This window comes from Phyllostomus hastatus, unplaced genomic scaffold, assembly GCF_019186645.2.
Source record: "Phyllostomus hastatus isolate PE091 unplaced genomic scaffold, TTU_PhHast_1.1 phas_contig_5, whole genome shotgun sequence".
Taxonomy (NCBI): Eukaryota; Metazoa; Chordata; class Mammalia; order Chiroptera; family Phyllostomidae; genus Phyllostomus; species Phyllostomus hastatus.
Genome location: NW_025333897.1, coordinates 404,603 through 476,691, shown reverse-complemented (window position 1 = coordinate 476,691; position 72,089 = coordinate 404,603). Strand labels below are relative to the sequence as shown.

The 72,089-nt window shown below is 41.0% G+C and overlaps 2 protein-coding genes and 1 pseudogene across 3 annotated transcripts in view; all 3 read right to left on the bottom strand.

The window, feature by feature from the left end:
* Window positions 1-700, bottom strand: part of LOC123823739 (cytochrome P450 2A13) — a 6,439-nt gene extending 5,739 nt beyond the window's left edge. Inside the window, exons 1-2 of the mRNA XM_045846700.1 lie at window positions 489-700; window positions 43-205 (exon numbers count right to left, since the gene is read on the bottom strand). Coding sequence (XP_045702656.1) covers window positions 43-205; window positions 489-668 — 343 coding nt within the window. The 5' untranslated portion in view covers window positions 669-700. The remainder of the gene's footprint in view (window positions 1-42; window positions 206-488) is intronic.
* Window positions 701-32,331: 31,631 nt separating this feature from the next.
* On the bottom strand, window positions 32,332-34,321 carry LOC123823669 (annotated as a pseudogene).
* An 11,243-nt stretch (window positions 34,322-45,564) lies between these two features.
* On the bottom strand, window positions 45,565-66,630 carry LOC123823832 (cytochrome P450 2G1). 2 transcript variants are annotated; one of them, XM_045846860.1, is made up of 10 exons: window positions 66,527-66,630; window positions 54,339-54,935; window positions 53,620-53,782; window positions 51,880-52,029; window positions 50,470-50,630; window positions 50,045-50,221; window positions 48,926-49,067; window positions 47,247-47,434; window positions 46,989-47,130; window positions 45,565-46,148 (listed from the first exon to the last, which is right to left on the bottom strand). In XM_045846860.1, the coding sequence occupies exons 2-10, from the start codon at window positions 54,516-54,518 to the stop codon at window positions 45,967-45,969; spliced, it is 1,485 nt and encodes a 494-aa protein (XP_045702816.1). In that variant the 5' UTR covers window positions 54,519-54,935; window positions 66,527-66,630; the 3' UTR covers window positions 45,565-45,966. The 2 variants fall into 2 exon arrangements, with proteins under 2 accessions (XP_045702816.1, XP_045702817.1); XM_045846861.1 differs by lacking the exons at window positions 53,620-53,782; window positions 54,339-54,935; window positions 66,527-66,630 and adding an exon at window positions 56,123-56,174.
* Between the last annotated feature and the right edge of the window lie 5,459 nt (window positions 66,631-72,089).

The following is a 72,089-nucleotide window of genomic DNA, read 5'->3' as shown; positions in this document are numbered from 1 at the left end:
AAGTCGGCTTGACCATATTCCCCCACACAGGATTCCCCTCACCATAGCCTTTGAAGAGCCAGTCAAAGGTGGCTTGCTCGCCTCGCCCACTGAATTCCTCTGCCTGGTCCACCAGAGCCTCCTTCACTGCCTCCTGGCCCCAGAGCACCACGACCCGCCGCGGGCCCAGGTGGACTGTGAACACTGGACCATAGCGCTCCCTGATCTGAAAGAGAGGGGTGGGAGTGGTGAGTGTGTGAAGCCTCAAGTCTGAACTGGCTCTGTACCCAGCCCTCACAGAATGGCATGCATTTTGCCCAGGTTCTGACAGTCAAGGACTGGACATCCCAAGATCTGGCCTTTCCTGGCTAGGACTCTGATGCTAACCTTCAAAATGCCCTCTTCCTAACAGTTCAGTCCACCCTTTCCAATCCCCTGCCACCAAGTCCCAGCCAGCCTGCAGAAGCCCCCAGCCCCACCCTACCACCCATCTCCCTGCCTCCTGACACCTTCATGAGGGAGTTGTACATCTGTGCTGTGTTCAGCTGCAGGTAGTTCCCGATGAAAGGCAATGCAGGTGGGCCAGGAGGCAGCTTTCCCCAGAGCTTCCTTTGCTGCCAGACAGACATCAAGACCATTATAGTGAGGCAGGCCAGCAAAGCCACCAGGAGCAGCCCTGAGGCCAGCATGGTGGCACTGAGAGTGACAGTGTGATGGTGATGGCTGGAATGGTTTGTCTTTATACCTCCTGGGAAAGAAGGGTGGATGTTCGTTCTGATTATGTAACTGTGTCATATTATGTTCCAACTACACTCCCCACTGTGCTCCCCAACATAGCTTGGGATGCTGCCAATGTAAGAGGCAGGTCCTCCTTGGTGGATTAACAGGGAGTGGGCCCAAGATTGAATTTTTGACTCCTTGTGAGGTGTTTGGCCAGGGCTAAGGACTTGTGGGGACAGTAGATATTTTGCAGAACAGAAGATTCTGTAATTTTTGCATGCATAAACCCCTGAGTTTGGTATTTGGGATCTCTGAGTGACAAGGCCCCCCACCCTAAGTTGTGGATTTTGGTTTCTTAGGAGAGAATAGTGAAACATTTAAGGGTACTGGAATGAGACAGGAGCATGGCTGTGGGTTTGGCGGTCATTTTATGAGGAGGGATGGAGGTGTAAATGTTTCAGGATGAAAGCATCTAGGGAATGGATTAGAGGGTCCTGAAGTTAGAAGCAACCCAGCTGTGGATGTGGACTTCCTGTGGGGAGAGATACAGGGTCCAGCAGAAGTAATGCTTGCTTGAATGTGGTGGTAGGATAATAATATGTGTGTAATAATTTATAGTCTTCAATTGAACATTTCAGCTAAAATGTCATATGGTGTGCTTGAGTGTGATATTGTTATATTATTGAAGTACATCCTTATGATTTTGTAATAAAAGATTTTGTTATGAAATAGGGGTGTTATTTGTGCCAGACACTGTATATGAAGAATCTAGCTGAATCTTGTAGTCAGCTTCTCACTGCAGATGTCAACTTGCTTTTATTTTGGACACAATACCATTTCCTGATGCCCAGAATTCTCACTGGAACCTCAAAGTGAGGTATGGATGGGATGTCACAGAAACGCCTAACTCTGGTTGGAAAAGAAGACCAGAGCTGCTGTTCATTGAAACTTTCCACAGAACTGGAGAGTAGTAACTCATGGTCTCAGTTGGCAGAGTGATGGGCCAGGAGTAGGAAATACTGATGACAAAACACAGTACAAAAAAAATTTCAACTGTGTGAAGGAAAGGGTTCCCTACCCAGATGCTTATGGAAGCCTATTAAGTTGATTGTATCATTTCTATTGTTATTGTTAATATTATTAATGTTTCCAAATTTATGTATGGGTAAACTGAGGGTAGAAAACAGAGTAGACAGGGGGCACACATGTCTCTCCTGCTCTACACTTTTATTCCCTCCTTCTGGGATTTGGTTTCCACCAGTGGAAAGGTCATATTTGAGGGTGTGTGAAGTCCCCTTTAGGGATGATTCCTGGCTCATCAGTGATGCTATTAGCAGGCAGAGGGAACTCTATCGGGAGAGATTTGGGCAAGCTCTAGTGTCAGGAAGAGAAGTGGGCCTTGTGATGCTGAAGGAGAGAGAAGAGAAAGGATGGGTTACTCTGCTGACCTTCCCTCACCGACATTCCTTCTTGATAAGAAGGAAAGTTACCCACCTGGTGAGCACTAACTGTGGAGATTGAGTCAATGCAGGATCTTCCTGAATCTTTGTAGGAATAGGTCTGGGTCATTATTATTCTTACTTTGCAGGTAAGAAGACCAAGACTCCATACATCCACTTGCTGGAGGTCACAGGTAATAAGTGATGGAGTTGGGCTTTGAATTCTCACTCCTTCTTTCTCCATCAACTGGCCTAAGCCACCATAAGGGCCAAGTTTAGCAGCAGATGGGTGCTGATATTGGCATCAGCATTGGCAGGTTATACTATTGGCATCATGTAGCTCTGGGGAGAGAGGGTGTCCCATTGGCATTGTCGTCTCCAGGAAGACACTAGAGTTCAAAATAAGTTGACACTGATCTTGATAGAACAGTAATAGAGCCACCTTGAGTGTCAAGAGGGCTCTGTGGCTGGCTTCAAGGAAGTATAAGGGTGGTACCATACAGGCTCTGAGGCTGGTCCCAGTAGGCTCTGGTATGAGTGCCAGGTAAGTGCTGATATTGGTCCCATGTGGGCCTGAGAGGGGCCCCAGATAAGCACTGGACAGGCTCCAATGTTTAGACCACTGTGCTCAGATGCTACCTCTAATCTCTGATGAGTGCAGGTAAGTGAGGTTGGCACCCCCAGGACTGGCATTTTGCTCAAAGAATTCTAGGCCCTTGAACTTCTGAGATCTATAGGGAGGGAACAAAGTGTGAGAACAAAGCAGAGAGAGGAAAGTTGTTTGTTGGTTTTGGAGGGGGAAGAGAAGAGAAGGAGGATTAGCACTGGCTTGGCAGGTAGCAATCCCCTAATCTTTCTTTTTGTCTTTTTTTAAATTGAGGTAAATTTGGTTAACAGCTTTATAAAGATTTCAGATGTACAACATTGTAATTCGATATCTGTATACTCTATTGAATGCTTATCACCAAAGCTTAGTTTCCATCCCTGCACCTGGGTTGGCCTGAAGCCTGGGCCCTTTCTTTCCCCACCTGGTTCCTTGAGAAGGAGGCAGGCAGGACTTTGGGGAGTTTGTTTCTCAATAAACTTGGCATCAGGAAGGGTCCTGAGTGTTTAGGCAGGCTGCCATGAGCTGGGTGGGGAGAGGGTGAGGGGACAAGTCTGGGAGAGTTGCTTGAGGTCAAGTGAGTTGGGCCTTGTTTCTGACCCTGGAACATGGAGTGAGAGATCAGTGTCTGACCTCACATACCTTATCTCCTAGAGGCAGGACATGTGCCAATGTGTGGTAGACTGGGATAGGCCTGAAGAGAAAGGTGGTGCTGAATTGAAGAAAATCTCTTCCTCTCACTAGGCCTCCGTTTCCATTTCTGGACGGATAGTACAATGGTTAAGAGCAAGATTAAGACATAGATTAAAATCCTAACCTTTCTTTCTTCCTTCTTTCCTTCCTTCCTTCCTTCCTTATTCTTTCATTGTTGTGTGACCTTGAACACATAACCTAACTTCTCTGAGCCTGTAGGACCAAGGACAGTACCTGCCTCTTTGGCGATTTTGGTGAGAAGTCAATGGGTTAGTGTGTGTGATATACACAGCAGCAAGTGTTCAATAAGTATCAGCTGCTCTTGTTATCAATCCACAGCATGAAGAAGATAGACAAAAGTTTTGCTATACCCCATTCTGGCTTTTACATTTGTTGATCTAAATTTCCTGCAGCTTTTCCTTTGGGAAAGAAGGAAGACAAAAGGTTGAAGGGAACTTCCTTCTCCATTTATTCTTCAGTGCAGCTGAGTCTGAATAAGAAACTGATCATCTGGATGGCCTCCTGGAGGGACAGTGAATTGAACAGTTTCTGAAGAAGAGTGGGTCAGTGTTAGAACCTGGGGATGTTCTGGATGGGCATGGAACCCTGCACAGAACGTTGCCCCTTTATCCTTCTCTATTGCAATTCCCTTGTCTTTGACTTTTTCTTTCTCCCTCCCTGCAAGTCAGCCTTCCTTTCAACCCTGTTGAGTGCTCCTGGATTTCTTTAGGTTTGTGTCATTCTATCCAGCAGATTCTCCTAGATGTCTCTGTCATCCTGTTTATCCTTATTTATATATCTATGCATGTGTATCATTCTGGGTACATACTTGGAGTGTCTGTGCATGTCTGAGTGCATGTGTCAGCATGTACATGTTAATAAATGAACACATGCCTACACCTGCCTTTGTGGAGTATGTGTTGGTGCATAATTGGATATCCATACCTGTTTATGCTCCTACATGCATATCTGTGTGAGTGCACATCAGAGTAAGTGCATGTGCTTGCCAATGTGCCTGAGTGCATGCCTATCTCTGTGTCTGTCTGTGGGTAACATGAATTCACATTTTGGGATATGCCTGTTGGGTGATGTCTACATGTTTGTCTCTGTGTCCAACCTGATGTGTGACTGTGTATTCACATTTGTGTGAACATATGTACCACTGGTAACCATCTATGAGTACATAGATGTTTTTCTGTGCATTTTGGCATAGTAGGTCATCACGTGGGCCACGTTGCATACACGTGAATATGTGAGATCTGCTTGTGCTTCTGTTTGGATTTAATCACAGCCCTGGCCTATCTCCATTTCCCTTCTTAAAAACTTTTTTAAAAAAACAAACAAGAAGTTCCTTATGTTTCAGAGTATTTACCTCCCACAGTTTTCAAGGGTCATACTAAGTAGAAGGAGCCTCCACAACACAGGTATATCTTAAGAGCATTCTGAGGTAGGTCACTCCCACTGGATCAATTTAAATACCCTCTCACAATATTCTCCCTCCCATGGTATCTTCACCCCTTACCCGACTCCTCAGCCATTCAACAAATTTAACGGTCATTCAACCAGTTTTCACTGAACCCTCTACTTTTGTCAGCCTGTACTAGGTGATGCTGAGGACACAGGGGTGACTAAGATAGTCCTGGGCCCTGACCTTATGCAGCTTTCACTCCAGAGGGGAGACAGACCAGTCACAAGGCAGTGACAGCTCAGAATGTATAGTCCTGGAATGAGAAGGCACAGGCAGAGAGGTCAGCTTGGGGTAAGGGAGCACAGACAAAAGGGTCAGGGCAGGATCAGGGGCATAGGCAGCAGGCTCAAGGTGGGAAGGGAAGGCACAGGTAGAGGGCTCAGGGATTGGGTGGGGCACCTTAGCAGAGAAATCAAGGCAGAATAGTGGGACACAAAGAGATGGGTAAGGACCAGGAAGGGGGACCCAGGGAACTGTAAAAGCCCAGAAATGGCACCTGGTCAACCTTGTAGGTTCAGGGTAAGCCTCTAAAGGGCCAACAAGGATTTTCAATGGAAGGATGGACAGTGTTGTGAGGGAGAGTTGCAGGCAGAGGAATAAACTTGTATCAATAGGTAAGAGCCCCAAAGAGTAGGGTTGAGTGCTCTTAGAGTAGAGATCTGGGGCCTTGTTCACCCTTGAAACCATCAGCAGAAGTCAGACCCTATGGAGCCATCAGCAGAAGTCAGACCCTATGGAGCCTTATGCAACTTGGTAGGGAGTTTGCAGTCTGTCTGGAAGCAGTAGGAAGCCACAAAAGGGTTCTAAGCAGAGGGAAAAAATAATCAGATTTGTGCATCAGAAAGGTTTATTAGATTTTTGGAGAAGCTGAGGCTATAAGCTGAGAGATGAGGAAGTGGTGGCTATAGGTAAGAGAGGAGATGAGGCCATGAGGATGGGGGAAGACCCAGTGAGTTGGAGAATGATGTAGAAGGAAGAATGAATTCTTACTTGGTTGTATGTTGGCTGTGTGGAGGCAAAAGAGAGAGGGTGGATTCCAATGTGGAGGATAGATGGAAATGTCATTTACTGTTTTGGAGATACAGATCAGGAGCAGGTTTGAGGCAGATAAGGACTTCAGCTTTGAACATGGTGAACTAGGCACAGTTCTTGTTCTTAGGGATTTCTTAGTGGAAGAGCAGACCTGAATAAAGTCAAGTCCTCAAGGATATTATTAGTATTAATTAGTAATTATTAGTGATAATATACTACTTTGGGTTGAGGATTGGGAAGACCTTTTAAAAGAGGTGTTATTTGAACTGGGTCTTGTGGGATGAATTCACCAAGTAGGGGAAAAGAGGAGGAAAGTCCAGGACAGAGAGCCACAAGCTAAGTCTTGGACATGGGAGATGGAGGAAACAGAACAAACATATTTGACAGCTACATCCTGCCCCCTCCACCAACCCCACCAATCAACATTCTATCCTCTACTCTCCAGCCTGACTCAAAACTCTCAGGAAAAACTTGGCTCATGCTCAGAGGTGTGCCTGAAACTTATGACCCTCTTCCACATGAGAATCTTTTTTTATGGCAAGTTCACATAACATAAAAGTAAGCATTTTAAAGCAATTACTGTTCAGTTACCTTTAGAAAATTCATGGTGTTATGAAACTACCCTCTCTAACCAGTTCCAAAACATTTCCAAGTCAGGATCTTGGTGAGCTTTCTTGTTTTAAATGTAAGTAATACTGCCAGTGATGTCATTCATTGAGCATATTACCTAACTGTGTGAAGTTTTCATGAGCGCAGCCATATTAAACTCTTCACAACAAGTCTATGAGGTTGGTTTTATCATTCCCACTTGCAGTCGAGTTAAGTAATGCCTAAAGAGTGGGAAATAAATTGCTTTGGATTGTACAGTCAAGGGTAGAGCCTGACATATCCTTATGTGACTCTGAATTTCACGCTCTTCACCCATACTGTGGACTGCCAAGCCCTCCCTTTTTTCTTTATGAAATATAAGGAAACTGTCCCTCATATTCTCTTGTTCTTGAAAAACGTCCCTGTAAGCCTGATACAAAAGATTCTGAAAATTTTTAAAAAATTTTCTTAAAAGGAGGCCAACTTGCCCTTCTATCATTTCTTCACTTCTTGTAACATTAACTGATGACCTGCTTAACCAAAGCTACTGCCCAGGCCACTGGCAATGAGGTGGTGAGTGAGCTGGGAGAACAAGGGATTGAAGAATTGTGATCAAAGTGAAATGTTTGTCTTTCAGACTGAATGGGTGATTAGGATTATGATGAGACTGTTGGAGTCTTGGCTCAAATGGAGTGAAGGGGAGGGCCAAAGAAGACAAGAAAGTCAAGGTACTTTCTAATTGTTTGGACAACTCATGTCCATGACCACTGAAGTGCTTCTTTCCCATGAAAATGGCAGGACTTAGAAGTTGAGGGGGGAAGTTTGGTAGATAACAGGGATGAAGGAAACAGACTTGAAGGAGAAAGGATTTTTGTATGAGGGTGGAGGAGTCATACTCTGGAAGTGGTCTGAGGAGTTTCTGGTTCTGGCAATGATTGAGTAACTCCTATTGATCAAGTATCCTGAAAATAACAGCCATAAAGTAAGAATAAAATATTTTTTAGAAAGCAATGCCCTGAAATTACTGATGAATGAACAAAATCAGGCAGATACTAGAGGGGGTTGGAAGAATGGAATTTCCTGCTTATTATAGCTTTTGGCCTAAAGGCAGGCCTTGGACAGTGCCTTGGAGATGGCTAAAACCCAAGTAAAAACTTTGTGGTTTTGTGACTTGAAGAACCAGGGAACAGAGTTCAGGGTGATTATAGTACCTGGTGGTGGTGGTGGTAGAATCTCAAAATTGAGAGAGCTGGTGGTGGGGGGAGGTCGGGAGCCCTCAATTCTGTGTATAAACTCTGTCCAATTCTGGGTGGGTTTTTTTTTTAGTTCCATTTCATTTATTTATTTACTTATTTATTGTTCAAGTACAGTTTTCTCCATTTTTCCCCCACCATCCCTCTTACCCTATCCATCCCCACATCCCACCCTTGATCCTACCCCTCTTTGGCTTTGCCCATATTTCCTTTATACCGATAATTGAACTACCAATATGCTAGAAAACTCCACAGTGCCACATAAGGCCAAAAGAACTGAAATGAGATTTCAGAGTTGAGCATTTGAGCTTAGTCAAGTTAACTGCTCCCTGAAACAAAATAAAACAAAAATCAATATTATTCAAAAGAATATAACAGAATCCAGAGCCTCTACAAGGTATCACTTGTAATATTGTGGATAAAATCCAAAATTTCTAGGCACATGAAGATATAGAAAATATGACCATAATCAAGAGAAAAAAAATAATTGAGGGATACTGATCCTGGCATGACTCTAAGGTTGGTTTTAGCTGACAAAGTTTTATTTTTTTCCTTTAAAAGAAATTTGTATCGCTGTTCAAGTACAGTTTTCTGCCTTTTCCCCCATCCCTCTCCACCACCCCAATACCCCCTACCTCCCTCCCTTGTTCCCCACTCCCCTTATTATTGTCCATGTGTCCTTTATCATTGTTCCTGCAAATCCTTCACCCTTTTCCCTTATAATCCCCTCCTTTCTCTTCTCTGGTCACTGTCAGCCTGTTCTCAATTTTAGTGCCTCTAGTTATATTTTGCTTGTTTGTTTGTTCTGTTGATTAGGTTCCTGTTAAAGGTGAGATCATATGGTATTTGTCTTTCACCCCTGGCTTATTTCACTTAGCATAAGGCTCTCCAGTTCCATCCATGCTGTCACAAAAGGTAGGAGCTCCTTCTTTCTTTCTGCTGCATAGAATTCCATTCTGTGACTGTACCATAGTTTTTTGATCCATTCATTTACTGATGGGCACCTAGGTTGCTTCCAACACTTGGCCATTGTAAATTGTGCTGCTATGAACATTGGGGTGCATAGGTTCTTTTGGATTGGTGTTTTAGTGTTCTTAGGATATAATCCAAGCAGTGGAATTGCTAGGTCAAAAGGCAGATCCATTTTTAGTTTTTCTGAGGAAGTTCTATACTGCTTTCCATAGTGGTTGTACCTTGTGCAATTTCACCAACAGTGCTCTAGGGTCCCCTTTTCTCCACAACCTCTCCAACACTTGTTGTTTGTTGCTTTGTTAATGAATGGCCATTCTGACTGGTGTGAAGTGGTATCTCATTGTGGTTTTAATTTTCATCTCTCTGATGGCTAGTGATACTGAGCATCTTTTCATATGTCTTTGGATCCTCTGTATGTCCTCCTTGGAGAAGTGTCTGTTCAAGTCCTTTGCCCATTTTTTAATAGGATTTTTTGTCTTCCTAGGGTGGAGTCATGTGAGTTCTTTATATATTTTGAAGATCAAACCCTTGACTGAGGCATCATTGGCAAATATGTTTTCCCATACATTTGGTTCTCTTTTCATTTTAATGCTGTTTTCTTTAGCTGTGCAAAATCTTTATATTTTGATGAGATCCCACTTGTTTATTCTTTTCTTTATGCCCTTTGCTGTAGGGGACATATCAGTGAAAGTATTGTTGCATGGAATATCTGGGATTTTCCTTCCTATATTCTCCTGTAGGACTTTTATGGTGCCACAACTTATATTTAAATCTTTTATCCACCTTGAATTTATTTTTGTGTATGGTGTAAATTGGTGATCAAGCTTCATTTTTTTTTTTCACGCAGCTGTCCAACTTCTCCAACGCCATTTTTTGAAGAGGGTATTTTTACTCCATTTTATGCTTCTGCCCCCTTTGTTGAATATTAATTGACCATAGAGACTTGGGTTTATTTCTGGGCTCCCTGTTCTGTTCCATTGGTGTATGTGTCTGTTTTTATGCCAATATCAAGCTGTTTTGATTACAGTGGACTTGTGATACAGTTTGATATCAGGTATGGTGATCCCTCCTACTTTGCTCTTCTTTCTCAAAATTGCTGCAGCTATTCAGGGTCATTTATGGTTCCATACAAATTTTTGAAATGTTTGTTCTATATCTGTGAAATATGCCATTGTTACTTTAATAGGTGTTGTGTTGAATCTGTAAATTGCTTTGGGTAGTATGGACATTTTGATGATGTTAATTCTTCTGATCCATGAACACAGTATTTGTTTCCATTTGTTTTTGTCTTCCTTAATTTCTTTCCTGAGTGTTGTGTAGTTTCCTGAGTACAAACCTCCTTGGTTAGGTTTATTCCTAGGTACTTTATTTTTCTTGTTACTATGTCAAATTGGATTCCCCACCCCCCGATTTCTGTTTCTGATATGTCATTGTTGGTATACAAAAGTGCCTTTGATTTCTGAATATTGACTTTGTATCCCACTGTTTTGCCAAATTCATTTATTAGGTCAAGCAGTTTTAAGGTGGAATTTATAGGATTTTCTATGTACACTATCATGTTATCTGCAAACAATGAGATTTTGGTTTCTTCTTTTCCAATTTGGATGCCTTTTATTTCCTTTTCTTGCCTGATTGTTGTGGCTAGGTCTTCCAATACCGTGTTGAAAAGAAGTGGTGAAAGTGGATAACCTTGTCTTGTTCCTGGTCTTAGCGGGAAAGCTTTTAGTTTTTGCTCATTGAGTATGATGTTGGCGGTAGGTCTCTCTTTCATGACCTTTATTATGTTCAGGAATGCTCCCTCTATTCCCACTTTGCTGAGTGATTTTATCATAAATGGGTGCTGTACCTCATCAAATGCTTTTTCTCCATCTATTGCTATGATCATGTGAGTTTTGTCCTTCCTTTTGTTTATGTAATGTGTTACATTTATTGACTTGTGAATATTGTGCCATCTTTGCATCCCTGGGATGAATCCCACTTGGTGATAGTGTATGATCTTTTTAATGTATTGCTGGATGCGGTTTGCCAATATTTTGTTGAGGATTTTAGCATCTATATTCATTAGCAATATTGGCCTGAAGTTTTCTTTTCTTTTTTTAAAAATATATTTTATTGATTATGCTATTACAGTTGTCCCATTTCCCTCCCTTCATTCCTCTCCACCCTGCACACCCTCTCCCACCCACATTCACCCCCTTTAGTTCATGTCCATGTGTCATAAGTTCTTTAGCTTCTTCATTTCCCCTACTATTCTTGCCCTCACCCTGTTTTCTGCCTACCATCCATGCTACTTATTCTCCATACCTTTTCCCCCTCTCTCCTCCTCCCACTGCCCTATTAATAACCCTCCATATGATCTCCATTTCTGTGGTTCTGTTCCTGTTCTAATTATTTGCTTAGTTTCTTTTTGTTTTTGTTTTAGGTGTGGTTGTTAATAATTGTGTTTGCTGTCATTTTGCTATACATGCTTTTTATCTTCTTTTTTTTGATAAGTTCCTTTAACATTTCATAAAATAACGGCTTGGTGATGATGAACTCCTTTAACTTGACCTTATCTGAGAAGCACTTTATCTGTCCTTCCATTCTAAATGAAAGCTTTGCTGGATAGAGTAATCTGGGATATTGGTCCTTGTCTTTCATGACTTGGAATGTTTCTTTCCAGCCCCTTCTTGCCTGTAAGGTCCCTTTTGAAAAATCAGCTGACAGTCTGATGGGAACTCCTTTGTAGGTAACTCTCTCCTTTCCTCTTGCTTCTTTTAGGATTCTCTTTTTATATTTAATCTTTCCTGTGAGGCTGGGAGTCTCTCCTAGTACCTCAACCCCCACAGGTGTTTTCAATTGGTGTTTTGAGATTTTATTTCCCCGAGCTGGGGCCCTTGGTTGCGCAGCCTGTCTCGCTCCCCAGTTTTGCCTGGTTTATCTGCACTCAAATGTGGGGCCACCTGGTCTTCCAGCTACCTTGTGCATCATGCCCTGCTTCACAATTGCTGCATCACTGGGTATGCCCACTACCACCCTGTGCCCAGGGTCTGTCACCTGCTGCCTGCACACCCAGGGTCCACCTGCTGCAGTCTTGTGCACCTGGACTCCGTCAGGTGCTGCCTTGTGCGCCCGGGGTCCGCAAGCCACCATTTTTTTTTACTGGAACCCCTTCCCCCCCAAGTCCCCGGACTCCGGCCCTCCTACCAGTCTGGGTGAATATGTCTATTTTAACTCCTTGGTTGTCAGACTTTCATACAGTTCTATTTTCTGTCAGTTCTGATTGTTATTTTGTTTCTAAATTGTTGTTGTCCTTATTTTGGTTGTGCAAGGAGGCACAGTGTGTCTACCTATGCCTCCATCTTTGCCGGAAGTTGAAGTTTTCTTTTTTTGTTGTGTTTTTATCTGGTTTCGGGATTAGGATGATGCTGGCTTAATAAAAGGAGTTTGGGAGTCTTCCATCTTCTTGGATTTTTTGGAATTGTCTGTAAAGGATAGGGGTTAGCTCTTACATAAGTGCTTTGTAGAATTCTCCTGTGAAACCATCCAGTTCAGGGCTTTTGTGTGTCGGGAGTTTTTTCATTTGTGCTTCAAGTACAACTGTACTTGAACAACAGTAAAAAAAAAAACATTATCTTGGTTAAAAAAAGTCAATACTAACAAAAAAGACAAACCAGGGTTAAAGTGGTCAAAAAGCACAAATAATCATTTCACAGAAAAGAAAATATAAATGACCGATAATATGTGAAAATATTTAACTTCATTAGTAATCAGGGAACTGCAAATTATAATGAAATTGAGACACCATTTTGATACCCACTGAATTAGCAAAATCTAAGTTTCTGATAATAACAACGGATAAAAAGGGTGTAGAACTCTTTCCATTGATGGTAGAAACTATACATTATGTGATATGGTTAGAAAAGGTTGTCCTTACTGAGCTAATTTGATCAACAGTATCTCTTCTAAATGTGTATACCTTAAAGATATTCTTGCAAGTTTACAGCAGGAGAGAAAACTATCATGAAACAACCACAAATGTCCATCAACGATAGAATGAGTAAGTAGACTGTAGCGTTTTCATAAACTGGATTCATTCACATGACATATTCATCCATGAATCAAAATGAATTGTAGCCACATGCATCAACATGGGTAATTGCAGAAACATAATATTGAGTGGAAAAACCCCAAATCATAAAAGCATACATATGGTATGATTCTATTTATCTAAAGCTTAAAAACAGGCAAAGCTAAGGTAATATAACAATGTATTGTTTAAGGATGATTGATATTTGATAAAACTATGAAGAAAAGCAAGATAATGATATAAAATTCAGAAGGGGAATTGTTTCTGGGGGAGATAGGGGATATACTTGGAAAGGGATGGGCAAAGAGGGCCTCTCCAGTATTCATAATGTTTTATTTCTTAGGCTAATGTTTTATTGCTTAGGTTTTATTTCTTAGTGGTGAGTGTTCATTTTCTTTTCTTGAAACAATTCATATACATTTTATACACTCATTTGTGCATATGATAAGTATAGGGACTTGAATGGTGGCCTTGGGAGAGAGTCCAGCTCTGATGACTTGATTTAGGACTTCTGGCCTGCAGAGTTGTGAGAGAATATATTTTTGACCCAGTTTGTGGTAATTGGTTATGGCAATCTTTGTTTCTGGGAAGATTAAGCATTTAAAAACTGAACAATAATGTGTGTGTGTTATGTACTATTGAGTTGGCTCTGACTCCTGGAGACCCTGTGAATGAGTGATGTTCACAGCATCCTGTTCTCAGCAGCCCTGCACAGCTGCTGTAGACTCATGCCTGTGGTGTCTTTTGTGGAATCAATTTATCCCCATATTTGGCTATCCTCTTTTCCTGATGCCTCTACTTTTTTCACCTTTATCATCTTTTCCAAAGAGCCCTGCCTTCTCATGATGTGTCTGAGGTAGGACAACTTCAGTTTTGTCATTTTGGCCTGCAGCAACATTTCAGGCTTAATTTGCTCCAGGACCCATTTGTTTGTTTTTCTGGTGATGCAGGGAAGCTGTAGGTGTCTCCTCTGACACATTATTTCAAAGGGAGCAATTTTTTTCTCACAACTTTCTTCACTGTCTGACTTTCATATCCATACATAGTAATTGGGAATATGAGGGTGTGTATGATCTTAATTTTGTTTTTTAATGACACATCTTTGCTCTTAGTGATCTCTCCCTAATTCTCCCATTGCTGCCCTTTCGAGCCTCAGCCTTCTCTGGATTTCTTAACTGCTGTCTCCATTTGAATGGATGGCTGAGCCAAGGTAAGCAAAATTGTTGACAATTTAAATGTGTTCATTGTCTATGTTAAAGTTGTGTACTTCTGTGGTCATGATTTTGTTTTCTTGATGTTCAACTGTAGTCCTGCTTTGAAACTTTCTTCTTCACTTTCATTAGCAGTCATTTCAGATCACTGCTACTTTCTGCCAGTAAAATACATCATCTTCATATCTTTTTTCCTTTTTTAAAGGATTTCATTTATTTATTTTTAGAGAGATGGGAAGAGAAGGAGAGAGAGGGAAAGAAATATCAGTGTGTGGTTGCTTCTCACGTGCTTCATACTGGGGACCTGGCCAGCAACCAAGGCATCTGTCCTGACTGGGAATCAAACTGGCAACCTTTTGGTTTGCAGCTCACGCTCAATCCACTGAGCTATACCAGTCAGGGCAATATCTTAAGTACCTGATATTTCTTCTACCAATTTTCACTTCTCCTTTCTCTGAGTCCAGTTCCGTTTTTCATATGGTATATCAGTTCTGGGTTCAGATTAAATAAACAGGGAGAAAAAAAACACACTTTGTCTGACACCTTTGACTAGAAGAAACCATTCAATCTCTCCATATTCTGTCTGCCTCCTATCTACAAATACAGATTAGGCAACAGGACAACCAGAGTTGAGGCACACCCAACTCATAGCTTTTCATGATCCACACAAAGGCTTTATTAGTCCATAAAACATAGACTATTTTTTTGAAATTCTTTGGAGCATTTCAGTGTCCAACAAATGTTTGTAATTAGTTCTTGAGTACCTCTTCCTTTTCTGAGTCCAGCTTGAACATCTGCCCTTCCTTGGTCCATCTAAAGTTGCCTTTGTTGCATCACTTTGAACATTGCTTTACTTGTGTGAGAAATTAGAGTATGGTCCAACAGTTATTGCACTCCTTGGCCTGTCCTTTCCTGAAAATTGGTATGCATATTAAACATTTCCAGTCTGTAGGCCATTGTTTTGTTTTTCATAGTTATTGACATATTCTTGTTAGGATCTTGACAGATTTAGTCTCTGTGGCTTGAAATAATTCTTTCAGTATCCCACCTACCCCTGGTGATTTATTTCTTCCCTATACTTTCAGGGAAGATTTCACTTCATGTGACAGGGCTCTGCCCACAGGGCCCCTCTGGCTGCCATGGATCAGAATAAGTCTACCAAGACATGATCTCCTTGGAGAGGAAAGATGGCTGATTTGTCAAAGGAGAAGGGCCAGGAGCCTGTTCCTCAATGGGCTTTTATTGGGTTTAATTTGCATAGGAATGCAGGGTTATACATAAATCTCATCAATCACTGTCAGGCAGTAATGATCAAACAATAGATAACATTCAAAGAACTCTGAGGGCTTATTTGAGTCAGGGTCACACAGCTAAAGGGCCATAAAACTTTGGGAAAACAAACTCATTCTATGTTTGGACTCTTATCATTTCAATTGAGGGTATTAGCAAAGTAGGTTTCAAAGGATTTTAAGCATTCTTTCTTAGCACTGATTGCCTCAAAGAACCCACCCTTTCCAGAACATGGCCATACTCACTTCCACATTGTTTCAGGCTTAAATTGGGCAGATAGTAAGGCAGCCAAGAGATTAGGAGACTTCTTGCAGACAGAATGAGGACTCAGGCTATTTTGAAGCCAAGAAGCGAGGGTCCATCACACCCTTTTCCTATTAGCCCCCCCAAGTCCTTCCTGGAGGGCCCCTTCTGACCATACCTGTCTTAGGTCGTCTCTCCCTTGAGGAATCTTACCCATCTTTGGTTAACCAGTCATCCACTGGGGGCCAGGCAGGGTGAAGTTAAGGGTGCAGAGGCGGTGCCCCTGCCAGGGATATAAGCTTTGTCTCCTTAGTGGCTTAGGGTCCCAAGGTCTTTTTGCTCAGCATTAGCCATGAGGGGTTACAGTTTCTGAGACTAGGCAGGGTAGTTTCCAGCAACTTCACATTTTAGAATTTCAGGTTCTTCCTCATAGGAATCTTCTTCAAGGGTATCTGTCATCCTTTTCCCTCTTTTTTTTTTTTTATACATTATTCACTATACTGTTTCCACCTTTTCTTTGTTTTCTCCTGTATAGGAGCTAATGTGTTTTCTTTTTGGTCATTCACCATTCCTCATCTAGGTTTGAATTTTCTTCATTTTTTTTTATTATTGTTCACATACAGTTGTCTTCATTTTCTCTTCACCACTCTACCCCACTCCATCCCACCCATCCCCACTTCCCATCTCCAATTCTACCCCCCTTTGGCTTTTTCCATGGGTCCTATATACATGTTCCTTGATGACCCTGTGACTCTTTTCCTCCATTATCCCTCCCTCCTCTCCCCTCTGGTTACTGTCAGCTTGTTCTTTATTTCCATGTCGCTGGTTATATTTTGTTTGTTGTTTTGTTTTGTTCTGTTGATTAGGTTCCACTTATAGGTGAGATCACATGGTATTTGTCTTTCACTGCCTGGCTTATTTCACTTAGCATAATGCTCTCCAGTTCTATCCATGCTGTTATGAAGGATAGGAGCTCCTTTTTTCTTTCTGCAGTATGTAAATGTACCATAGTTTTTTTCTTCTTCTTTTAAAATATATTTTATTGATTATGCTATTACATTTGTCCCATTTCCCCCCTTTATTCCCCTCCACCCTGCACACCCCCTCCCACCTGCATTACCCCCCTTTAGTTCGTGTCCATGGATCATACATATAAGTTACATTGCTTCTCCATTTCCTATACTATTCTTAAACTCCTCCTGTCTATTTTGTACCTACCAATTATACTTCTTATTCCCTTTACCTTTTCCCCCCTCCTCATCCCACTCCTCAAATGATAACCCCCCATGTGATCTCCATTTCTGTGGTTCTGTTCCTGTTCTAGTTGTTTGCCTAGTTTATTTTTTTTTCTTTTTAGGTTCAGTTGTTAATAATTGTGAGTTTGTTGTCATTTTATTGTTCATATTTTTAATTTTCCTTTTCTTAGATAACTCCCTTTAATATTTCATATAATAAGGGCTTGGTGATGATGAACTCCTTTAACTTGACCTTATTTGGGAAGTACTTTATCAGCCCTTTAGTTCTAAATGAAAGCGTTGCTGGATAGAACAATCTTGGGTGTAGGTCCTTGCCTTTCATGACTTGGAATACTTCTTTCCAGCCCCTTCTTGTCTGTAAGGTTTCTTCTGAGAAATCAGCTGATAGTCTTATGGGTACTCCTTTGTAAGTAACTCTATCCTTTCCTCTTCCTGCTTTCAGGATTCTCTCCTTATCTTTAATCTTAGATAACTTAATGATGATGTGCCTTGGTGTGTTCCTCTTTGGGTGCAACTTCTTTGGGACTCTGTGGTTTTCCTGGACTTCCTGGAAGTCTACTACCTTCATCAGATTGGGAAATTTTTCCTTCATTATTTGTTCAAACAGGTTTTCAACTTCTTGCTCTTGTTCTTCTCCTTCTCACACCCCTATGATTCTGATGTTAGAGCTTTTAAAGTTGTCCAAGAGTTTCCTAAGCCTCTCTTCATTTTTTGAATTCTTATTTCTTCATTCTGTTCTGGTTGGGTGTTTATTTCATCTTTTTGTTTCAAATCATTCATTTGAGTCCAACTTTCCTTCCCTTCGCTGGTGGTTCCCTGAATATTTTGGTTTATTTCACTTTGGATATCCTTTATTTGTCCTTTCATTTTATGACCAAGCTCAATCATTTCTGTTAGCATCCTGATTATCATATGTTTTGAACTCTCCATCAAAAAGGTTGGCTATATCCTTGTAACTTAGCTCTTTTTCTGGAGTTTTTCTCTGTTCTTTCATTTGGGCCATATTTCTTTGTCTCAGAGTATCTTTTTTGGTGTAAGGGAGTGGGGCCTTAAGTATTCACCCTTGCAGGGCTACCCTCTTTCCTTCATTGTGGTACTGACTGTGGGGGAGGGGTCAGAGGGGGAACAATGAGGCTTGCATGCTTCTGCTCTAGCCCCACCTTCCAATAAACTCTCTCTTGTGAGACTTGGAGTTTCTTCTGCTGTGGCAACCCCCACAGTAGTTTACAGCTAGCTTTCAGTCTTTAGTTTCCCATTCAGCCAGCCCTGCCTAACCTGTGTAGTCTGCCACCTTGCTGAGAGTCTTAGACACTTTCTTACCAAGAGATGAAGAGCTCATGCAGCCTGTGCTGGGTTTATAATCTTGGATAGGAATATCTTTTGCTCTGTAAACTCAATGAATACCCATTTATTCTGCTTAAGGATGTTTATCATATGGTGTCTGAGTAATCCCACTGATATAACTGTCCCCCTGGGAAGGGAATGGGGTCCTTGTATATGGCACTAGAGAGGTAAACCATAGGTGAATTGCCTTGGGTTGGCTGCTAGGAGACGCCTGTTGCCTATAGGGGATCAATGGGCACTATTGAAGCCGATCTTGATCTGTCTCTTGTCTATATTTAAAGTGTTGTTCCCTCCCGTGCTCAATTACATTGTGTTTTCCTTGGTGACACTGATAGCAAGATGCAGTGGGCGGAAGTGTTTGCTCCTCGTGGCTGGTATAGTGATGATCTCTGCTGCTCTCCATGTAGTTGAATTCCTCCCATGGTACTGATAACCTACATATGCTGCTCTGCTCAACAATGGATAGAAGGATTATTTATCTTATCTTATCTTTGTCTTTATAAGCATTATTGAAATGAATATCTGTTTTTATTATTGAACACTTTTTTTGGAGTGTGATTGTTGGGTTATAAGGCCTGTACAAAGGAGAAGATTCTTTCTATAACTAGAGATAATTAGACAAATGACCAAAGAAAAATTAGAATTTGACTTCATATGAAATAATTTCATTGTTTAAAAAAATACAAATTCAACAGGAAACACATCATGAAAATCTCTTTTCTCAACAAACAAAATAAGGGTCAGTGTATGACAGGTTTATAGAATCAATGAGAAAAATTCTGAATGTAGAATATGTACAGGGGCCAACAACATGAATCAACAACTCATAAAAGAAGAAATGCCCCTGTCTGGCATAGCTCAGTGGATTCAGTGTGGGCTGTGAACCAAAGTGTTGCAGGTTCGATTCCCAGTCAGGGTACATGGCTGGGTTGCAGGCCATGACCCCCAGCAACCGCACATTGATGTTTCTCTCTCTCTCTCTCCCTTCCATGTATAAACAAACAAACAAACAAACAAACAAACAAATAAACATTAAAAAAGAAGAAATGCAATGGGTAAACACAAAAATGTGCTATCTCCTTACTAACCAAAGAAATAAAACATTTAAGCCATAGTATATCACCTTTCTTGCTTGTTAAATTCCCAGAATTAATTTTGTTGATATTTTGTTTGGAAAACCTACCCATTTTTGACAGTGGGGTGTTAAAATTCCCTACTATAATTGTGTTGCTGTCAATATCTCTTTTTAAGTCCTCCAAGATTTTCCTCATGTATTTGGGTGCTGCTATACATATATATTTATAATGTTTATGTCTTCTTGATGGATTCTTCCCTTTAGTATTATGAGGTGTTCTTCTGCATCTCTTTATTGCCCTCATTTTGAAGTCTATTTTGTCTGATATGAGTATTGCTACCCTAGCTTTTTTTTTTCCTTTCCATTTGCTTGGGATATTTTTTTTCCACCCCTCACTTTCAGTGTATGAAGGTCTTTTGTTCTGAGGCGGGTCTCTTGATCGGCAAAAAAAATAAGCTAGCAAAATATAGCCAGAGACAGAGAAATCAAGAACAAACTGACAGTAACCGGAGAGTAGGTGGGAGAGGATAAAGGAGTAAAGGCAGAGGGGTTCCCCTTTAAAAGATCTCCATATCTATGATTCTGTTTTTGTTCTACTTGTTTGCTTAGTTTGTTTTTTAGGTTCAGTTGTGGATAGCTGTGAATTTATTGCCATCTTAATGTTCATATTTTTGATCTTCTTTTTCTTAGACAAGTCCCTTTAACATTTTATATAATAAGGGCTTGGTAGTGACAGCTCCTTTAGCTTTACCTTGTCTGGGAAGCACTTTATCTGCCCTTCATTCTAAACCATAGTTTTGCTGGGTAGAACAATCTAGGTTGCAAGTCCTTGTTTTTATCACTCTGAATACTTCTTGCCAATCCCATCTAGCCTGCAAAGTTACTGTTTTGTTTTGTTTTGTTTTGTTTTAGAAATCAGCTAGCAATCTTATGGGAACTCCTTTATAGGTAGTTCTCTGCTTTTCTCTTGCTACTTTTAAGATTCTCTCTTTAACTTTTGCCATTTTAACTATGATGTGATTTGGTGTGGTCCTCTTTGTGTTCATCTCGTTTGAGATTCTCTGTACTTCCTGGACTTGTATGCCTATTTCCTTCACCAGACTAGGGAAGTCCTCTTTTATTATTTTTAAAATAGGTTTCAAATTTCTTCCTTCTTCTTTTCTCCTCCTAGCACCCCTATAATGTGAACATTGGAGTGTTTGAAGTTGTCCCAGAGGCTTCTTATGCTATTCCCTGTATTTTGGATTCTTTTTTTTTTTTGTTGCTGCACTGATTAGATGTCCTTTCCTTCCTTAGGTTCCAAATCATTGAGTTGATTCTTGGCTTCATCCACTCTGCTGATTCCCTGTAAATTGTTCTTTATTTCAGTTAGTATATCCTTCATTTCTGCCTGGGTCTTTTTTATGCTGTTGAAGTACTCACTGAGTTCCTTGAGCATCCTTATAACCAGTGTTTTAACTTTGCATCTGATAGACTGCTTATCTCCATTTTGTTTAGTTCTTTTTCAGCAGTTTTTATCTGTTCTTTCATTTCAGCCATGTTTCTTTGTCTCTTCATTTTGGCAGCTTCCCTGTGCTTTTTTTCTATGTACTAAGTAGAGCTGCTTTGATTCCCTGTCTTAGTCCCATGGCCTAGTGTGGAAAAGTGCACCAATTGGTTGGATGTGGGTGGAGCTGTAGGTAATTGCCAGGTCAGGGCAACCAATATGAACCAGGTTGATGGAGCCTCTGATATGGTGTTGACATTCTGTGTCTCCTTGTGGAGGAGGGTTCAAAAAGGGGACAATGCTGATGCCTGGTCTCTGGAGTTTTGTCTAGGAGGAAGCTGTCCCCTGGCACTTGCCCTGATGCCAGACACTTCAATTTCTCCCATTATGCCATAGGTGCCCTTTCAGCTGCTGCCCTGGTGCTAGAGCCCAGAGACAGTGAGTCTGCGTAAGTCCTAAGTTCATTGAGGGGCCTTTAAAAGGAGACCCCTGAGAAACCCTGTTTCCTCCATTGTCTCAATCCCACTGGTTTTTACAGCAAGAAGTTATGGGAAGTTACCTTTTTGGCACTGGATCCCTGGTCTAGATGGTCTGGTGTGGGTCTGTGACCCCTCACTCCCAAGGTATCCTTTCCGATTTTTATATACCACACAAGTGTGTGGGACTTCCCATTCTGTACTCCATGTCTCTGTCTCCGTGTCCCTCTGTACATCTGTGTGCCTCTCCAAGTCTCCACATCTCCTACCCATCTGGATGAATATGACTTATTTAATTCCTTGGTTTTCAGACTTCTATTCAGCCTGATTTTCTGATGATTCTGGATGATAGTTGTTTGTAGTTTAGTTGTAATTTTTATTGTGGTTGTGCAAGGAGGTGAGGCATGTGTACCTACATCTCCATCTTAACCTGGAGTCCCCTGGTCTTTATAACAGATTCCAAATCCACTCACTTCTCCCGCCTACACAAGTGGTCTCTGCTATCTTCTTCCTCAATATTTTCCATGCAGCATCTAGAGTTTGCCTTTTAAAATACGTCAGTATGTCAACTTGTGTTCACAAAGACCCCACCCGCATCTCAATCAGGATAAAGCCAAAATCTTCAAGGAGGCGCCAAAGGCCCCACCCAATCTTGCCCTCTAACTCTGTACCCCATCTTGTTTACTCCTACACTCTCCCTTTCTCTTCTACTCCAGCTACATGTGTCTCCTTGTGGGGTTCTGAACCTACAGGAAGCCTCTTGCCTCACACCTCTGCTGATTTTAATCTCTTTGTCAGGAGCATCCCTTCCCAGATATCTGTATGTATTGCTGCTCCAATACCTTATGAGACCAGCCTTGATTACCTCACAGTTAAAAATCCCAATCCTGGAGTTATTGCCATTTTAGCATACTACCTCATTTATTTATTATGTTTATTTAAAAAAACATTTTATTTTTTAGAGAGGGGAAGGAAGGGAGAAGAGAGAGACACAAACACAGATGTGAAAGAGAAACACCAATCATGTGCCCCAGTTGAGAATGAACCTGAAGCTCTGGCATTCACACTAATTGGGAATTGAACTGGAAACCTATTACTTTGCAAAACAACACCCAACCAGCTGAGTCACACTGGTCAGGGCTATTTTGTTCATTAGTTTTTAAGTGCTTTTTAAAAATTGATTATGCTATTACAGTTGTCCCAAGTTTTCTCCTTTGCCCACCTCCACCCAGCACACTCCATTCCCTCTGGTAATCCCCAACCTTGTTTGTGCCCATGGTTCATGCATATAAGTTGTTTGGTAACTTCATTTCCTATACTTCCTGTTAACACCCCCCTGCCTGTTCTGTTAACTACCAATTTGTACTTGTTAATCCCTTCACATTTCCCCCCATTCTCCCAGACCCCCTCCTCATGGGCCATCATCACAATGTTCTCCATATCTATGTTACTGTCTCTGTTCTGCTGGTTTAATTAGTTTGATTTTTAGATTCATTTGTCCATAGTTATGCACTTATTGCCATTTTTAATGCTCATAGTTTTCATCTTCTTTTTCTTAAATAAGTTCCTTTAACATTTCACGTAATAATGGCTTGGTGGTGATGAACTCATTTAGCTTTACTTTGTCTGGGAAGCACTTCATCTGCCCTTCTGTTCTAAATGATAGCTTTGCTGGATAGAGGTTGTAGGTCCTTGCTTTTCATCACTTTGAATACTTCTTGCCTGCAAAGTTTCTTTTCAGAAATCAGCTGACAGTCTTATGGGAACTCTTTTGCAGTAAGTACACACCTGTTTTTCTCTTGCTGCTTCCAATATTTTTTCTTTATCTTTAACTTTGACATTTTAATTGTGATATAATTTTGTGTGGTTCTCTTTCTGTCCATCTTGTTCGGAACTCTCTGTGCTTCCTGGGCTTGTATGTCTATTGCCTTCACCAAATTATGGAAATTCTCCTTCATTATATTTAAAAGTAGATTTCCAATTTCTTGCTCCTTCTTTTCTCCTGGCATCCCTATAATGTGAATGTTGGACCTCCTGAAGTTGTCCCAGAGGCTCCTTACACTATCTTTGATTTTTAACTATATTTTATTGATTATGCTATTACAGTTGCCCCAATTCTTTTGCCCCTTTATCATGATTCACCCTGTATTCTGGCTCCAGCAGCATTTCTCCCCTTAGCTCATGTCTGTAGGCTGTACATATAAGTTCTTTGGCTTCTCCATTTCCCATACTATTCTTAACCTCCCCCTGTCTGTTTTCTACCTAACCAATTATGCTTCTTATTCCCTCTACCTTTTTCCCCATTCTCTCCGCTCCTCCTCCCCAGATAATCCTCCATCTGATCTCCATTTCTGTGATTCTGATCCCGTTCTAGTTGTTTGCTTACTTTGGTTTTGTTTTTGAGGTTCATTCATTGATCGTTGTGAGTTTGTTTTCATTTCACTGTTCATATTTTTTACCATCTTCTTTCCCTTAGATAAATTCCTTTAACATTTCATATAATAGGGCCTAGGTGATGATGAGCTCCTTTAACTTGATCTTATCTGAGAAGTACTTTATCTGCCCTTCAATTCTAAATGAAAGCTTTGCTGGATAGAGTAATCTTGGATGTAGGTCTTTGCCTTTCATGACTTCAAATGCTTCTTTCCAGCCCTTTCTTGCCTGCAAGGTTTCTTTTAAGAAATCACCTGACAGTCTTATGGGAACTCCTTTGTAAGTAACTCTCTCCTTTTCTCTTGCTGCTTTTAAGATTCTCTCCTTATCTTTAATCTTGGGAAATTTAATTTTGATGTTTCTTAGCTTGAAACCTACTTGTTTGGGACTCTCTGAGATTCCTGGCTGTCCAGGAAGTCTATTTCTTTTGCTGAATTGAGGAAGTTTTCCTTCATTGTTTTTTCAAATAATTTTTTAATTTCTTGCTCTTTGTCTTCTTCTTCTGGCACCCTTATGATTCAGATGTTGGAAGGTTTAAAGTTGTCCCAGAGGTTCCTAAGCTTCTCCTCATGTTTTTGAATTCTTGTTTCTTCATTCTGTTCCAGTTGAATGTTTGTTTCTTCCTTCCTCAAATTGTTGATTTGAGTCCCAGTTTTCTTCCCTCTACTCTGTTTCCTGTTTATTTTTTTTTATTTCACTTGCATAGTCTTAACTTCTTCCTGTATTTTGCAACCATACTCAATCATTTCTGTGAGCATCCTGATTACCAGTGTTTTGAACTCTCCATCAGATAGGTTGGCTATCTCCTTGTTGTTTAGTTCTTTTCCTGGAGTTTTGATCTGTTCTTTCATTTGGGTCATATTTCTTTGTCTCTGTGTACCTGTTACATTGTAAGGGGTGGAGCTTAGGCATTTAGAAGGGTGGGGCAACCCACTTTGCTGAGTTGTGGTGCTGTATGGGGGGGGACATCAGAGAGAAAATTGCAGCTTGCTGGGCTCTCACCTCACTTTCAGTCACTTCCCTCGCTACCCACAAGCAAACTGAGCCTTTTGTGTGTGTGTGTGCTGATTCCAGGGTGGCTGGGCTTGTGTATGTTCTAAGTCCCCATGGATCTGTCCAGTGAATTGTCATGTGAATCTCAGAATTTCTCCCTCCACCACAACTCCCACAGGTTTTTTGCAGGCTGAGGTTTTGAGGCTTTAGTTTCTCATGCTGGAACCCTGGGGTGCATTGTCTGTCTCCCTCCCAGTTTTTCCTCCTGGCTTATCCACATGTGAATGTGGGACAGCCTGGTCCACCTCCCACCATTTCTCCCAGTCAGTCTGTTTCACTGCTCTGTGTCCTCTCAATCCTGGCGTGTCTCCACCCATTCTACCAGTTGGATGAATGTTTCTACTTTAACTCCTTAGTTGTCAGACTTCCATATAGTTTGATTATCTGGTAGTTCTGATTGTTTCTTGTTTTTGAATATGTTGTTGTCCTTCTTTTAGTTGTGCGAGGAAGCAAAGTGTATCTACCCATGCCTCCATCTTGGCTGGAAGTCATCCTTGATTGTTCAATTGTTTTTCCTTCTTGCTGTACTGGTTATTTTTTTTGCCTCCTTATGTTCCAAATCATTGAGTTGATTCTCAGCTTCATTGTCTCCACAGTTGATTGCTTGTAAGTTGTTCTTTATTTCAGTTAGTAAATCTTTCATTTCTGCCATGTGGGGATTTTTTTTTCTCCTGGAAAGGAGGATAGTAAACATTTTCTGTTTTGTTTTGTTTTTCTTATTGCCTCCTGTGTTCAGGGAAGGACTTTTGGAAAAGACAATAGGTGGGTAAAGTAATTGGGTGTTGGGAGAGAATGTTCCAGGCAGAGGATTTAATGAGAGCAAACATCCTGAAGTATTAAGATGTCTGCTGTATTGAAGGAGCAGCAGGAAGGGGGCCATTAGTTGGAGTGGAATGAACAATAGGGAGAATGCAGATAGTAGGAAGTAGAATGCCTTGGAAAACTTGAAAATTGTAGGGCATAGGGGTATATAATTTAATGCTTCCAAGCTCTAAAATTCTATTATGTAGAAATATAAATTTGTAAAATTATAATATTTTAAGAATCTATGATGAGAAGTATTGAGCTTCTAAACTTCTAAACACATAGAATTTTATGTTTATCACATTCTATGATTCCAAAGTTATCATTCTTCTTTACTTTTAAGTCTCTGGCATATTTGTAAAGTTTAATAATGAAACAAAATAAAGAGCCCAGACCAAAAAAAAAACATGCATATTCGGACAATTAATTTATTTCAAACTAGCCAAGAATATATATTAGGGAAAGGATGGTCTCTTCAATAAATGCTGTTGGGAAAATTGGAAAGCTACATGCAAAAGAATAAAAGTGGACCGTTATCTTATATAATATGCAAAAACCAACTCAAGATGTCTTAAGGATTGAACACAAAACATGAAAACTTAAAACTTCTTGTAGAAAACATGTGTGGTAAACTAACTGATGTCAGTCTTGACAATGATTTTGTATTTGACACCAAAATCAAAGTTAATAAAGCAAAAATAGACAAGTGGAACTACACTAAAATAAAAAGAGTTTGCAAAGGAAAACTATAGGAAAATAAAAAGCCAACATATTGAATGGAAGAAAATATTTACAAATCATATATCTGATAAGGGTTAATACTCAAGATCTATAAAGAACTCGTGCAACTGAATAGTCACACCCCTCCCTCAAACACTCTGGAGAACTTCCAATCAAGTTGGTGTAAGTAAACATGGTTCATCTCCTTGCACAACCACATCAAAATTACAACAAAACTACAGAACAGCCACCATTTGGAAACATCAGAAATCAAGCTGAATGGAAGTCCTAAAACTATGGAATTAAAGAAGAAGCCACAATGTGACTAGTAAGAGGGGAAAATGCAGAATGGGCGAGTCCCATACCCACAGGTGGTGGATAAAAATTGGGAAAGTCTCTTGAGAGTCAGAGGTCCCAGCCATACCACGTCCCCTAGCACAAGCTTCCAGTGCTAGGAAGAGAAGTCACCATAATTTCTGCCTGTGAAAATGAGCAGAGATTGAGGCTGTGGAAGACAGAAACCTCTGGACTTCCTGGCAGATCCTCTTAAAAGGCCCAAGAACAAACTTACAGACCCACTTCCTCTGAGCTCCAGTGTGGCTGCAGCAGAAAGCAAGGCATCAGAGACATGAAAGGGGGAACTGAATCATCCAACACCAGGCTGAGAGCCGGGGGACAGCTTTCTCCCAAACATAAGTGCTGGCAGAGGGCACTGCTCCTTTTCTAAGCCTTCTCCCAACAGAGCTAACAGGTCTGTGCCATATCTGAGACTCTATCAACCTGACTCACACTGTTTGCCCCACCCTGTTGATTCCCTGGGCCCTGCCCCACCCCACTTTCAGGTCTACCAAAGCTGTTTCCAGTGGCTTTTCCATAGGAATGGCTTGTGTTGGCCCATGCTTCAGATTTCCCTAAATTATCTCAAACAAGAAGCATCTTGCTTCAGTGAGACCCATACTGTCATTAAGTTGCCCCAAACCAGGAGCTAGCAGAGGCTGGCCTTGGTTCACACCTTGACCTCGCCTGGGCACCTCCAAGCTCAGTATGAGTAGCAGTCATGTGCAGATCACTTTGTAGCTTATGCTGTGTGATTCTGGACAGAACACAGGTAGTGGCTGACCTTGGATGTAACAACAGCAATCAAGGCTCAACTGAAACAGGAGGGTGTACACAGCTCACACAGTGGAAGCACCTAGAGTACCCAGCTTGGGTAATAGGGGAGTTGTGCCAGTGGACACCTACTATATTAGGCCACTCTACCAAGCTGGGGAGGCATAGCAGTTCTATCTAGTACATAGAAACAAACACAGGGAGGCTGCCAAAATAAGAAGACAAAGAAACATGACCCAAATAAAGCAACAGAACAAAACTCCAGAGTTCAAAACTAAGCAAAATGGAGATAAGCAATCTATCATATGCAGAGTTCAAAACACTGGTTATATAGGGATGCTCAAGGAATGTAGTGAGGACAACAGTACAAAAAAGATCCATTCAGAAATGAAGGATACACTAATTGAAATAAAGAACAATTTTCAAGGAAACAACTGTAGAATGGATGAAGCCAAGAATCAACTCAATGATTTGGAACATAAGGAAGCCAAAAATGACCACAGAACAACACGAAAAAAAGAATCCAAGAAAAGTGAGAATAGTATAAACAGCCACCGGAACAACTTTGTGAAATCTAACATTCACCTCATAATGGTGACAAAAGGAGAAGAGAAAGAGCAAGAAATTGGAAACCTATCTGAAAAAAAGGTGAAGGAAAATTTCCCTAATTTGGTGAAGGAAATAGATGTGCAAGGCCAGGAAGCACAGAGGGTCCCAATTGTGATGAATGCAAAGAGGCCCACTCCAAGACACATCATTTTTAAAAGGCAAAAGTTAAAGATAAAGAGAGACTCTTAAAAGAAAGAGAAAATAAGTTAGTTGCTGGAAGGTTGCCAGATGAGAGGGGCAAGGGGGAGAATTGGTGAAGAGGTGAGGGGAGTAAGAAGTACAAATAGGTAGTTACAGAATAATCATGGGGTTGTAAAGTACAGTGTAGGAAAGGAAGCAGCCAAAGAACTTATATGCATGACCATGGACATGAACAATGGTGGGGGGATTGCCTGAGGGAGTGGGGGGGATTTTGGTGGAGGAGGGCAAAGGCGGAAAAATCAGGACAACTGTCATATCATAATCAACATAATATAATTAAATAAAATATAATTATATCCACAAATTATGTAAAAATTATTATTTCATATTTTTGGTATTAAGTCTTCTAGCTTGTTGGTATTTTTGTACTGTGAAAAAATAATGTAAACAGAGTCACTTCAAAATGGAGTCAGAGCCTCCATTCCAGATGAAGGGCTTTGCATTTCTTGTTCTTTGAACATTTGCAATGCATGAACTGGGCAAAAGAGCCTTTGGAACAGGCCAAACCAACACTGTATTTCTAATGAATGCTTGCAAAGCTAACAGGAAATCAGACATCCTGACCACAGGACTGAAAATTAAAGATGTTCTTTATAATTGACACCATCCACTTATCACTAAAGAATAACAGATTATTTGCACATATAAAAATTCCTTCCTTAGCTTATTGACACCAATAGAAGTTCCTACTTTGTATTTATGTAATTACTTCCCTTCCTTTTCTCATAAAACTCCCTTGACTTCTCCTCATAACTAGAATAATATTTGGTTTCCTGCCTGAGTCGGCTCTTCCCAAATAACTATTCTTTCTCACCTCAAATAAATGCTTCTTGGTATGTCGTGTCCAGACCTTCTTTTGTGTTCACTGCTCCACCAACATCTACCTCCCTAGCTCTGAGTTCCTCCCAGACTCTGAACTTCCCTGTTTTTATTGTTGAGGTCAGTAAATTCATTGAGATGAGGAGAGATCTTTCCTGGAATTGGGTGAGGGCAGGGAAGGAGGGCTCCAGAAATGCTTGTTTTGTGCCAGTGTGCAACTGCAGCCCCAGGAGTTGGCCATGGCATGTGGAATTATTTTCCTCAGGAGAGTCTTCTTTCCTGGCTCTCACTTGTGCAAGAAGTCTGTGGCTGGTGAGCAGCTCACATAGATTTTCTTCCACTGGTGACTCAATACTCATTTGTGTTGTATGCTGTTTTGTTTTTATTCTTTATCTTTGTTGTGTCCTTGTTCATAAGAAGGAAATTCACTTTGGGTGACATTGGATGTTTTCTTTAGTCTTGGGAGTTTGGCTTTTTGTCCTATGAGAATACACTATTTGGTCACTGCCATCTGGAAGGCTCCCATATCTGTGTACATATGACATTTGGCATCTATTTTTAGGTTAACAATACTTATAGTACATATCAATTTGGACCACAAATTTTCAACAAAAATTCTTGATCTGTATTTAGATTTCATAAAGTTTAAAGCTGAAAAAGTTGATTTACAAGTCAAAGTTGTTCTGAGCGTACTTAAACTTTTTAGCTTAAATTTAAATCAAATCCTGAAATTTAAATGCACTCAACTTAAATAATATTAAAAATTCAGTTATCTAGTTTCAGTAGATACATTTTTAAAAAGATTTTATTTATTTACTTTTAGAGAAAGGGGAAGGGAGGGAGAGAAGCATCGATGTGTAAGAGAAACATTGAAACCCACAACCAGGGATCCGTCTGCAACCCAGGTATGTGCCCAAGTGCCCTGAACAGGAATCAAACTGGTGACCTTTTGGTTTTCAGGGCAATGCTCAACCCACTGAGCCACACCAATCAGGACTCACTAGCTATATTTTATATACCTCATATTGTAACCGGAAAAGACACAGGCATTCAGGCTGCCTGTCACTACCAAATCCAATAAGCAATGACAGTGATTGAATCTTTCATAGGCACTTTATTCAGATGGCCAGCGATCTGAGAAGATAGTGGGTTCATACCCTAACAAACCATCTTACCCTTTCTTTCCCGGGGCCAAATCTTTTATAAGGGGCTTGGGGGAGGGCAAACAAGGTATCAGCAAAAGCCTTTGAAATTCAACAGTTGCCTCCAAGGGGGGAAGGATAGTTGCTTGCTTCTTCCTGGTACGGATGTCTCCAAGCAAGGTAACCTCTAGCCAGTGCCCCAGATGGTCAACTGCTTATTCTCAGGCACCAGGGTGGGCCTTATCTGTAGTTACTGAAACAAAAACTTAACATACACATTACTTGCTAGATTTATGACTATTTACCTTAAGCTAAATTTTCCCAAGTCTTAAGCCCCTATCAATATAACTAGTGTCTTCTGGGCTAGATTGTGCAGGCCTAGAAGAAAGAAGGAGCATCGCCTCTATCCACCCACAAATGGAACAGGAAAATTTATAACTGGGACAGGAAAATTTATAGGGACAGGAAAATTTATAATTGGGTGTGATTAAAGACATTTATTTCAGTGGCTAGTGAGGGAGTTTTGATGCCTTATCCTTGAGAGCATTAAAGTTGTTATTCACTCCTCTCCTTGTGACAAGAAACTGTATTGCAATCCCTTCCTACATAGAGTGGGGTCTCTATGATCCAGATCCTTGAAACAGAAGAAAGAAACCTCAGTAGCATAGAGCCAAGAAACCTGTGCCCATAATTCTGATTTTTACTTAATATCATATTAATAGAAAATTAAAGGACTTTGTTAAAAGATTTTACTAAAGTCTTCCTTAAGGAGTTTGCAATCTCTCTCTTATTGAAAGAAAAATGCCGGTTGTTTTATTTAGGGCCTAGTTAGAAAGATAGCATCTTTAATCATCATTGTCCAAATATTTTTTTAACTTTAAATCAGTTTACTGACCCAGTAACACAACACACTTGCCTCCCTGACACTCCCACCCCCCTCACCCAGACTAGATAGATCTCTCTCCCTTCTTCCCTCCTTAGGACAAGCTGTTCCTTGAAAACAGAAAAGGACAGGCCACTTCTACAGCCCCAGTCCCTTTTAGGCCCTGTGAAGCAGGGTCTCAGGCACTATTCAGAACCTGCTAAAGGGGTGGGTTGAGGGTGTGTGCTGTTAGCACTATACTCAGCTAGGCAGAGGCACCCAGCTAATCCCCTCTGCCTCCCTTTGCCCCCAGGCCCTGAGTTGCTATTCCTCTTCCTCTCTGACCTTTGCGACCCTAGGAAGGATACAAGCTGGGGCTGTAGCCAGGAGCAAAAACTGGTTGTGAGCTGATAATTGGAATTTGAATTGTTTTTTTTGGTTTTTGTTTTTTGTTTTTATTTTACTTATTTATTTTTAGAGAGGGAAGGGAGGGAGATAAAGAGAGAGAGAAACATCAATGTGCGGTTGCTGGGGGTCATGGCCTGCAACCCAGGTATGTACCCTGACTGGGAATCAAACCTATGACACTTTGGTTCACAGCCCACGCTCAATCCACTGAGCTATGCCAGCCAGGGCTTGGATTGTGCTTTTTAAGTTCCAGACACCCTCAAAAAAGCCCTGGTGGTGGAAGTGAACTTCAATGCCCCTATTAAAAATGCACTTGAACAACAATTAAAATTAAAGAAAATGTTATAAAAATGCACTGACAACATTAAACAGATTACTCTAACTTAACCAAATGCCAGAACAACACTAAGCTCTACAGAAGGAGGGCATCAGACCGGTTTTCTCCAGGCCAGACACCATGCACAGAGAGAAGCCCAGGTGGCTTGTCAGAAAACAACTCAAGGACACTGCTGCACAGGGGCTAAAAAGCTGATACACAGGAACCCCTAGGGTGATAGGAAGCAAGGAAAGAAAATAAACAAATCTTAAAAACCAAAAGACAAACCACAACAGCTAGGGAGCCTGGGCCCCGACAGTGCTGCCATGGGCCCTCCAGACTTTGCCCTTGACCCAGACAGCCCCTCCTCCTGCAGGCAATGTCCTCCCCTACACATCACACAACGGAGTTTAAAAAGTTTCTACTGCCAGTTCATAAATATTTACTATTGGCGATTACATGTGAATAATATGTTTCTACTGTTCTCTATGGAAAACAATTTCAGCCAGTCAACTCCAAAAACACAATAGGCAGTCCTTACCTTGAGCCCCTCAGCCTCCTTCCCTGGACAGCAAGGAGCCCCCAACTCTGTCCCAAGGCTGCCTAACTTGCCCTCTTAACTCTTTGTGGCTCTTGGGCAAAGCATCCTCTGACCATTAGTCCTCATCAGGCAAGTTCTGGTGCAGGGGGTAAACCATGAACATCACATCTGGCTGAGAAGGGACACGGGAATGGCCTCGAGGTACAATCAGTGCATCAGCAAACTTAAGCAGCACTAGCAATCCTTCTATGCTCCCATCAGCTAATGATCCATCTGGCATTTCTACAAACAGGCTTTGGTTGGACAGAACTACATGCCAGGAAGAGACCGTCACCTTGTTACAGGGTGCAGCCAAGAGGGGGGACCCCAAATGGGCATTTGAAATGGGGTCCAGAACTTAAGGTGTCCAGGAGATTTTAAGATGTCTCCACCCCCCCCACCCAGGGTGTGGGTTGGGGGAAGGGACAAATGGAGCAGGGCCATTGAGATCTGTTTTGCATAGCAACAGCCTTGCAGCTACCCTCTGGTGTGGTCATTTAACATATCTATAGCCTTTGGCTGGTCGCTTAGATATGTTAAATAGCTGTGGCCATGCCCTGAGCCAGGGGAATGGAAGTAACTTCCCCACCAAGATGTGACTGGGGGCAGATCCCCCAAGCTGCAGCAACTGCGTGGGAGCTCGGAGAAGATTGGCTCCAGGACATGGGGCCACACCTGCCCAGACTCATGATGGCAGCCCAGTAAACCTGGAAGGATACGAGTTCTGGCATGTGAAGCCGAGTGTGGGAGGAGTCGGAAATGAGGCTGCAGAGGAAGATTGGCCGCGGGGATTTAAAAGCCAGACTTCGCGGCCATTAAAGAGAGAACCATGGTGCCCTGAGAAGGAGAGCCATGTGCAGCCCTGAGAGGGAGAACCGTGCTGCTTTAGGAAGGAGAGCCAAGCGCAGCCCTGAGAGGGAGATCCATGCAGCCCTGAGAGAGAGAGAACCACGTGGCTTTGTCAGAGTGGGGACTCTCCCCTTCCCGCAGCCCTGAGGAGGAGAACCATGCGTCTTTAGCAGAGTGGAGACTCCCGCATCCCTGAGAAAGAGAACCATGCTGCTTTAGGAAGGAGAGCCACGTGCAGCCCTGAGAGAAGGAGAACCATGCTGCCTTAGGAAGGAGAGCCATGCGCAGCCCTGAGAGAAGAGAACCACGCGGCTTTGGCAGAGTGGGGACTGTCCCCTTCCCGCAGCCCTGAGGAGGAGAACCACGCGGCCTTGACAGAGTGGAGACTCCCGTGGCCCTGGGAGAGAGGACCACGTGCCTGTGCCAGAGTGGGGACCCCTCCAGCTTTAGAAGGGGGAACCACCACCTGGTTTTAGCAGAGATCCTGGTGACTCAGCCGAGGGTGCTGGGAACCCAGGGAGGTCTCCCAGTCGAGATGGAGTATTAACTAGGAAGAACCAGAGGACTGCCTGAGCCATGGACTTCTATTTCCTTTCCTGAGATACGGTATTCTGGACTGGGCAAAGGGGGAAGGAAGGAAGGACTGTGTGTTTGTGGGTGTTTTTAGGGACTTCAGGATTTTTGATAAAGACATTATTAGGTCACTACTTGAAGTCTGTATAGCATTAAATAAACATTTCCTTTCCTTTTCACGAATCTCTGGCATTGAGAGATGTCTTTCCTCTGGCGGCGGACATAACGGACCCAGGGCCTTCTTTCAATAATAGTATATTGTCTCAGGCCCCCCCCTTGTTTGTTCTGTAACAACCTCAGTGACGTCATATTGGAAGTGGATGATGAGAGGTCTCCCATCGTTCACAAGGAGGTCCTGGTTAACAGGGAGCTTCTCATTCTTATATATTACAGCTGAGAAAGAAGGATCCCTGCTGCCCCCCTGCCCACCCAGGACCTCGACAGTGGATGGGGGCATCAGTAGGGCCACAGAGGCCCTGGAACTGGGCGCAGGTATTCAAAGGCAAAATACTGCTGTCCTGGCTGTTTATCAACTTTGCTGGCTCCGCGTAGGGGGGGAGAAGGCCACACAGGGAATGGGTAGGTGGATGAGTGGGTGGGTGTGGGGTCCCCTGCCTCCGACTCCAAATATTTCTAAAAGATAGTTATGGAATGTAAATGTTTTGCATGTAATTATTATATGTTTACATGTGGCTTAGTTCAGATTTTTGATATTTTAAAGGGTCTCATGGTGTGGGATATACTAGACTTTTATCGATATACATTTAGATTACTTCCCCCTCCTTTCTGACTTTAAAAGCAATGCTGGAATGATTGTCTTTATCATTCCTTTTTGGACACTTCCTCAAACTATAATTGCTGGATTAAAAGATTTGTGTGGAGGATGAGGTCTTTCAGACAGTAGAGGTAATAAATCAAATTGCCAAAGAAAAATAGGAAAGCACTTGATTTTATAAGAAGTAATTTCCTTGGTTTAAAAAATTGGATTCAGAAGCAAGAATCAGTGTATCAGGTGACTGTCTTCAGCCAACATTATAAATAAGGCTCAACATCTTCCTTGTATGACAAGCTTAGAGTGTCAATGAGAGAAGTTCAGAAATAGAGTAGGTAAAGAAGGTCAAAGAAATGATTTGACATCTCAGGAAAGTGGAATTGCAAAGAATAAATAAGCACACAAAAGTCCAGCTCTTTAGTAAGTAAGGAAATTAAAATTTGAACAGTACTGAGCCATCTTTTTTCCCCCACTGAATTTACAAAGTTTGGGAAGAGATACAGCACTGATGTGTAGTGGAAGACAGTGTGAGATTCTGATAAGGGGAGTGCTAAACCCTGGCCTGGAGGTGGTGAGGACAGCCACAAGCATTATAAAGAGCGAGCCTTTTTTGTTTGTTTCTTTTATTTTAAATATTTTTTATTGCTGTTCAACTACAGTTGACTCCATTTCCACCCTCCCCCGACACACTCCCCCACCTCGCCCCCCCCAGCCACTCCCACCTCCCACACTTGATCCTACTGCCCTTTGGTTTTGTCCATGTGTCCTTTATAGTTGTTCCTGAAAACACTTTCCTCTTTTTCCCCCACTATCCCTGCACCTCCTTTCTGGTTACTGTCAGTGTGTTTTTAATTTCACTGTCTCTGGTTATATTTTGCTTGCTTGTTTGGTTTTTGATGAGCCAGCCTTTCACACACTATGTGCTTAAATTCTCAGAGTTTTCTGCAGAGTCCATGAAGAACTGAATTTTATTTAGTTGATTACCATTCAGCTAAATAAAGTATTTGCCAGTTCCTCAGCTGCCCATCCAAGGAAAGGAAATCAAAGTTCATGGTTTTTCCTTCTCCCTGTTTTATTTCTGTTATATAAATGCCCCTTTTGGCCTTTATTCTATAAAATCAATCCATTTTTGGTTTTCTGTGATTTAAGGAATTAATATGCTAAGAATTAACCAAAGCCTGTGAATTTCTCTTTGGAATTATACCGTGGTTCTACCAACCCCTTTGAGTTCTTCCATTGTAACAACAGAAAATACAGCCCCAGAGTTCATGCCACCAGGGCCTGGACCTCAGTCACCCAGCTCGGCTTCCATTGGCTGCCTTGGTAAATCTCATGTGGTGCTTGAGCTCCTTTGATCTTCAATGCCAAACCTGGCTCCTGGCTAAGGTCGATTCTAGGGCTGGGCCTGTACTGATTGCTCAAGGTTAATTTTTGTCCATGCAGGCAGTGGCCAAGGTGGAGTCTGAACTTTCATTCTATGGACTGGCCACCAGGTGGCAGTGGACAGGGAATATAGAATCTGGTTCCTGTTGACGACACTTTTTTCTGTTCATCTTTGCATCTCTGAGGATCTGATATTTCTTGGCATTTGAGACTGTGGGGTTGAAAAGTTTTTGGAATTTTTTTTATGATTGGTAAGATACCCTATATTTTTGTGTTTGTGGTCTTCACCCATTTGGGTTCCCTAAAACTTAGAATTTCCTTCTCTTGGAATGCTGGTATTATGTTCATGTTTCATCATTATGGAACTGAGGCAGGGTACTAAGAAGCTATGGAAACTCCTTGTCACGTGGAATCAGGACACTGAGGCAGAGAGCTGAACAAACTGGCCAAGCAATTTACTGCCAGATACAGAAGGTCACCTCCCCAGAGACAACATCTAAGCCTCAATTGTATTTCAGCTCCAGGTCCTGGGAAGCAGCAAAACCAGATGGGTGGCACCAAGACCAGCTGCAAAGACTAATGACCCTCTAACCCTGGGCTGACCAATCAGCAGAGACCATGACCCTGAAAGGTCATAGAAAAGCTGATGAATATTCTATTGAGATGTCCCCTAAGACCTCCCCAAACTTCTAGACTTTAAAAACCCTCCAAGAACCCAGTGCTCACTCCCAGGAGCATGCCTGCACTTTTCTCTTCCCCCTCTTCTTCCTTCTCAGGTGTGCATCTCCTAAACTCTACCGGACCTCGTGAGACTCGAAACCAGGGTTACAAGGGGCAGTAACAGCTCATCCTGAACTAACCCCCTAAACCTGTCTTCAAGGCCTCCTTTTCCCTGACTTGCCAGTGAGATGAAGAAGCCCCAGCCTAGGTCTCTCCTCTCGCTTCTTCTACGGTAGGCCTTTCCTTGTTTCACTGTCCCCAGCTTTAATAAATGTACCTTCAAAGTCACCTGGACTCATGTTCTGAGATCTTTCCTGCATGAAGTCAAGAACCCACACACACTGGCCTTAAGCAGACCAGCTCAGGCCAGGTCCCCTGCCTAGCAAAAGAACCAAACAGTTAATGAAATGAACACCACATATTTAGCATAAAATAGCCATTGCTTACTGGTTTCTGTAAATGATTTAACACTTTCAAAATTACTGTCACTTCAAATTTTTTCAAATAATAAAAAGGAAAATATCATTGTTTGGTAAGGGTTAATATAAGCTAAAGAGAGGCAGACAGTTAAAGGAGAGAGAGAGAGAGAGATTGAGTATCCTGGCAAGTTCAGAAGGTAATCGCAAAATTGCTGAGATTTTCAAGTTACTTTGCTAAAATATCTAAGGCTTCTTAATTTATATGATTGTTTTTATTAACTAATCAATGCTTTTATAGAAACTACAGCCTCTATCTCTCTATTACTTAACTTTGCTGCAAAGCATTCTAAAACACAGTGGTCTGAACAACAAACATTCCTATATATAGCTTACACATTTGGGGTGTGCTGGAAATTTAGATTGGGCTCGGCTGAGTAGTTTCTCAGTCTTGGCTAATGTTGGTTGGGGCTCATTCATGTGTTACTGCTGGTCACTGAGTTAGCTGATTGGCAATTGGCTGGGATGTCTTGGTTATTCTCCATGTGGCTGAGCTTGTTCATTTGTTGCTGGGAAAGTCGCAGAGAAGCAAATCCCATGCAGGAGCACTTTTCCGATCTCTACCTGCAGTGCCTTTGCTACTGTCCATGGGCCAAAATAAGTGACAAGGACGTCCCTGACTGAAGGGGTTAAGAAAGAGTCTACAGTTTTCTGAGAAGAACTACACAGTCTCATTTCCCAGAGTATGAACGTGGGAGGTGAGGACAAACAGTTTGCAATCATCTTGCCATCAATCTACCATAGTTTCTACTGTGAATTTTTCACCTTTACCACATATGATTCCTATAGTTTGCACAAGAGTTGGTACAATTTCCCTTTTATAAATATAAAGTATTTTGAAACAAACTGGCATATGCTGTCTGCCTCAAGGAGAGAATTAATCTAATTATAAACTCTCTTAAAGTTTAATGGAGTGGAGACAATATTCCAATAGACTTTTAAAAAACAATGTCAATATATTAAGTACATGTGTAAAGTTAAAAATACAGAAAATAAAGGATTTATGCATTTTAACTTTATATATTTTTAAAATGTTAGCTCCATATTTTTTGAAAAAGCTGTATATTGGGAAAAAAGCAAAAATGTTATTAACTATCAGTTTAATTAATGACTTTGATTACTAGGCTTTAAGATTATAATGCACCAAAAATTACTATTAAGCAAGTATAAATTTTAAATATTTAGTATATAATTGATCAATAAAAACTTCTGGTAATATTCCTAGTAGATATTATTCTGACTGATTGAATAGTTTGTTTGTTTTTTTGTAAAACACTTCTAGGTCTTTGCTTTTACCACTATGTAAAAATAATGCTGGCATAATAATCTAGTCTGTTTATGTTCTTGTTTTATTATCTTATGCATAGCCTAGTTATTTTGAATACCCTTATTTTTTTCTTTTTTTTTTTTTAAGGTCAGAATAACTATCATCACTGCATTAAGATTACAAAATCATGTGTTTAACTCAATCAAATTATTGTAACTAATGTCTGTTTTTAATCTTCACCTGAGGATATATTTATTAACTTTAGAAAGAGAGGTGAGAGAGAGAGAAAGAGAGAGAGGAGTGAGAAACATTGATCAGTGGCCTCCCTACATGTCCGGACCAGGAATCAAACCTGCAATCTAGGCACGTGTCCTGATGCAGAATTGAACCCGCAACTTTTTGGTGTAGAAGATGACGCTCCAACCCACTGAGCAACCTGGCCAGGGCTTGTAAATAATGTCTTTAATAAAAAATTACATTCTTAAAATGCTATAGTCATAAGAACTCAATTTTTCAATGCTGTTGTCAGATTTAGTTAATTTTAAGAGTTTAGAATAGTACTAAATTGAGAGGAGCTAATTTATAATTAATTTTTGGATATCTAGACAATTTAAAATTAAGAGCAAATACACAAAAGACTGGTTACTAAGTCAGTAAACATAATTTTAATTTATGTTTGTTGATTAAACTTACATATTTTAGAGTGGTGCTAGATTAACAAGATATAGCACAAACAACTGCCACTGGATGATGTCACTACACATGTCCTTTTTTCCATATTATAATTTAAAAAGTAATATGTAAAGTATACCTATGGGCAGGAACACTTGACATTTAAGGTTTTCTGCTTCTTCCACTAAGCCAAAATTGGGTTACACTGGCTAAAGGTTAGTAGAAGTGGTTGAGGCTATACTGTGTGTAATATTTGCAGAGAAATATTAATATGTGTATAAGGGATTATTTGGTTAGCTAGTTTATCAAGGAAATTGCTATAATTTGTCAAGGGAATTTTGTGTATTTTTTAAAAATATTTTTTTAAATTTATGTATTTATTTTTAAAGGGAAGGAAAGGGAGGGAGAAAGAGGCGGGGCGAAACATCAATATGTGGTTGCCTCTTGTATGCCCCCTACTCAGGACTGGGCTTCCAACCCAGGCATGTGCCCTGACTGGGAATTGAACCAGAGACCCTTTGCTTTGCAGTCTGGTGCTCAATCCACTGAGCCACACCAGTCAGGGCTAAATATTTTTTTATTATTGTTCAAGTCCAGTTGTCTCCATTTTTTCCCCACCACTCCCTCACACCCCACCCTCAATCCTACCCTCCTTTGGCTTTGTCCATGTGTCCTTCATACGTGTTCCTTGATGACCCTTCCCCTTTTTCTTCTGTTATCCCCTCCCCACTCCCCTCTGGTTTCTGTCACTTTGTTCTCTATATCAATGTCTCCAGTTATATTTTGCTTGTTTCTCTATTGTGTTGATTAGGTTCCACTTATAGGTGAGATCATATGGTATTTGTCTTTCATGGCCTGGCTCATTTCACTTAGCATAATGTTTTCCAGATTCATTCATGCTGTTGTGAAGAGTAGGAGTTCCTTCTGTCTTTCTGCCACATGGTATTCCATTGTGTGAATCAGGGGTGTCAAACTCATTTTCACTGGGAGCCACATCAGCCTTATGGTTGCCTTCAAAGGGCCCAATGTAATTTCAATTTTTTAACAGTTAAGGAGTAGTTACATTTATACAGTCCTAAAATTATTTTGGCCCTTTGAGGGCAACCATGAGGCTGATGTGGCCCTCGGTGAAAATGAGTTTGACATTCCTGGTGTAATGTACCATAGTTTTTTTGTGTGAAGGGAATTTTAAATAACAATTTAAACCAATGCAAATGATCCTAAGAGCAAACAACAAATGAAATAAATAACATGTATTCAAGATAATTAACAAAAAATTCTGCAAGAAAGTCTGGAGTGGGTGGAATTTGAGTCTTGACTGATTTCTTCCTAACACTTCCTGACTCAGTAAGACAGACTCCACTCCAGACTTCTACACAAGAACACAAGGCTCCTTCACCCCCAGATTCCAGTCAGGAGAGCTTTCTGGTTGATGCAAAAAAAAAAAAAATACTTTAAATAATGCTGTTGAACTCTATGGAAATTCTCAAAGAGGAACATATATATGTTCCTATAGATATTTGTCACCTTTTTAAAATTCACTCCTGCTACCACCATGAAAAGGACTAAGGAAGCAAAAACCTCTATTCTGTACATGTAAATGGACACATGTACCAATGTGACAAATATACTTTGTCTACTTTGAAAATTTCTTTCAAGCACCACAATTCTGCCTTTTTATTTATTTTTTTTGGGGGGGGGGTGGATTTCTGTTCAAGTACAGTTGTCTCCATTTTCACCCCACCACAATTCTGCCTTTCAATAATCAGCCCTTAAGTTAGAACCTTGAACTTCACTGAGCCGAGTTGTGCCCCATGGAAAAGTTTGTGTTGCTTTCTTAAGCAACCCCATTTGTGATAGTTTGGTGCCCTGAAAACTGATACATCCATCCTCAGATGAGTTGATAAAATAACCTGGTATATTCATACACTGGAATTTTATTCAGTCATAAAAAGGAATGAAGGTACAGTAATCCCTTCTTATTCGCAGTTTTAATTTCTGTGTTTTAGTTACCTGTGCTTAACCATGGTCCCAAGATATTAAATGATAATTTCTAAAATTAAACAACCCATGCACTTTAAATTGTGTGCTGTTCTTGAGTAGCTTGTGAAATCTTGCACCATCTAATTCCATCCTTTCTGGGACATTAATTATCCCTTTGTCCGGTGTATCCATGTTGTATACGTGCTGCCTGCCCATTAGTCACTTAGTATTTGTCAAAGTTACCAAATCAACAGTCACAGTGTCACAGAGCTGGTGGTCATGTAACCCATATTTTACTTAATAATGGCCCCAAAGCCATTTATATAACTTTCATTTATGTTGTCATAATTGTTCAGTTTTATTATTAGTTACTGCTGTTAATTTCTTACTGTGCCTAATGTATAAATCAAACTTTAACTTAGGGATGGATGTATGTATAGAAAAAACATAGTATATATAGGGTTTGGTTCTTCATGCACTTTCAGGCATCCAGTGGGGTTCTTGGAATGTATCCTCTATGGTTACGGGGTGACTATTTTATACATAGTACCATTAGCATGAACCTTGAAAATATTGTGTTAGGTTAAACAAGCCAGTCACAAAGACCATGTGTTATATGATTCCATTCATATGAAAATCAAGAATAGAGAATCTATATAGACAGAAAGAGATTACTTGTTGCTTAGGGCAGGGAATGAGGTGAAAGTGTAGGGGAGAGATATTTAGAAGCTTTTATTTTTATTTTTGATAAAATGAAAAGGTCCTAAAATTGATGATGGTGATTGTTGCACCCAACTATGAATATGCCAAAAACCATTTAAGTGTACTTTCTAACTGGGTAAATTTTAGATATTTGAATTTATCTCAATAAAACTATGGTAAAATATAAAAAAAACATAGTAAAGAAAATACACTCTCTGACTCATGACCTTTTTGGCTCTTCCTAGCAATAACAGTATAAAGACAATTAATTCACCTACTTTTTGAGAAGAACTTACTCCAGTAAAACAAATTACTTTCAGAAAATAAAAGGAATATCAACTCTCTCAAAACTGTCTCTTACCACCTGGTGTTGCCCCAACCCAATTGGGCACCTCTTTTCCCATTATAGCTTTCAATACTCTAGTCCATGCTTCCACCAGAAGTCTGAAGTCTCTGGGCTCTCACTGTCCAGAGATGGGTCAGTCTTCTTTGCTGGACTGTGAGCCCTATGTGGTCAGTGGATGAACCTAGCCTGGTCACTGTGACATTATCAGGTTGTTCCAAAGTTCTTCACATAGAAAAGAGGTGTGTGTTGAATGACTACAATGCCTTCTAATCCTCAGAATTTCTAGGACCTTTCTAGTGGGCTTTTATCAAGGAAAGTGACACTTTTTTTGAGGGTCTAGAGCTCCTCCATGCTTTACTTAGAGAGAAAGGTCAGCATTTAGCCCCCTTGTTTCATATATTTGACTTATACATAAGATATTTTGAAAAAGATTTTCACAGCTAAACATTTGATAACCATTTGACTTGTTGACTTGAAGAAAGAAGATAGCTATCAAGCAGGGCTTTGGGTGTCTAACTGGGCTCAGATTTACAGAACCTAGCAGCCATAGCAATGCAGCCATTGCTATGGCTGCATTTCATACCAGCTGCATATTAAGGACACCATTCATTGAACTACCTGCCTCCCACACTGAACCACATGCCTTCAGTGTGTTCCTGCTCTCTGGTTTCAACACAATAAAGGAGTTGCTGGAATCATATTTCAACCAATAGCACTAAGACTTTTCCCATCCAATTGGAGCTGTACAGCTATGTTGCCATTAGCATCTTCACTGAGCAATCAGACCAGCTCCATTTTGACCAATCAAGAGAGTGCTTTCTGGGGACTTCTCATTTACATAAAGGCAAACCAATCTGAGACCATGGGCAGAAACTTCTGTCTGTGTAAGTCAGCTCCCTCTGGCTTGGAAAGCACACTTTCCTTCTTCACAGAAGACTGTAGCTTGCATTTTTCTGGCTGGAGCTGAAACACCAAGGACTTTCCACCAGAACAGAGTGGTACAGAAGAGAGTAGGTGGAGCAGAGCAGGAGCAGACAAGTGGAGCAGAGCTTTCTGGCCAGAGAGGAGCTTCTCCTCCAAGGTTTCCCTCACCTGAGGGTTTCCTCACCTAAGAGCTGCCTCGCATATATGCAGTTCCAGAGTTATATTGTATCACAGTTAAGCTGTTTGCACTAAATAAAGTTTTCTTCTTCATTGCACCCCAAATTGGGTATTTCTGTAGACACTGAATTGATGCCAACATATATTAGTTGATAGTCTGTACTCTTATAAGGGTATTCGTAGCTCTGAAATGCAATACTTATGGAAGGAGCACCAAGGCTTTAATGATGTGCATTTCTGCATTTGTCAGTGGTGGGCACAGAGTGGTGGCACTGAGATTTTCCTTCAAGAAGGAACTTGCCATTCAGCTGCAAGGAGTGCAGTGAACTGACAGCCTCCAGCTACAGTATCTTCAGGATCCACTTCAACTTGGAGCAGAGTCCATGCTCTTCCAAGGAAGCCCTGTCAGCAACTGAGAACAGCTGGGATTGATGCATGACCACCTCTTGCCCAACATGAGATACCCCTAACAGCAATCTTGACTTCAGAGGTATCGTTAGATAAATTGCAACTCTGCATGGTGGTCTGAGTCTCTCCTGCCCATTTCTGCTTCTTCTCTTCTTTCCTCTCATGGGTGTCAAATCTGCATCTCAGTCTGAACACTTTTCTTGACCCATTCTGCTTCCTTCCTCTTTTGTCTTTAACATACATTACCCCCAATAAAATTATGCATTCCTAACTCTATCTAAGCCTCTACTTCCCAGGGGACCCAATTCACATAACAAGCATCATGGGATTTGATGTTTATTACATTCTTGGTCTCAAAACTCTCTTCTAATTTTGGAAAATGCCTATTGTGTGACTTCATAAGTGGAAAGTCTTTGTTTCCTACCACGGAAGTTGAAGGGGCCATTAAATCTTAGGGACCATTAAACTTTTTCCAGCACACCCTGAAACCTAAGGCTTCAATGTCTGACAATGGTTTGGCTATCTAGATCATCCTTCTAGGAACTATGAATATTGTTTGAAGAAGTGACAAAAATACAATCAGGAGTTGTCTACAGCAGTGGCAATGGGTCTAGTGTCCCCTGGCAGTGGTGTTCAGGGCCCTGAATGTGTGTGGAGGGGGTAGCAATGGCAGCAGCTGCCCTTGGCTAATGGTTCTGGCCACTATATTGGCTGACATCCTTCTGGCACTGCCTCTTTTTTCTTTCCTACTCTTATTTTTAGCTTGACTTCACATTGATTTTGTGAGCTAGCCATTCTCTTTCAAATAGCCAACATCCTTTACAGCTTAAAATAGCCAAAGCTATTTTATGTTAGGAACATTGTAGTAGCCTCCTAATTGCTTCTTGCTTTTGTCCTCACCCCTTCCTTCAGTGTATTCATTATACAACAGCTAAAGTTAGTCATTTAAAACATTTCAGATAATGTCACTCATGACACCTATGCGCACCCCCCTAAAGCCTCTCTATCTCACTCAAGTCCTCATTCAATCTGGCACTTTAACTCTCTACCCTCCTCTCCTTTACTCATACAGACATTCTTACTCCTCTACTCCAGCCACATGTGCATCCTTCTAGATTCATGCACACACAGCCTTCTTAGGCTCAGCTTTTTAAAACTTGTTCTGCCAGGAATACTCACTTTCAGGTATCTGTCTGGCTTGCTCAACATTGCCTTAGGAAACCACCCATGACCACTGATTTAAAAGTCTAATCCTGGAATTCCATATCCCACTTCCCTAGTTTGCTTTTCTAACATGTCATTTGTTTATTTATTATGTTTATTCTTAATATGCTACCTTCTCAACTAGAAAGTAAGCTCCATGAGGGCAAGAATCTTGTCCATTTTGTTCACTCGTGGTTCCTAAGTACCTGAACAATGTGCTGGCCCACATTGGATATATAATGAATATTGGTTGAATAAAACGAATTATAAAAGAAAACTTTCATCACTGATCAAGTTGGTGGAGTTTAGAAATGGGAGCTATAGGCAATTTAACTATTTCTCAAAAACGGATTGGAGAGTATTTGGAATTGGAAGTTATAATAAGAACAGGGAAGCGGGTTTAGAAAGAAGAGATGATGTCCTGGCTGGTGTGGCTCAGTGCATTGTGTGCTGGCCTTCAAACCAAAGGGTTGCTGATTTGATTCCCAGTCAGGGCACATGCCTGAGTTCAGACCAGGTCCCCAGTAGGGGGCACATGAGAACTAACCACACATTGATGTTTCTCCCCCCTCTCTTTCTCCCTCCCTTCCCCTCTCTAAAAATAAATAAATACAATCTTTAAAAAAATGTGAAGAAAAGAAAGAAGAGATGATTGAGTGGCAGAGATAATGAGCCAACAAGATGGTTGAAGCTGGGGTATTACAAGGGTGGCTCAACCAGTAGGAAATCTCTGGTGGTGAGCTGGAAAAAAAGATACTTAATAACAAGGTAGTAAAAAAAAAGCCACTTTAAGTTGTTTGCAGTGTCCTGTTGATGCCACACACACAATAGAATAAACATGCCACACTCAACAGTACTGAACTCTTGATGCCTTTTTTGGGAAGTGGTGGATATAAGGATCAAGAAAGGGGATGTGATCTATATTGAGGTTATGATCAGAACTAAAACAAAGGAACATCATAAAGACAGGGGATCTACAATTAGAATCTTGTACAAACATAAACCTAGCCAGAGGTGATCAAGTGAAGGAAAACTCCACACGCTCTTGCTGAATATTGGACAGGCTTTTCTATCAGATATGGAAGATATGCAAGTTTGTATTTTTAGGTGAGCCTCGCTAGCCTGTGGCCCCATGAGAGTAGCAATAGTACTTTCTCTTAGGGTTGTTGAGATCATTTGAGAAGATGAGGGGGCTGTCCCTGCACTCAGGTAGAGTCTGTTCCCTGATGGTTCCTTCTGGGCACAATAGGGGGCACTCAGCGGGCCATCAGGCAGAGCTCATAGGTTGGGGGGATGTTGCCAAAGCCTGAGATCTTGGGGGTGATATCGATGTCAGCAGGTGGCACCAGTGGGCGCAGGGAGAAATTCTGAAGGATGGAGGTGAAGTAGAGGAAGAGTTCCATGCGGGCCATGGCCTCGCCCAGGCAGATGCGCTTTCCTGTGAGCACATTGGAAGAGAGGAGGGTCAGTCACACTTGCACTGTGAGAGCAGAGTCATGGGGAGCCTTCTGACCCCCACCACCTCCTGAGTCTCATCTACTTCCTCAGCCTCTCTGGGGTCATGATAGCACCCACTTTATGGGGTTATTATAAAGATTCAGTGGGTTTCTAGAGTTAGTGCTCAGCTAGCATCTGTCACTCAACATGTAGCAGCTACTTGTCTGATGGCTTGGATGCCATCAGACTCCAAGATGGAATGCTTGTAAAGGATACTCAAATAGGAAGTATTCTGCTTATTTCAATTTTTTAAATGTTTAGTAAAAGCCTAGTTGGTTCCAGACACTGTTGAGTGGGGGGAAATACCAAAAGCACACCCTTAAATGGTTTCAGTTACTCTTCCAGTGTTTTGGAGAAGTTAATCCCCATTTTATAGAAGGAGAGCTGAGGTAACTCCCCTATTGGCCCCACTGTTTGTTGCATCCTGTTTCCTAGCCACTGGTCACTTTTGTAGTACAATGGTGCATATGACTAATTCAGATGACATATTTCAGACAGAAAGAGTAGGAATGGCAAATTTCAGACAGAGAGCATATGAATGCCAAAACTAAAGTGGTTTTTATCTGGTCTTTAGCAGAAAAAGTTTGCAGACCCCTGTATAGTAGTACTATTACTTTTCTAATTATAGGAGTCAATGATTCTAATATTCTATGATTCTGGGAATCTAGGACTCTTTAAAATGCCACACAACTTTCATTTCAGATCTGAACCCAGTACAGACCAATGATTGGGGGGCATATCAAGCATGTCCCTGGGGGGAACTCAGACCACGGACACCTACCAGAAGAAAAAGGCACAAAGGCTTCATTCTTCTTGAAGCGACCCTGCTCATCCAAGAAGTGTTGGGGATAGAAGGCATCTGGGTAGCGGAAGTATTTGGGGTCTTTGAGAACTGAGCCAAGGAGGGGGAACACGTCAGTGCCCTGAGGTAAAAAATGGAGGCAGTTGGGAGAAATCAGTTTTGGAGGATGGGATAAGGAACCAGCTAATAAAGGGGTGCAGTGGAGGGTAAAGGGGTTCTAATGACAGTATACTCCACCTTGGGCAGAAGGTAGCCTCGGAAATGAGTGTCCCGGATGACATTATGTGGGACACCCAGGGGCACAATATCTGTCATTCTCTGTATCTCATGGATCACAGCATCTGTGTAGGGCATCTTGACTCGGTCATCCACACTTGGTATCCGATGTGGTCCAATCACCTGGTCAATCTCTTCATGGATCTTTGCTGGAAAAGTCAAAAAACCATAACAGACAAGGATGCAGGATGTGTTTTGGGGGGACAGGATTGGGTCTTGGGTTTGTTTCTTAAGTACCTGCAGATCCTGAGGAAGAAGGCCATGTGTGTTTGGACTGCCTCTTTATTTATAACATGTGACATGTTGGTGGGATTAGTAAATACTAATCAGGTCATTGGAAGGCACAAAGCCTAGGGCCCTAAATGACATTTGGGCCACTTTGTCTTCACCTTGAAGAAAAACAAAGGAGCCATGGGAGGCTGATAAGCAAGACAGTGTCCTGGTTACAGCTCGGTGTTCAGACACAGAGTTTCAACAAGACAGGAAAGAGACACAATAGATAACTAGGCCAGGATTGAAGCACATGTCAACAATTATGTGACAGTGTTAAGAACACTGTAAGTGCGGTCACCCCTCTGCACTTCCTGGATGAGTAACCTTGGGGCAAATGACTTTAACCTCTGAGACTCTCTTTCTTCATTTTCAAAGTAGATATCATGATCTAACAAGCTCTTAGAATTGCAAAGTTTACATAAAATCCAGTATGTAAGTAACTAGGACCCAGTCCACAGAAAGTGTTCATCATATCTGAATTCTTAGATTAGCAAAAGATGTCATGGACAGTGGAAGAGAGACTAGAAGAGTTTGAGGGGAAACAAGTTAGTCTTTCTCTTCATCTGTAATAGAAAAAATTATTGGCTTACTTTGAACTGCATGAGAAGGAAGAGGGGCTGTAATTGGAGATTTTCCTTAAGCAAGTAATGAGCTCCTCATTTCTGGAGTTACTTAAGCAGACCAGATTCCTATTTATTGGGGATGGACTCTATTTGATTCTGGCACTATAGTCAGCTAAATAATGGACATGAAAGTTATCCAGCTCCTAATCACTGGAACCTGTCAATGTGACCTTATATGACAAAAGGGACTATGTAGATATAATCAAATTAAAGATGTTGAGATAGGGAGATTATTCATAATTAATAAGGTTGACTCTTAATATAATCAGAAGTGGCTGTATAAGAAAGAAGAGTAAGGTCAGTGTCAGAGAAGGAGATGTGACAATGCAATCAAGAGAGATTTGAAGATCTTTGCTGCTGACTTTGAAGGTAGAGGAAAGAACATGAGCTCAGGAATGCAAGGAACACAGCTCTAGAACCTAGAAGAGTCAAGGAATCAGGTTCTACCTTGGTTCGGCTGAGTGAAAGCCTATTTGAACTTCTGAACTGCAGAACCATTTAAAAGATTTATGTTGTTTTAAGCCACTAAGTTTCTGGCAGTTGATGACAGCAGCCATAGGGAAATCAACACAGGCACCAAGTAGATTAAATTAAATGGCTTTCTAAGCCTGAGATCCCAAGATTCTGTGTCCTGAGATTCTGAAGTGTGAAGAATCTAAGGCCATAGGGTTCCAAGGTTTCAAGGTTAGATCTGCTTTGCTGTTGGGAGTGGGAGTCGGGTAAGCAGCTCAAGTGAACACTCACCTTCCACCTCAGGATGCTTCATTAACAGCAGAAATCCATAGCGTAGTGTAGAGCTCACAGTCTCTGTGCCAGCAAAGAAGAGGTTGAGAGTGGTGAGGACCAAGTTCTTGAGGGTGAATTCTGTGTTGGGATTATTTTTATCCTGAAAATGACAGCAAAAAAAAAGAAATGGAATCACGTTTTTTTGTCTTCATCTTCTTATTTTTGCCTTTGTATATGGTAGGCCTTTGTGAAAACACAATAGATGGGAAAACCAAGGGGGTATCTGGGAAAAGAAACAGCCAAAGCAAAGGTCCTGAGGCATGGGTGAGGCTGGTGTATTAGAGGAACAGCCAGGAGGAGGACAGTGTGATTGGAGTAGAGTGAACAATGAGAAAAGTATAAAGAGAAGAAAGTAGAAATTGTCTTGTTAGATTTGAATGTTCTATGACATTAGGGTATATCATTTTAAACCACAGGTGGCAAACACAAGGCCAGAGGGCAAAATCCAGCCTTCCACCTTGTTTTATCTGGCTCGACACCTTGCTTCTACCCGGTGACAGCACTGAGCTCTCGCTTAACTGTTACAAGGTAGTTACATTCATACAGTCCTAAAATTACATTCAGCCCTTTGAAGGCACCCGGGAGGCTGATGTGGCCCCTGGTGAAAATGAATTTGACAACCCTGTTTTAAACTTTCTAGTGCTGCTATTTTATATTAAAATATATAGTTCTAAGAATCTATGATACAGAAGTATTAAGCCTCTAATTTCTACATTTCTATGGCTTTTAAGTTTGTTAAGTTTAAAAACTTTATATGTCGAAGCTTCTCAAATTCTAAGACTAAAGACTCATCCTTCTTTTCTACAGCTGTCTCTGGCAGTTTATACATGATTAGAAAGATGTAAGGTTTTGAGTTTCCATATTCTTAAGGTTTTTTATGTTCAAAGTTCATTTTAAAAAGTTTAATAGTTTGTGCCTTTACAGTTTTTAGATCTCATCTATGAATGAAAGTACACCACAAGAAACAATACTTGCCACATTTTTTTTTATCTCTACCATGTCTACAAATGAGTTAAAAAGTTACAGGTAATAAGAGTTGAGCAGATGACACAGGGTTGGGGAAAGGGGGTGAGATACCTGGTGCATCTTGATGAGGAAGCAGTCAATGAAGTCTCGAGGGTTCTGTGGGTCAAAGGATTCCTCGTTGATCTTGACCCTAGAGGCAATGAAGTCCTTGAGCCCCTCTACCAAGTAGTAGATGCGATTGTGCCTCCCTGGCAGATATTGCATTATTCCGGAATACATGTCATATAGCTGTTGGGAACAGGCAAAGGGAGTTTGTCAGCAATGAGCACCCAAGGCCAGCCTGGGCTGAGTCTGGAGTTAGATAGCTGGACTCAACATCCAGCACTAGGACTGAGAACTAGGTGAGTCCGTTTGCTTCTTGGAGATTCAGGGTATATTGATACTTGCCTCCCAAGATTGTGGGGACTTTTATGCAAGATAGGCAGGTAGTTAGTTATTTGAGTTTGGGGGTAGACAGAGAGGTGTCTGGTAGGCACCTGTGCCCAGGGTGTGCTCATTTCAATGAAGCTCTGGTTGATCATCTGCAGCAGCTTCTGGAACTGCTTGTCCTCATAGTCAAAGCGGCTCCCAAAGACAACGGAACTGATGACGTTGGAGACAGTGCGGCTCAGGAAGAAAGTGGGTTCGGTGGGGGCACCTGGATGGTGGAAATTGTCTATGTTGGAGGCAATAATCAGGAACATGGGGTGCGGAATGATTCAGTCATGGATATGAGTCCTGAATCCACTATCTAATAGCATGCTTTAGTTATTTCATTTTTGTGTTTTGAGTGGGTACCCAATATGCAAATAGGTTTAGTAACCACTTCACTGCTTCATGAGGATTCAATATAACTATCCATGTAAAATGCTTAACACAATCTTTGCCATGTAGTAAACAGCTAGTGGAATTTAATCATTACTTTCTGGTATTGGTATTTAGTTGTGTTTGTGCTGGAGAGTCACAGATCTGGGAAAGGAGCTGTGGTGAGGGACACATTTTACAAAAATGGATAGCTGGAGTCTGTCTATCTCTGTCAATAATTCCATTCAACCTATTAAGAAAATCTTCCCATTGGCCTCAGCTGTGCCATCTGTAAACCAGGATGCTTGTCAGGATGGTGGGTTTAGGGATGATTTTCCAAGAACAATGCCCATATTCACAAATATACAATTTTGCAAATAATTTCTGGGGGTACATGGACATTCAAAGCCTTTATGTAGACTATTTAGTATCATGGAGCCCAAGTGAGGAATCTCTGATTTAGAGAAATCATCACTATTTCTGTCTCTTAACTATTCATCTTCATTTTTCTCAGCCTCTGTGTCTTTTTTCTCTAGACCTCAGTGGTTTCAGATCTTATTTTTGGGTGGGGATTGAATTGCTTTAAAAATATAATGAAATGGGTATAGAGTTTCAGATCCTTGAGCTGAAAACTTTCTAAAGCTCTATTTCACAACAATATGAATATACTTAAAACTACTGAAAAGTACCTTTAAGAATGGTGAGGACGGTAAAATTTTATGTCATGTAATTGTTTTAGCACAATTGTGTGTGTGTGTGTGTGTGTGTGTGTGTGTGTGTGTGTGTGTTTAGGTATACATGTAATTAAATTTGGTCCTGTCACCAGAAAAAGGCATACACTGACATATTGCCAAAGTCCACATATGATGTCAGGAACTTACAAACTCCCTGAGATCTGTTGATTAAAGTTCCTGGACAAGTGGTCTCTAGGGGTCCTTCGTGTTAACTTTTAATATGGAACCTGGCTAGAAATCTCAGTAAATTTTGTCTTTTTCATCCTCTCCCATTCAGAGCTTTCTGACACCAAGGCCTTTCTTCTCATGACTGAGCTCTCTACCACCACCCAGTCACCATGTAGATACTCCCCCTTTAAGCACCCATACCCTTGGTCTTCCGTAATTCCTCTAGTAGGAAGCCAGCCTCCTCCTGGATCCGCTCCTCAATGCTGCGCTTTCCCATCCCGAAGTCCCGAAGAATGGTCAGAGAGAAGCGTCGGAGAATCCTCCATCGTTCTCCATTAGCCAGAGCTACACCTGCCAGAATCTCAGTGTCAGACGTCTGCCTCCTTCCCCTTCCTGTGTCCAACTCTTTGCCAGACAAGGATGGGGAGAGATTATGAAAGCTCTAGGCTCTGCTCTTAGGAAGCCCCTCCCAGCCCTCCAGGCTTGATGGGGAGACTAAAGTTTCCTACATGTGGGACCCTCAAAAACAGTCTAGGACTGAGGTGGAGAAAGGGAATCAGGCCAGGAGTAGTTAAGGAGACAAAGGGGTTTCCTACAGGATAAAGACCTGGAACTGGATGAATGGGATGGATACATAGGAATGTGGGGGGAAGTATAGATAAGATGCTATATATAATACCCTGGAATGAGAAGACTACTTCTGTTTCCTACATACCACTTGGATTCTGGTTTTGTAATCCTTACCCAAGAACATTTTTTTCATTGCTTTTTAGAGAGAGAGGAAGGGAGAGGGAGAAACATTGATGCGAGAGAGAAGCATCAACTGGTTGCTTCCTGTATGCACCCAGTCTGGGGATTATACATGCCCAAACAAAAAACTGAACCCACAATATAGGCATGTGCCCTGACTGGGAACTGAACCCATAACCCTTTGGTTACAGGACAATGCTCCAACCAACAGAGCCACACAGGCCAAAGCCCACTTGGATTCTTTAGACATATGCATATAGAACCTCACACCTATACAACTTATATACCTACACAAAAGGAGTTATCCTGTAATAAGGAATGTTTAGAAATGATCAGATATGCATGGATTGGTGAATTAATGTTTGGAAATGTAATGAAATGATTTTGGTGGATTATCAAAAGGGAGAAAGATTTTATGACAGGAATGATTGATACATGGATGGATGGAAGACTTAATGAATGAGTGAAGGGTTAATGGATGGTTGGAGATAGGTGGATAAATGGTTGGAAGGATGAATTATGGACAGAAAGATTAATAGATAGATGAATAATGGAACAGTTAATGAATGGGTGAATGAAATGATGGATAGAGAGATAAATGGAAAGTTAATTGATAGATTCATAGATAATTGGATAGAAAGATATTTGTATAGAAAATCTAATTAATGAATGAATTTTTGGTGGATAAGTGGATCATGGAAAATGGATGAATGGAAGGAAAAGCATAGGGAGATATGAAAAGAATAGTGTGAGGCTGCTTGGAATTAAAAGGTGTGGGCATTTAGGGACGGATGCATATGTAACACTAGAAAGGTATCTACCTAAATCAAGGAGACAGAGACCTATGGGTTGGGTGTGTGTGTGTGTGTGTGTGTGATGAAAGATTGGCTATAAGGACTTCAGTGGGTACACAGTATCACTAATCCATTAAAAATGAGAACAAAATTAATGCAGCAGGTATTCTAGAGTCAGATGGTTAGGTCCAAAGTAGAATGGTTCTACCACTGACTGTGTGATATTACCTAACCTTTCTTACCTTCAGCTTCCTTATTTGCCATATTAGTAAGATGTTAATAGATCTCTCAAAGGAATCAGTGCAATAATTCATGTAGAGTATTGATCAAAGAACCTGGGACAGAGGAAGTACATTGTAATCATTTTGTTTTGTTGTTGGTTGTTGTTGTTACTTACCATGACCTTGGAAGTTTCGCTCTACTGAAGCCAATTCTCCACGGCCACTGAACTCCTCTGCTTGGTCTACCAGGGCCTCCTTCACTGCTTCATGTCCACATAAAACAACTACTGGCCGGGGACCCATGTACACAGTAAAAACTGGGCCATATTTCTCCCTGAGCTTGGAGTGAAAGAAGACATAAGAGGACGAGGCTGATTGGAGCACTGAGTAGAGATCAATGAAGGATTTTAGGACATGGAGATTTCAAAGGAATGCAAAGGTGGGAATAACAGATACAGATAAATCTTGGACTCTTGTGATCCTAGGCCAGACTCCCCAATGACTCCACAAGCCTTAGTTTCCTCATCTGTGAAATGATGGATCTGGATGAGATAAACACCAAGATCAATTCTTCTCTCTCTGAAATATTAAATTTCTAGAATCCTAAGATTTGATGACATTCAGTCTCAAAGTTCTAAGATAATTAGCCTATAAGAGTTATTGTGTTTAAGGATATAAGGTACTGTGAGTCCAAAGTCCTGAGACTGTGAGAGTCTTAAGTTCCAATGTGCTAGGTGTGTGTCTTTCCAAGAGTCTAAGAATCTGACATTTCAAAATTCTAAGGTTCATAAAGTATGTGTTTCCAAGAGTCTGTGTTTTAGAAGTTAGAAGGTTATACATATATTTGTCTATAGAATGAGTTGCTTCCAGCCCTAAGAAAAGCAGACAGACTCACCTTCATGAGAGACTGAAAGGTGGCATCTGTACGGATTTGTAACAGGTTCCCCAGGAAAGGTATTGGTGTGGGACCTGGAGGCAGTTTTCCCCCCTTGCTGATCCGCTTCCAGGCAATGAGGATGAGCAGACAAAACAAGCAGAGTGTCAGAAGCATGGTGAAGGTCCCTCCCAGCTCCATGGTGCTAGGCTGAGGAGTTGTGTCTGAGGCATCAGACCCTGCCTAAATATATTCTGGGAAATCAGTGAGGCAGAAATCCGAACACCCTGGGATTCAAGTTTTCCGGGTATGGATACCATCAGAGAAGAGATCACTTTAGCTGGGAGGCAGTTATATAACTGATAATCTCCAATGTGAACAAAGGTGGATTGAATTCACCCAGGTAAAACCACTGGGAACATTCCTCTTTCTTTATATTTTTAGTCCTTCAGTTCTCCCTCAGTTCAATTCTGTGTCCAACATGTCTTGGTAGGGTGTAGGAAGCACTGAAAATCATTATTAGGCTACTGTAGGAACTAAACATTTGGGTTCAAATTTCAGCTCCATCTTTTCTCTGCTGGGCCAGGGACCTAACCCTCTTGGCCTTAGTTTCCGCATCTGAAAAATAGAGTCACCAAACCATTTTAGAAAGTCTTGACAGAGAATAGGGGTGACTCTCTTCTCTTTGCCAGATCCTAATTAGTAAGTTTTTAAAAAACAATAAAAGCAGTGAAATGAAGATTTAGAATAGCAAGAGAAATAGCTCAATTGAAAGAGTTTTATTCAACAATTTCTCTTGTTTATGCTTAAGGTGATATGAAATAGTAATAATCAAAGATTACTTGAGGTCGTTTATCAAAACTTTGCTGGTGTCTGTGCACACACGCATATATTTTCAAAGTGTGGGATGTGGAGACCACCTCTGAGCCTCAATCTATAGAGGAAAGGACTGCTATAGTAGTATGGCCTCATGATTGTTTTCTATGATAATCTACATAAATGGCTCTCAACACTTTTTGTATCAAATATCTGTAGCCCTGGCTGGTATGGCTCAGTGGATTGAGTGCCAGCCTGTGAACAAAAGGGTCACCAATTCAATTCCCAGTCAGGACACATGCGTGGCTCGAGAGGCAGGTCCCTGGCGGGGGTGCTTGAGAGGCAACTACACACTGATGTTTCTCTCCTTCTCTTTCTCCCTCTCTTCTGCTCTCTCTAAAAATAAATAAATAAAATATTTTTTTTAAATTAAAAACCAAATATTTGTAAATCTTTACTGTCCTGAAACCAAATTCTGAGTATTATATCCTATCTACATATTATTAAACAAAACCGAATGTTCTTCTCATGTGTCTGTATTCTTAGACTCAGAAACTGAATCTCTTAGGGGAATGCACAGGTTATGAAATAAGGCTTGGCTGGCTGGCTGGGCTGAGGCAACCTGTGTCCAGAAGTGATAGGAATTCTGGGAAAACAAAATGATTCACAAAGCACTGCTTTCTAGATCTTGGATCTCCTGCTATGCGATGTCTTTCGTGAAGTAACAGTTGCCTCTAAGCTGCCTCTCTCTTCTATTCTGAACCCCTCACCACACACCTATAATCCATTGATAACTAGTCTTTTAATTACCCATGATGGTGCAGAAAAGACAGAGAAAGTATTCTTAGAACAGCCCTTGTCACCATCCCACTCCAAACACAAAGCCAGGAGTACAGGCGCAATAATCTGGTGTTTCTCACAGTTTCTGTGGTCGATGTAATTTAATGCCATAATCTCTATACCTACTAGGAAGTCTCTCTGGTACTTACATTTACCCCCAGCTTCCTTTCCACATCTCTTCTGAGGCTCTAGCATAGTGTTCCAGCCTAGAGCAACATCATGTCAGAGATTGAAGAGGCCTTAGAAATATTTCTAGCTAAAAGCTCCTGCTTTAATTTCAAAGGTATAAACAAAAGTGCAAGGGCTGGAGATGGCTGGGAGGTAGGAGGGAGCAGAATCCACTTCCCCCTACACACAGGAGAAAAACCTAGGTGATTTACGGAGGAATAGAGCAAACAGCCAACAGTACCCCAGCATATATGAAGATAGGAGACCAAAATTTGTAGAGGACATTGAAAAACCAGATGATAAGGAGAGTGCTTCAGGACAATAAGGTCCCTGGGACCAGCTCAGGAACCAGGGCAGCTGCAGCCCCAGGCCTGGAGCCCTTCAGTTCTGCCACAGGGTTCTTTGGAGAGACCCAGGTCAATGGCTCCCTCCCCTGCCAAACAAGGATTGAGGAGCACCAGGAGAGACCTGGTTGCTTGAAGTTGCAGAGAGGGGAATAAGGACTAAGTGGCAAACACATAGGGGCTGTGAGCACCCAAGGATTCTGTGGACACTGGCTGGAGAGAGTTGGGAGTTGGGCTGTGATGGGCCTTGACCCAGATAGTCCCCCATCTGGTTGGAGAATTGGGCTGTGCCAGAGGTCAGGCCTCTGTATGGAGAGGCAGGCTTGAGCAGGAGGAATTTCTCAAAAAGAAAAAGTGAAAAAATAGACACTTGGTGGCTGTTTGGGGAATTCTCCTGCAGCAGCCACTCCAGCCTCCCTGCCCTGCCCCTGCCCCAGCCACACCGTGCTCCCAGGTGGCATGGAAGGCCCTACACACTCCTGTAGCCCTGTGAAGAGTGTGCACCAGACCTGAGGGACCAGAGGCCTTCTGGCCAAGTGTGCATGCCCACAACCCTGGAAGAGTGTGCTCAGCGGAAGACCCTGAACCCATACCTGTACTGGGAAGAGTGCACTCTAAGGAAGTCCTGGCGCCCACACCCAAAGCCCTGAGGAGAGGCACCACACTCATGGCCCTGGAGAGTGGGGAGAGTGTGCTCCTGAACCTGTGGAACATGAGGGATGAGAGGCTGCTGGGGAGCTGGGCTGGAGGCTGACTGAGAGTGGATCAGGAAGGGAGAAAAGTGAAACCAATTGCCCCTCAGCCTACTGCAGCCAGGAAGACCAGAAAAACTGGTTTGACCAGTTTGAAGCCAGTAAGAGGCTTTTTTGTTTTTTAAATAATTCTTTTTTTAATTATTATTATCTTTCAACTCCATTTTCCTCTCTTTCCTTCTTTCTTTTGCCATTCCTTTTTCCTTTCTTACCCATTTTATTTCTTCTTCCTTCCTTCTTCTTCTTCTTCTCTCTCTTTTTTTTAAGATTCCCACAAGGGAAACAAAAAAACTGGAACTGTGAAAAGACCAGAGTTGGACCCAAAGAGGGGGCCATCCCAACAGCTGAGACAATGAGACAAATTTCACTTTGCTACTATGGAGAACCTGCAAGTTAAGGCATATCTGTATTATTATTTTTTCATTATTCTTCCATCTTTTATTTTATTAGTATTTTTCTATTCCTCTTCTCTCTGTTTAGTCTTCTTTGCTTAGCTGGTTAAATTGTACTGTTTGACTGGTTTCTCTTGTTCTTTCTTTCATAGTGTATTGTTAATTTACTGTCTTTCACTTTACTTGTGTTCCATTAGCACACTACTCTAGGTCCTACACTTCCTATTCTTATCCAGATCACATAGATTCTGTCATGTGATTGTTGCTCCATTATTATTGTAAATAATAGCTGTTCCAAACAATTGTAAACACTACACAGCACCCCTCCCAGATCATAGCCCACTTCACAGTTTCCTGAACTTTATTACTGTTGTGATTAACTGTATTCTTTCACACACTACACCTATTTTCTATCCTTTACTCTCACCTTACCTCAGAATCTGACCTCCCATAAGCTCACTGCTTTCTAGATCCAACTCACATTCCTTCCCTCCCCAACAAGAGTCTTATCTTCTTTCCACCCTTTGTAAAAAGTGGCTAGTTGGGAGGAAGATCACAGTTAACACTATACATAGGCAAAGGATCTCCTATTTCTTCTCTATGGACTGCTACTGTAAATACCAAAGAATACATTCTTGCTATCTTAAACCATTTTGCTCTCCCTCTCCAACGGATCACAAAAAACAGTAGGTGGAAGCAGTGAACACCAGGATACCTACTGGAGGAGGAAACACACAAACAAAGGAACCACCAACAGATAACAACAGAAGAAGGTGAAGAAGGGAGTGGAAGCCACACTAACTTCAATCCAAGACCAATCTGGAAATACATCTAAATAGTGGAGAAATTACCCACAACAAACAACTGAACAAGAGCAAGAGAGAATCCTCAACCTTGTACATATGGAAGAACCAGCTTCAACACAACCTGCCCACACCAGCAAAACAAAATACAAGAGCTGGTGGGCACAGTGACCCTCAGTTAACCAGCTGGTGGGAAAGACCCGCCAAAGAAAGACCTAACAATCAAAACCCAAAGACAAACACAGAGCCAACATAAACGACAGCCTGAGACCATTAGCTCAGGAGATCAAGGAGATGGCACCCCTGAATCTAACCAGTATTCTACCATAGAATTTCACACCATAAACCCAGGGCTTCAAAACATATTTAGAAGCTGAAGCTAACAAGAAGAGTGTCACTAACAATAGGAAGACACAGAAACAATTCCCAAATGAAAGGAAAGGAGAAAGTCTCAGAAAGAATGCTAAATGAAATACAGGCAACTCAAATATAGATATGGAGTACAAAGCAGTGGTTATCAGGAAGCTCAGAGAACTCACAGAAAATTACCAGAAACTACAGGTAAACTACAATGAACTCACTGCAAACTATATCAACATGAAAAAGAAAATAGAAATTATCAACAACGGCCAAGACGAAATGAAGAATACAATTTCTGAAGTGAAGAACACAGTAGAAGGAATTAAAAGCAGGCTCAATGAAGCAGAAGACTGGATCAGAGAGCTGGAGGACAAGGTAGAAAAAAAAACACCCATAAAGTGCAAGAAAAGGAAACGAAGCTCAGAAAGAATGAAGAGGGATTAAGGGAAATGCAAGACAATGTGAAACATAATAATATCAATATATTAGGGATATCAGAAGGAGAAAAACAAGAGGAAAGGATAGAAACTTTGTCTGAAAAAGTAATGATGGAAAACTTCCCTAATTTGATGAGAGGAAAAAGTCACACAAATCCAGGAAACACAGAGAGTCCCAATCAAGAGGAACCCAAAGAGGCCCACCTCAAGACACATCATAATTAAAATGGCAAAATTTCAAAACAAAGAGAGAATCTTAAAGGCAACAAGGGAGAAACAGGAAGTAACATACAAGGGAGCCCCAATAAGGCTAACAGCTGACTTCTCAATGGAAACACTCCAACCCAGAAGAGAATGACAAGAAATATTCCAAGTAATGAGAACCAGTGGCCTGCAACCAAGGCTACTTTACCCAGCAAGGCTCTCAATCACAATAGAAGGCCAAATAGGGAGCTTCCCAGACAAAAGAAGTTTAAAAGAATACACCTCCACCACACCAGCTCTGCAAGAGATGCTAAAGGGCTTGCTTTAAGGAAAGAAAGGGAAAGAGAGAGAGAGGAACACAGGTAAGAAAATGGCAATGAATAGTACCTATCAATAACAACCTTAAATGTAAAGGCATTAAATGCTCCAATCAAAAGACATAGAATAGCTGAATGGATAAGAAAGCATGACTCGCACATATGTTGCCTACAAGAGACCCACCTCAGGACAAAGACCTACACAGACTGAAAGTGAAGGGCTGGAAACTAATTTTCCAAGCAAATGGACAGGGAAAAAAAGCCAGCATAGCAATACTCATATCACACAAAGTAGACTTAAAAAAAAGGGGCCATAAAGAGAGACCCAGAAGGTCATTTCATAATACTCAAGGGAAGAATCCACCAAGAAGACATAAACATTGTAAATATATATACACCCAACAAAGGAGCACCCAAATACATAAAGAAAATCTTGGAGAACTTCAACAAAGATATTGTCAGCAACACAATTATAGCAGGGGATTTTAACACCCACTGTCAAAAGTGAACAGATCTTCCAAATTAAATATCAATGATGATATTGTGGCATTGAACAATGCCCTAGATGAAATGGACTTAACTGATATATATAGAGCCTTTCATCCCAAAGAAACAAAATACACATTCTTTTCCAATGCACATGGAATATTTTCAAAGATAGACTACATGACAGGATACAAAACAAGCCTCAACAAATTCAAGAAAATTGAAGTCATATCAAGCATTTTCTCCAGCCACAAGGGGAAAAAACTAGAAAACACACCCTGCCCAAAAAAATTCCCAGCCCTGGCTGGAGTAGCTCGGTGGATTGAGCGTGGCTTGCGAACCAAAGCATTGCAGGTTCAATTCCCAGTCAGGGCACATGCCTGGGTTGCAGACCATGGCCCCCAGCAACCACACGCTGATGTTTCTCTCTCTCTCTCTTCCTCCCTTCCCTCTCTAGAAATGAATAAATAAAATCTTTTAAAAAAAATCCCAAACACTCAAACTCATGGAGGTTGAATACCATGCTATTAAACAATGAATGGGTCAAGAATGAAATTAGGGAAGAAATCAAAAGGTTTCTGGAAACAAATTAAAATGAACTCACAACAACCCAAAACTTATGGGACACAGCTAAGGCAGTCCTGAGAGGGAAGTTCATAGTGTTACAGGCCCACCTAAAAAGGATAGAAATATTTCAAACAAACAACCTAACCCTATGTCTACAAGAACTCGAGGAACAACAACAAAGACAGCCCAGAGCAAGTAGAAGGAAGGAAATAACCAAGATCAGAGTAGAATTAAATGACATAGAGTCTAAAAGTACAATTCTAAGGATCAATGAATCCAGGAGCTGGTTCTTTGGAAAGATAAATAAAATCAAAAAGCCTTTAAGCAGGCTGATCAAGAAAAGAAAAAGGAGATGACACAAATAAACACAATCAGAAATTAAAGAGGAGAGATTACAACAGATACCACAGAAATACAAAGGATTGTAAGAAATTACTATGAAGAACTGTATGCCAAGAAATTTGAAAACCTAGGTGAAATGGACAAATTTCTAGAAAATATATCATCTTCCAAAATTCATTGAAGAAGAAGCTGAAAGCCTGAACAGACCAATAACAGCATATGAAATTAAAGCAGTAATAAAAAAAACTCTCAACAAGCAAAAGCCCTGGACTGGATGGTTTCACAGTAGAATTCTACAGAGCACTTAAGGAAAAGCTAACCCCTATCCTTCACAGACTATTCCAAAAGATCCAAAAAGATGGAAGACTCCCAAACTCTTTTTCTGAGGCCAGCATCATCCTAATCCCAAAATCAGGTAAAGACACAACAACAACAAAAGAGAAAACTTCAGGACAATATCGTTCATGAACATGGATGCTAAAATCCTCAACAAAATATTATCAAACCGCATCCAACAATACATTAAAAAGATGATGCACCACGGCGAAGTGGGATTCATCCCAAGGATGCAAGGATGGTAAGATATTTGCAAATCAATAAATGTAATTCATCACATAAACAAAAGGGAAGACAAAAATCACATGATCATATAAAGAGATGCAGAAAAAGCATTTGATAAGGGACAGCACACATTTATGATAAAAACATCCAGCAAAGTGGGAATAGAGGGGGCATTCTTCAACATAATAAAGGTCATATAGAAGAGACCTATAGGAAACATCATACTCAAGGGGCAAAAACTAAAACCTCTCCCACTAAGATCAGGAACAAGACAAGGCTGTCCACTTTCACCACTTCTATTCAACATAGTATTGGAAGTTTTAGCCACAGAAATCACAGAGAAAAAGGACATAAAAGGCATCCAAGTCAGAAAGGAGGAAACAAAACTGTCATTGTTTGCAGATGGCATGGTAGTGTACATAGAAAATCCTATAGACTCTGCCAAAAAACTGCTTGACCTAATAAATGAATTTGGCAAAACAGAGGGATACAAAGTTAATATTCAGAAATCAAAGGCATTTTTGTATACCAACAATGAAACAGCAGAAGAAGAAACCAAAAAAAAAAAAATCTCATTTCATATAGCAACAAAAAAAATAAAATACCTAGGAATAAACCTAACCAAAGAGGTAAAAGACCTGTATGCAGAAAACTACACAACACTGAAGAAAGAAATCAAGGAAGTCACAAACAAATGGGAAAAAATACCGTGTTCATGGATCAGAAGAATTAACATCATCAAAATGTCCATACTACCCAAAGCAATTTACACATTCAATGCAATATCTATTAAAGTACCAATGACATATATCATAGATTAGAACAAACACTTCAGAAATTTATATGGAGCCATAAATGACCCTGAATAGCTGCAACAATTTTGACAAAGAAGAGCCAAGTAGGAGGGATCACAATACCTGATACCAAACTGTATTACAAGGCCACTGTAATCAAAACAGCCTGGTTACTGGCATAAAAACAGAGAGACAGACCAATGGAACAGAACGGAACAGAGAGCACAGAAATAAACCCAAGTCTCTACAGTCAATTAATATTTGACAAAGGGGGGCAGCAATATAAAATGGAATAAAAATATCCTTTTCAACAAATGGTGTTGGGAAAACTGGACAGCTACGTGAAAAAAAAAGAAACTCAATCACCAACTTACACCATACGCAAAAATAAATTCAAGGTAAATAAAAGATTTAAATATAAGTCGTGACACCATTAAAGTCCTAGAGGACAACATAGGGAGGAAAATCTCAGATATTTCATGCAGCAATATTATCACTGATGTGTCCCCTAGGAAAAGGGACATAAAGGAAAGAATAAACAAATGGGATCTCATCAAAATAAAAAAGCTTCTGCACAGCTAACGCAAATAGTATTAAAATAAAAAGAGAACCAACCTTGTGGGAAAACATATTTGCCAATGATACCTCAAACAAGGGTTTAATCTCCAAAATATATAAAGAACTCACATGACTCCACTCTCAGAAGACAAGCAACCCAATTAAAAAATGGGCAAAGGACTTGAACAGACACTTCTCCAAGGAGGACATACAGAAGATTCAAAGACACATGAAACAATGTACAATATCGCTAGCTATCAGAGAGATGCAAATTAAAACCACAATGAGATACCACTTCACACCAGTCAGAATGGCCATCATAAACAAAGCAACAAACAAGTGTTGGAGAGGTTGTGGAGAAAAGGGAAACCTAGTGCACTGTTGGTGGGAGTGGAGACTAGTACAACCACTATGGAAAACAGTATGGAACTTCCTCAGAAAAGTAAAAATAGATCTGCCTTTTGACCCTGCAGTTCCACTGCTGAGACTATATCCTAAGAACACTAAAATACCAATCCAAAAGAATCTTTACACCCCGATGTTCATAGCAGCACAATTTACAATAGCAAGGTGCTGGAAGCAACCTAGATGCCCATCAGTAAATGAATGGATCAAAAAATTATGGTACATTTACACAATGGAATCTATGCAGCAGAAAGAAAGGAGTTCCTACCCTTTGCAACAGCATGGATGGAGCTGGAAAGCATGGTAAGCAAAAAACAAGCCAGGCAGTGAAAGACAAATACCATATGATCTCACCTTTAACAGGAACCTAAACAACAAAACAAAGAAACGAGCAAAATATAACCAAAGACACTGAAATAGGAGACAGACTGACAGTGACCAGAGGGGAGAGAAGAGGGAATTTCAGGGGAGAATGGGAACAGTTTACAGGAACAAATTTAAAGGACACATGGTCAAAAGCTAGGGCGAGGATGGTAATGGGAGGGAAATGGGGAGGGTTGGGTGGGTGGGCTGGAATGGGAGTAAAAGGGAGAAAACTGTACTTGAACAATAATTAAAATAAATTTTTAAAAATGGGCAAAAGACTTGATCAGACACTTCTCCAAGGAGGACATATAGAGGATCCAGAGACACATGAAAAGATGCTCGGTATTGCTAGCCATCAGAGAGATACAAATTAAAACCACAATGAGATACCACTTCACACCAGTCAGAATGGCCATCATAAACAAAGCAACAAAAAAGTGTTGAAGAGGTTGTGGAGAAAAAGGAACCCTAGTGCACTGTTGGTGGGATTTCAGACTGGTTCAACCACTATGAAAAGCAGTATGAAATTTTCTCAAAAAACTAAAAATGGATCTGCCTTTTGACCCAGCAATTCCACTGCTTGGATTATATCCTAAGAACACTAAAACACCAATCCAAAAGAACCTATGCACCCCAATGTTCATAGCAGCACAATTTACAGTAGCCAACTGTTGGAAGCAACCTAGGTGCCCATCAGCAAATGAGTGGATAAAAAAACTATGGTACATTTACACAATGGAATTCTATGCAGCAGAAAGAAGGAGCTCCTACCCTTTGCAACAGCTTGAATGGAACTGGAAAACATTATGCTAAGTGAAATAAGCCAGGCAGTAAAAGACAAATACCATATGATCTCACCTTTAACAGGAATGTAATCAACAGAACAAACAAGCAAAATATAATTAGAGACACTAAAATTGAGAACAGGCTGACAGTGACCAGAGGAGAGAGGGGAGGGAATTTCAGGAGTAAGGGGGAAGGGTTTGCAGGAACAATTATAAAGGACACATAGACAATAACAATGGGGTGGTAGAAATGGAGGGGTGGTGGGAAGGGTGGGGGCAGTGGGTTGGCATAGGGGTAAAAGGCAGAAAACTGTACCTGAACAGCAATTAAAGTCAAAAATATAAAAATAAAAAATGCAAAACTGTCGTTATCTGAGGCATTTGAAATTTCGTCTTGCTTCCTGGCAACTGTCATCAGTTTGGCTCAAATAAAATCTTATAAAATTCTTTAAAGGCTTGCCCATCTTATATCAAGATCTAAGAACACCTATTATGGGGTTGTTTTAGGGGATGGTTCCAAGACCAAGCTAAACAGCCTCTCCATGCTAGCATTTTTCTAAGGTACAGTGGTTCTCAGAATCTTCTGTTCTAACATTTGAGGATTCCACAATTCTATAATTTTAAGTTTTTAGTGTTCTGTGGATTCATCCCACTGGGAGTGGGGGAATCAGCTTTAGATAAGTGAGGAGCTATATAGAGATGAACTGGATGACCTTTCACCTGCTCATAAATATTTTCATCAGGAGCTAAAATTTACCACCAGTGCATGGTTGTGGCTCTCAATCCAAATTAAAATCAACTAACAGTCTTTTAAAAAAGATTTTATTTATTTTTAGAGAGAGGGGAAGGGAAGGAGGGAGAGGGAGAGAAACATCAGTGTGTGGTTGCCTCTTACACACCCCCACTTGGGGACCTGGCCTGCAACCCAGGTGTGTGCCCTGACTGGGAATTGAACCAGCAACCCTTTGGTTCATAGGCTGGCACTCAATCTACTGAGCCACGTCAGCCAGGGCAACTTACAGAGTCTTAAGAAACAAATTCTAGAAAGTGAATTTGGCATAGGGGTCATTCTTCTATTGGAGAGTGGGAGGGTTAGGAATTGGGGCTTCTGAATTTCTTTCCTTTTGCTGGTGACAGACACCAAAACACAGACCCAATTTCAAGGAACACCAACAGAGTAATACCAAAAAGCCCACAGGTAAGCATATTATATTCAAACTTCAAGAAACCAAAGTAAAGAGAATATTTAAAGGCCAATATCCCTGATGAACATAGATGCAAAAACCCTCAATCAAATATTTACAAACCAAATCCAGAACACGTTAAAAAGATCACATGGCATGACCAAGGGGGATTTACTCCTGTGATACAAGGTTGATACAATATCTGCAAGTCAATTAACATGATACACCATATAAGCAAAGTGAAGGATAGAAATCATATGATCATATCAATAGATGCAAACAAGCTTTTGACAAATCCAGCACCCATTTATGATTTTAAAAAAACCTCTCAGCAAAGTAGGAAAGGAGGGAACATGTCTCAACATAATAAAGGTCATATATGACAAATTCACAGCTAGTATCATACTCAGTGGGGAAAACTAAAAGCATTTCCCTTAATACCAGCAACTAGACAAGGAGGTCCACTTTCACCATTCTTATTCAACATAGTACGGGAAGTCCTAGCCATCAGACAAGAAGAAGAAATAAAATCCATACCAACTGGAAAAAAGAAGTAAAACTGATTTCCGGCCAAGATGGAGGCATAGGTGGATGCACTGTGCCTCCTCACACAACCAAGATAGGGACAACAACAATTTAGAAACAGAGTAACAACCAGAACTGATAGAAAATTGATCTGAATGGAAGTTGGACAACCAAGAAGTGAAAATAGATATGTTCATCCAGACCGGTAGGAGGGGCAGAGTCGGCCAGGTGCAGGTTGCAGCGTGGAGAGGAGACAGTGTTGGGACCAGGCGCGTAAGGCATCCAGGGCACGCAAGACCGCAGCAGGTGGACACTGAGCACGCAAGCAGCAGCTGGCAGATCCTGGCTGAAGTGTGGCAACTGGCAGATCCAGTGAAGTGGTGATTGTGAAGCAAGGCACTGAGGGCAACCCAGGATCCCAGTGCTGGGAAATAGAGCCTTGGGGCACTGATTGAAAACACCTGTGGGGGTTGAGGAACAGGGAGAAACTCCCAGCCTCACAAGAGAGGTCAGCGTGCACAAACCCACCCACACAGGACCTGGCACCAGAGGGGATCAGTTTGCTCGGGAGGAGCAGCGGAAGGGACTGAGGTGTGACAGAGAACAGAGCAAGGGCCATTGTTCCCTCTTGGACCCCGCCCCCACATAAACGTCACAGCCCAGAGACTGGGGTGCCCCACCCTGGTGTACACCTAGGGCTCCGCCCCTCATACTAAACAGACACCAACAGATGGGGGGGGGTGGGAGGAGATGGCTCAAACAGAATTGCAAGCCTCAGATCAGTACTTTTAAGCAAACAAGAGATAGCCAACCTATCAGATGCACAGTTCAAAGTACTGGTGATCAGAATGCGCACAGAGTTGTTTGATTTTGGTTGCAAATTAGATTAAAAAATGAAGGCTACAATAAGTGAAATGAAGAAAAATGCACAGGGAACTAATAGTGATGGAATGAAAGCTGGGTCTCACATCAATGGAGTGGACCAGAAGGAAGGAAGAAATATACAACCAGAAAAGAATGAAGAAATAAGAATTAAAAAAAATGAGGAGAGGCTTAGGAACCTCCAGGACATCTTGAAACGATCCAACATCCGAATTATAGGAGCGCCAGAAGGAGAAGAGGAAGAGCAACAAGTGGAAAACTTATTTGAACAAATAATAAAGGAGAACTTCCCCATTCTGGGGAGGGAAATGGACCTCCAGGAAGTCCAGGAAGTTCAGAGAGTCCCAAAGAAGTTGGACCCAAGAAGGAACACACCAAGGCACATCATAATTACATTAGCCAAGATTAAAATAAAGGAGAGAATCCTAGAAGCAGCAAGAGATAAGGAGACAGTTACCGACAAAGGAGTTCCCATCAGACTGTCAGCTGATTTCTGAAAAGAGACCTTACAGGCAAGAAGGGGCTGGAAACAAGTATCCAAGTCATGAAAGGCAAGGACCTACATCCCAGATTGCTCTATCCAGCAAAGCTTCCATTTAGAATGGAAGGACAGATAAAGTGCTTCTCAGATAGGGTGAAGTTAAAGGAGTTCATCATCACCAAGCCCTTATTTTATGAAATGTTAAAGGGACTTATCTAAGAAAAAGAAGATTAAAAACATATACAGTAAAATGACAGCAAACTCACAATTATTAACAACCACACCTAAAACAAAAACAAACAAAAAAAAACTAAGCAAACAACTAGAACACGAACAGAACCACAGAAATGGAGATCACTTGGAGGGTTGTCCACAGGGGAGTGGGAGGAGGAGAGAGTGGGAAAAGGTATGGAAAATAAGTACCATAGATGGTAAGTAAAAAATAGACAGGGGGAGGGCAAGAATAGTATGGGAAATGTAGAACTTGAAGAACTTATGATGCATGGACATGAACTAAAGAGGGAGAATGTGGGTGGGAGGGGGTGTGCAGGGGGGAGGAGAGTGAAAAGGGGAAATGGGACAACTGTAATAGCATAATCAATAAAATATATTTTTAAAGATTTTATTTATTTATTTTTAGAGACGGAAGGGAGGAAGACAGAGAGAGAGAGACAGAGAGACAGAGAGAGAGAGAGAGACATCAATGTGCGGTTTCTGGGGGTCATGGCCTGCACCCCAGGCATGTACCCTGACTGGGAATCGAACCTGCGACACTGGTTCGCAGCCCGCGCTCAATCCACTGAGCTACACCAGCCAGGGAAAATATATTTTTTTAAAAAAGGAAAAAGGACTCATCGACATGGACAACAGTGTAGTTGACTGCAGAGGGAGTGGGGGGATAAGGAACTAAACAAAAACAGGAAAAAATACAAAATTTTTTTCAAAAAATAAAAAATAAACAGGAAGGTGGTTGGGGCTGTGTGAAAAAGCTAAAGAGCTTAAGCAAAGAAAACCTCATGGACACAGACACCATCGTGGTGATTACCAGAGGAAAAAAGAAGGATGGGAAGAAGTAGAAGAGGATAAGGAGGGGATAAATGTTGATGGATGCAGACTTGACTTTGGCAGGTGAACACATAATACAACACACAGTTGATGTATCATAGAATTATACACTTGAAACCTATATATTTTATTAACCAACATCACTCCCAAGAAATTCAATTTAAAATTTTAAAAGAAAAAAATTATTAAAATTACTATGACCTTTCTTTGAAATATTTCTTGTTATTTAATATATCTGTTATTCTGCTGTAAGGAAATTTGCTAAATTATGCCTTTGTAAACAAAGTTAAAACATTTATCTCTTTCTCCATCCTTGATCCCTCCAGAATTCAGAAACTTTATGTAAATATTCTTATTTTCATAGTGCTATAGTTATTTCAATAAGTTAGGAAGAATCTGTTCTGCTTGTAACAGGGCATAATTGAAAACGGGCTAGATTACCAAGCCTTTGACAAATATTATATTTGAGAGAGACATCTGTAGTCTCACATATATACAGCCTAAATGAACTAAGATCAATGTATGGCACCTATAAAGCCTCCTTGGAAAATTCAGCCTGATCCTTTTCTTTCAAGGTTCCCAGCAGCCTTACCAGATGAGTAAGAACAGTTCTGCCCCCTGTCAGGCACAGGGACATTGTGATATTATGCTGAGCTTGAGAAGAGAAGAATTCATCTAAATCTATAGATACTCCAGGCAAAGTCTGGTGGCAAGTCCTTGGCTTACTTTCCTGGCCTCAGGAGACCTTTAAAATTGGAAGATTCCTCATGAAAATTTCCAGCAAAACAAATTCAAAAGAGCCTGTATGGATGATTACTATTCTTGCTGCTCCTAGGAAAATACTGGGCCAAGCTTATTGAAGCCAGATTTGTTGTACAAATCAATTAGCCTGAATTTGGCTATCTTTAGTAAAAATGGGGGTGATTTTAGAGAAAAGGTTATGTTTTAGTAACACACTTTGGGGATAGCAAAGCCTAGCATTATTTGTTATCATTTTGGATTTTGTTTTCTGCCTGTAACTGGAATGGACCCTGAATTTTATTTTTCTCCAATATCTGCTATGGTTTTCCAAATTAATATTTCCAAGTTTTCTTCCACCTTTTTGGTTTGGAATCATTATGAACTAAAACTCCCTTTTTCCTGACACCCTGCAAACTAAAGCTAAGTGACTTGTTATAAACTTCGGGGAAATCACCACAGTAGCCCCTGGATAGACAATCTCCATTTCTGTTGTGCAGACACTCAGAGAGACCGCCAGAGACATTCAAACTGCAGATGAGGAAAATCTATCAGATTGTCACTGCCTGTCTTCACTCTGTCTGAGGGTGATTTGAGCCAGATATCTAGAACTCTTCTTGACTGGTGGCCTTCAGAACTCAGAAACTGAGATTATAGTCTGCTCCGACCACTGATTATTGTTTTCATTTTTCTCCATAGAGATGCCTCTTGTTAAATACCTGATTTCTTCTACCATAAAGCCCAAATTTAGGGGACCACCTCACCACTTCCTGAACTAAGCTGCAACTATTTAAATGAACTGACCTGTTCTCAGAACTAAGGGGTTTCCTCAATGAGATGGAGCAATCTATCAACCCAACTTCTGGAATGAGAAATTTTTCAGGAAGTTTCACAGGCAGGACTAAAGGATTTTAGATCAGCCTTTCCGAGAATGACTTGCAGGCTCTTGGGAGAGCCTTTTGAAAGACTTACTAAGTTGTGGGCTAATTGTCCTTTTCCAATGAACATTTCAAGAAAGAAATCAGTGGCTTCTTTGTGAAGTCCTGTCTGTTGTTTCATCTCTTGGGTAATGATGAGTACGTAGAAATTCACTCAACACTAAAAGCTATGTTTTTTTAGGTAAAAATGAGTTCTGGCTGGAACTGAAGTCATATTCCATTATCCCACTGACTTGTTATGTTCTTTTGACGGGGGTGTCAGACCATTTTACTGAGTGGAAAGGCTGGGAGGACAAGATCCAATGTGCTCAGCCTTGCTGGGGTCTCCCCAGCTTCACAGCCACAAAAAAAAAGTGTCATGTTCTTTTATATAAGTCACTTCCCCACCCTGGACATTAAATTTCTTACCTGTAAAGAGAAGTGGTTTGTTTGTTTGTTTGTTTGTTTGTTTGTTTGTTTTGCTATTGTTGTTCAAGTACAGTTGTCTGCATTTACTCCCCACCTCTCCCTCACAACCCCAGCCATCCCCACTTCCCTCCCCTGATTCCACCCTTCCTTTGTTTTGTCCATGTGCCCTTATAGTTGTTCCTGAAAACCCCTCCTCTCTTTCCCCTCATTATTCCTTTCCCCCTCCCCTCTGGATACTGTCAGATTGCTCTTAATAAGAAAATGGGTTTTTATGAGACGAGAGTTTCTCCAAGTCTAATTGGCAGGCCATGAGAATCAATCAAGGATGTAAATAATTATACATCAACAATATATTCCAAATAGTCAAGTTCTTTGTCAACTTAAGTATTTCTGTCAAGAGCCATGTGTTTTGTGGAATGAAAAATGCTCTGTGAATGGTGATACTTTGTGCCTGGAGCATGCTTTGTGGACTACAAAGCACCTTACAATCACGCAAGCATATTACAAATTACTAACACTTCATAAGAAAAAAGTACCTTCTAAAATGACAACAAACTCACAAATATCAACAACTAAACCTAAAACAGAAAAACCAGTTAGAAAAGCAACAGAATCACAGAAATGGAGATCAAGGCTGGGGAAGGCAGTGGCCTGGGATGAGGGTAAAGGGTAGAAAACTGTACTTGAACAACAATTAAAAAAAAAAGAAATGGAGACCACATGGAGGGTTATCAGTGAGGAGGAAGGGGGAAAATGGGGGGAAAGGTACGGGGAATATCAAGGACAACTGGTAGGCACAAATACACGGGGAAGTTACTGAATAGTATAGGAAATTGAGAAGCCAAAGAACTTATATGTATGACCCATGGACATGAGATAAGAGTTGGGGGAATGTTGGAGGGTGAGTGGTACAGGGTGGAGGAGGATAAAGGGGAGAAAAAATTGGGGCCACTGTATAGCATAGTCAGTAAAATATACTTTAAACAAGAACAAAAAATTCCTTCTGAACCATAGGGTGCTTCATTGAATAGAACATATTTTCTAAACTGTAAAGTACCTTGTCAACTTCAAAGAGCTTTGTCAGCATCCAAGCTTTATTATGAATTACAAATACCCACAGGGGTGGATTTTATATTTTTCACACTGATCTCAGGACAGAAGTTGTTTGTCTTTACCCATCAACTAATCAATTCCAGGCTGGCTACAGAGACACTCACCTGCCATGGCACACATCCAAGCTAAGCCCAGCTTACC

Coding starts and splice junctions, on each gene's coding strand:
- LOC123823832 (XM_045846860.1), bottom strand. CDS start 54,518: ATGGAGCTGGGAGGGACCTTCACCATGCTTCTGACACTCTGCTTGTTT. Junction 52,030..53,619: donor GCGAAACTTCCAAGGTCATG/GTAAGTAACAAC, acceptor AGATTCTGGCAG/GTGTAGCTCTGGCTAATGGA. Junction 50,222..50,469: donor TGAGCACACCCTGGGCACAG/GTGCCTACCAGA, acceptor TGTTCCCAACAG/CTATATGACATGTATTCCGG.